General features: G+C 43.9%; 1 protein-coding gene across 1 annotated transcript; it reads left to right on the forward strand.

Annotated features, from left to right (window-relative positions):
- Nucleotides 1-3,047: 3,047 nt before the first annotated feature.
- Nucleotides 3,048-41,553, forward strand: MFAP3L (microfibril associated protein 3 like). The gene is made up of 3 exons (XM_083170953.1): nt 3,048-3,150; nt 26,686-27,038; nt 40,172-41,553. Exons 2-3 carry the CDS (start codon nt 26,699-26,701, stop codon nt 41,002-41,004), a joined length of 1,173 nt encoding a protein of 390 aa, XP_083027079.1. The 5' UTR covers nt 3,048-3,150; nt 26,686-26,698; the 3' UTR covers nt 41,005-41,553.
- The last annotated feature ends 30,536 nt before the right edge of the window (nt 41,554-72,089 follow it).

Here is a 72,089-nt window from a genome sequence, read left to right on the forward strand (position 1 = left end):
TAACTGTGCGGAGCTTGTATATTCTCCCCGTACTTGTGTGGGTTTCCTCCAGGTACTCCAGTTTCCTCCCACAATCCAAAAATATACTGGTAGGCGAATTGGCTCCCAACAAATTAACCCTGGAATGTCTGTGTGTGTGTGTACATGTGGTAGGGAATATAGATTGTAAGCTCCACTGGGGCAGGGACTGATTTGAATGTTCAAATATTCTCTGTACAGCACTGCGGAATATGTGTGCGCTATATAAATAACTGGTAAAAAATAATATGTATGACAAATATTCCCTTTACAGGGCTATGTGATGGATCCGTAATAATATAAATGGGTACATAATATATTTGTGTAGGGGGAGTAGGGTGAATCCTATTTTGTGAATGGTGGTAGGATGGCCAAAGGCCTTTTCACAGTATATTTCAATTGCTCCAGATCCAGCCCTTCATGTGTCCTGCTTTTCCCAGGATAGTACATGTTCCAACTAGAAACAGTAAACGCAGAATCGTTATTTCATAATTCAGACTCTTGATGCATCATAAACGAACAGGATGAATGGTTGTAGGCTGCAATTACACATGATGAGATCATCAGCATCCACCTCTCCTTTGGGATCAGCATGTTGAAATCTCATGAGGCCTGCCTTTATGGAATCAGCCACAACTAGGGATTACTTTCTAGCAATACTGGGAAGGTTTCCAGGATACATTTCTTTTCTCCACTAATTAGATTTGCCCTTTCTTCATTACGGTATTGTACTTCAACAGAGCCAATCATTGTCCCAATATTCAAACACAATTTGATCTTAGTAATTGGGCCCAGGGGCGTAACAGCCAGAGGCAATGGAGTCTCCAGCCTCTGGGCCTCAAACTACAAAGGGGCACCTGCATGTACAGCAGCACTGTGCGGCTCACAACAGGATCCCAGTGTGACTACCGCCCTTCCTGAGGAACTTTGCAGCACACCTGCTGCTGCTGCATAGTTCATTAGCTCTATCCCAGAAGCCCTGCTAACACCTGTAGTAAGAGACAGGACGGCTCCCTCCTGGTAGTGATTTTTTTTTTTTGGGGGGGGGGGGGGGGGTGGGGAATCACTAGGCAACGGCTGCGACTTTTGGCCAAGCTTCACTAGATGCAGCTGTAAACAGCCTGACCATCCTGAGTTGGGATGCCAATCCCTGGGCATTTTTCAATCCAGGGATTCGGGATTGAAAAATGCTCGATCCTGGGATATCCAGGATCCCGATATTGGCTTCCCTAATAAAACCTCTGACAACGTCACGATGCGAAGAGCCACACAGCCAGAGACTGGAGCAGTTGGGCAGTGTCTCAGCAGGTGCTCAGACGCTGCCTGGCATTATACTGCACATGCACAGTCTAATCTGAAATCCCCAGATTGGAAACTCCAATCCCAACCATTTTAGGGCCAAATCCTGGGGTACTGACAATCCTGATCCCCTAATTGCCCACCATAATTCTAAGTAACTCGAGTGTGCAGTGGAACACACTCATACCCCTTTCACACCAGCCTAAATTCCTGGGTTGGCCCCGGGAACAACCCGGCACTAGCGCTGGTGTGAAAGGCTCCCAGGTCGAAATCCCGGCACCTAAGTCAGGCCTGTGGGGGGGCGGGTTCCGGTCATGGGTCCAGCCTGTAGCTGCTGGTGGAGAGGGCGGTGCTGGGCCTACAATCTGTACAACTGAGCCGCTGCCTGCAGTAAAGCCACACGTCTCCTGCGGTCTCCCACCCCTGGGGAAAGTCACCGGGTCACTAATGGATTTAGTTCCACCCTGAGCCAACCCCGGCCGGCCCTGCCAGCATCATCCAACTCATGCCACCTTCACTTACTCTCCCCCCTCAGACCAGAAAATGCAGGGACTAAGCTGTTCAACAGAGGCGGACAAGCCATGCGGCGCCCAGGGTGGCTGCACAGCTTGTCCGCCTCTAGAAACGGCCCTGCATTTTAGCCCCGCCCCCGCCGTGCAATGCCAGTATTTCAGTCATTGCACTGCGGGGGGGGGGGGGGTTTAAAATGACGCAATTGCGTCATTTTACCCACGGACTCCCCCCGCCGAGGGGCGGATTGCAGGAGATTGGGGTTTATGCGGGAGGGTTGCCCCCTTTTCCGGGGGGGCCGGGAGGGGGACCCGATTTCTGGGACCCTCCCGGCCATTCCGGGAGGGTAGGCAACCCTGTAGTAAGAGCTACCATACATGTTTTGAGAAATGGTGCTGATGATTCAATGTAAATGTATCTGTCACTCATTCCTTTTATCCCAAAACATGTAACAGTGTAATGTGGGCTAGGTGAAATGAAGGCAATTGCTAGACAGTACTAATGAGGGTGAGAGGGAGATTGCTGTTATTTCAGGGAGACTCCTGCGCAACTACTGAGTACGGGAACAGGTCTGAGTGTTCAGACGCATTTATTAACACAATAGCAGCTATTCATTATTTCCACTGAGAGAAACTGTGCGCGTTACCCCAGGTGCAGCTACTACTACGCCAAGCACGCACGGGTATACTTCACCGGCTTTTCTCCCCAGAAATAGATAGATTACCTGCACCCACGACCTAGTACGCAGTGCGCACACGCGCGCTGCATCACGTTGCCAGAGAGACAGTGCGGAGACCGTGACAGCAGCGCTCAATAAGAACAGCATAAAAGGCATGAAAAAAGCAGTGTTAGTCACCGACGCATGCGCAGAGGCGCTCTCTCTGCAGTGTGCAGCTGCCGCGCGTTGGGGCGTGGCTATGTTTTTATAAGCGTGGCTGTAATAAGAGGAACAACCTCTATGAATGTATGGGGCGTTTCAGTAGAGGTCTCTCAGAAACGTGACAGCCCGCCCCCAGTGATGTCAGAGGGCGGGGCGCTCCGGCACAGGCCACTCTGATAGGCTACTGAAGGGTTCCTTTCAGGACGTAGTTTGGGCAGGCGTAGTTTAGGTGAACGGTGATAGGTTACGCAGTTGAGGGCGTGTTTAGACGTAACAAGGGGGCGTGTACATGGGAGGGAGGCGTTTAGGGGGCGTGTATGGGGAGGTGCCTGGGGGGGTGGGCGTCCAGAGTGCTGTCAGCGGCTGTGGAGGCGGCGCAGTCTCCGGAGGTTTCTGCAGCAGAGAGCCGGGTACCGAGGCTGAGAACGGATCCTGGCGGACAGGTGAGATGATTCACTCCCCGCAACAGCCCGGCAATGTGCAGTTGCGGTGTCTGCTAGGTCCCAGCTATTCTGCCCAATGCGTGGGTTATGTTATGTCACAACCGCTATATACTTCTTATTAGTGTGCAATGTTACTTATCTAACCTCTGTGTGATACCTACTTATCTAAAATGTGTTATATCTACTCCTCTGTGTGATATCATATCTACTTATCTAACCTATACAGGATAGCTGTGTACTTAGCTAACTTGTGTGATCTCTACTTATTTAACCTCTGTGTGATCTCTATCTAATCTTTCCATAATACAAAAGCTCTGTACGTATCTAACTTCCTATCTACTTATCTAGGCTCTGTGTGTGATGCCTCTCTGCTTATCTAACCTCTGTGTGTGATGCCTCTCTGCTTATCTAACCTCTGTCTGATGCCTCTCTGCTTCTCCAACCTCTGTCTGATGCCTCTCTTCTTATATAACCTCTGACAGTGATGAAAAACCTGAACAAATGCCACCACTAGACATACACCTTAAGTCAGACATATAAAAAAGGAAAATTCACCACTGCACAGTCATGGAGAGACTGCCTCGGAAGATGTCCTACTTAGTAAATATTTACAGATATAGCTGCACTCATTGTTGCTGCGCCATTGTGCAGCATGCATGATGAAAAGTGTATACCAGCAGTGGCGTAACTAATGTAAGGCAGCCCCAGCTGCCGCTTGGGGGAGCATGTGGCATCGGAGTCTGTGTGGGTGCCGGCACCCGCTCGACGCACTGACATGCTGCTGCCCACTGGCTGAGCACCGGAGGCGAGTCAGCCACTGCGCGGGTGTGGCCATGGCAGAGACAACAAATCCCCTCACTGATTCAATTGACTGTACACAGAGCCGGCTGTTGGCTACTGTGCAGGCGGATGGGTGTGCTGGGGCGGCCTGGGATGCGTCTGAGCCAGGGGAAGCAGCAGTGTCTGCTGGTCTCCCTTCCTCTACCCTGCTTCAGCTTCTCCATTATGCGCGTGACATTATCATGTCACATGCTGGGGAAACACGCTGCAGAGGATCCAGGGGGGCCACAAACTTTTTGGCAGGAGGGAGCAAACTTTATATTTACGCCACTGTAAATACCAGTCAGTATGCTCGTGCACCTGATTTACCTACGTGGCTCAAAATTATTATTGACTGGTGCATGGCGCAGCTTTTGCGATTTTGTGCCGCGGGTGTAACGCTCTGCACCAAATAGGCACTTGTGGCCAGATCGCAGCAACAATGAGCTCAGCTATGTGTGTATACATTATTAAAAATAAATGAAACATCATGACTTATTTTATTATTAGGTTATATTAAACTAAACTACCAGTCACAAAAATTTGGATGTCCATACCTCAGCACAGACTATTACTAGCCTTTATATGGCGCTACAAGGGTTCTGCAGCGCCCAATTACAGAGCACATTATCGAATAAGCATCACAGTGACTTACAGTAGAGGACAAGTATTAGTATCAGTGTGGCAGAAATCACAGGATTTGGTGCTGTCAAAGGTGGTTTTAGTAAGAGAAGGAAAAGTACATGAAGGATGAGGGCCCTGCTTGTAAGAGTTTACGTTCTAAAGATGCTTAAATGAAAATAACTGAGGTAAAAATATGAAATCACCTGTGTATGGTTAACCATAAAAACCTGGACTGTTAAAATGTTTTGCTGACAGCTGTACTTAATAGGCTCAGGAAGAAGCGTTTAAATTGGTGCTTTGTTTGGGCCCAGTTCCGTGGCTGGTCATGTCTGCTTGCAGCCTACTGAGTGGTAAGCAGAAATGTGAAGAAACGTTAGTATGAGTGCCGCTATATGCAGCTAAGCCTGATCTATATGGACGTGATAATTAATGGGCACCAAAAAAATTGAATTTCAGACACCCATTAATTAACAAGGCACCTAAAACAAATGAGTTGCTTCATAGTATGCTATGAGGACAGAGTTTGCCACTCTGTGTTAGCACTCTGTTTATCTCATCTTTGTGTGACTGTTCTCTACTTATCTACTTACTTATATTTGGCAGTATGGATGGTGCAATAGTTAGCATTACTACCTCACAGCACTGAGGTCATGGGTTTGATTCCCACCATGGCACCATACTGCTTATTTAACCTCTGTGTTGTGGCCCTCTACCTATCAAACCTCTGTGTGCTAGCTGGTATCCAGACCCTAGGTCGACATTCATTAGGTTGACATCCTGTGGTCAAGAGTCAATATGACAATGGGATGGTCAATAGTCAAAAGGTTGACACAAGTTTTTTCCTTTTTTTTGGTCTGACATGTGCCGACATGCAGTATTTCATGCCCATCCACCCGAAACACGGTGGACGCGGTGCATTTTTTAGTGTCCATGTCAACTGTGTTGACATTCGGGACAAAAACAAAAGTGTAAACCTCGTGTCGACCTTTTTGACTGTCAACCTTCCCATTGTCGTCCTAAAGCTTGTGTCGACCTTTAGACCCTGTTGACCATGAGTATGTCGACCATTCGGTGGTGTCGATCTACTGACTGTTGACCATAGGGTGTTGACCTAATGAATGTTGACCTAGCATACCATAACCTTGCTAGCTCTGCTTATCTAATCTCTGTGATAGCTCTGTAATTACCTTACCTCTGCATGATCGCACCCTGCTTATCTAATCTCTGTATTGTAGTTCTCTACTTATCTAACCTCTCTACCTATCACACCTCTGTGTGGTGGCACTGGGTATCTAATCTCTGTGATAGCTCTGTAATTATCTAACTTCTGCATGATCGCACCCTGCTTATCTAATCTCTGTGTTGTACAGTAGCTCTCTACTTATCTAACCTCTCTATCAAACCTCTGTGTGGTGGCTCTGGGTATCTAATCTCTGTGATAGCTCTGTATTATCTAACCTCTGCATGATCGCACCCTGCTTATCTAATCTCTGTGTTGTAGTTCTCTACTTATCTAACCTCTCTACCTATCAAACCTCTGTGTGGTGGCACTGGGTATCTAATCTCTGTGATAGCTCTGTAATTATCTAACTTCTGCATGATCGCACCCTGCTTATCTAATCTCTGTGTTGTAGCTCTCTACTTATCTAACCTCTCTACCTATCAAACCTCTGTGTGGTGGCACTGGGTATCTAATCTCTGTGATAGCTCTGTATTATCTAACCTCTGCATGATCGCACCCTGCTTATCTAATCTCTGTGTTGTAGTTCTCTACTTATCTAACTTCTCTACCTATCAAACCTCTGTGTGGTGGCACTGGGTATCTAATCTCTGTGATAGCTCTGTAATTATCTAACCTCTGCATGATTGCACCCTGCTTATCTAATCTCTGTGTTGTAGTTCTCTACTTATCTAACCTCTCTACCTATCAAACCTCTGTGTGGTGGCTCTGGGTATCTAATCTCTGTGATAGCTCTGTAATTATCTAACCTCTGCATGATTGCACCCTGCTTATCTAATCTCTGTGTTGTAGTTCTCTACTTATCTAACCTCTCTACCTATCATACCTCTGTGTGGTGGCTCTGGATATCTAATCTCTGTGATAGCTCTATAATTATTTAACCTCTGCATGATATCACCCTGTTTATCTAATCTCTGTGTTGTAGTTCTCTACGTATCTAACCTCTTTAACCTATGTTTGGTAGCTCTCTACTTATATAACCTCTGTGTGATATCTAGCTATTTCTAATCTCTGTGGGTTCGCTTTCAATGTATGTAACATTTGTATAATACTACTTCAGTTCTCTAATTTGTAATTATAAAATTGGTAATATATTGCTTTCACCCCTCTTTGTAATGTCTCTGGTTAGTCCTTTTTTGGGGGGCTGAAACATGGGGGTGGGGTTTCATGGGTGTTGGGGGCAGAGGTATGCTCTGTGTCTCAGCCCCTTGGGGGTAAAAAAGAAAAAGTACTTGCTTAAGCTTGACATTGATGTTTGGAAACCCCCATCGATGGTCGATGGCCAGCCCTATCGTGCCTTTCCATAAAAATGCACACACCAATGTCGGTATGCAAGGTTGTTCTCTGACTTCTTATGGCCGGGGAGGTAGCATGGGCAAGAGTGGGAACAGTCAAACTAGGTCTAATAAGTACACAAAGGTACCCTTTACAAAGGCGTAAGAGGGTTGGCATATTTTGTCGACAGTTAGAATGTGTACATTCATAATGTAGACATTAAGCATGTCAGCACTGATGTTTTGGCAGTAAGTACTACAACCCTAACCTTGTGACTAATGTTTAAGCGGCTGCGGCTGTATGTTCCTAATCTAATCTTACACCTAACTCTAAACCTAATGTCAGCATTTCACTTGTCGACATTTAAAGTGTCAACATCATACATTTCGACATTGGATATTGACAAGCCAACAACATCTACTGTATCTGAAATCCAAGATGCCAATATACTCCTGTTAGTAGCTGTGTCATATTATGGCTCCTGAAAATAATTCATGATGGGGATAGTCACCAGCAATAGCGAACTGCTTCTGGCTACAGATTCACCACTGAAGGTTTCGCCATCGTGTATGCCTGTATTATATGATTTTCTATACGTATTGCAGTTTTAGCTACTTTCATTTGTACATGAGACAAGATTGTTATACATTCTAAGTGTTCGTTCTCTGCATTGCCAGAGCTGTTTGCTTGGGAACGCTAGTCAGTATCTTGTATTCATATTCCTTGTAAATAAATATTTGCTACTTTATCATCTGTATGCAGCGACGGCTCTTGCCTCTGCGGAGGAGGGGGCTGCCACAATGCGGGGCCCCCTCCGCTGCCGTTGTGCTCATTCCGCTGCTGCCGCCGCCAATCGCGGTCCCCATCCCAGCCGTCGGTCCCAGTCCCCGCTGAGGGTCCGACTCATGCCCAGCGGCTTCTTCAGTACTGCACATGTGCCGGCCCCCAGCCTCTATGGGCTGCTTTTGCAGCAGCCCCCAGAGGCATATTCCAAGTCCTGGGTCTGGTGCATGCGTAGTATCATCCTCGTACTGTGCATGCGCGGAACCAGGTTTTTCTGAGCTGCTGATCAGCAGCCCGTGTAGAGGCATCCTGGAGGTAGGGAACACCTCCCAATGGGACTGCCTTGTGTCACTGGCAGGGCGGACTTCCAATAGGCATCCCCCTAGGATTGCCTGGCTGGCTGTGATTAGCAGAGAAAACCTCCTGTGGGAAGTCACTACCACTGCTAGGCAGTCTCTGCAGGTGGCAGATTTTGCTGGTGGGGGGGCTAGATATTATCTGCCACTGGTCTGTACCTATATTTGCAATTACACAAACATTTCCTATTGTAATCTACAGTCCAACCACCTCTCTTAAGTTACAAGTGCGTATTAATCTTGGTACACACCTGGCCGACTGGTTGGCCGTTCAGCACCGCAAACTTAGGCAAGGATTGGTAAGTGCATACACACTTGCCAATCATCCCCCTGACGTCACAACTGGGTGGGCATTTCAATGTGTCCACCCACTTCAGATGTCCGTTATCAGCAGCCTTTTGCGGAAAGTGTATAAACAGCCAAATTCATCAGGGTATCTGTAGATATATCGGGCATCAGCTGTGCTGTACAGCTGATGTCATGTGTGTGAACAATGTCATTTATAAACATATAAGAGGGTACACACCTTATTTAACAATATTACATCTCCGAACTTAAGGCACCCTTACACTTGTTCAACTTGTTGTCCAACAAGTTGGACCTGATTGACTTGAGATTTATCCTATGCGCTGGAGGATCAATCTCTTGGTTAGACCCAATGCGCACGGGATTGTGCATTGGGTCCTACACATCAGGCACACCTGATTTTGTCACATATAGTAATATATAGGATTATGCTCATTTAAAAAAATCTGAATGGATTTTCATTGATAGGCAATTGTGTACACAATTTGCTACTTTATGATATTGGTTTAACTTGTATTTTAGGTGTGCTGGCCTTTAATCTGCAAATAATTTTCTGCATACTCCACCATTTCTGGAAGCCATTTATTACTGACCAGATGACCTTCACTACACGATCAGTTGATGATTTCCAAGACGTTGTTGTGTTTTAACACACTGTGTTAATTATCCACGGTACCTTCCATGTCTTGTACTGCAAAGGGTGGTAGACACTGTAGATAATTAAACCAGCTCACGTGAAGATGTACAGTAAGATGTGCACTTCTGTACAGGAATTCTAGTAACCGGTCATTAATAATATTTCATGTAACTTTAGTAACTCACCTGCTGCCTCCTCCAACCTTTGTATGCTGATGGGCGAGCAACTACATTATATTCTATCATTTATTTGCAGGTATTTGCTCTACTTTTTTTGTCTCTTAGTAATAGGATAGATGTGTACAAAGGGGCACCTGCATGCTTATTGTAGCAGTGCCTAGAACACAAGCTACAAAACTTTATTAATAGGCTTTTGGTTAAAATATGTCTATTATTAGGCATCTTGCCGCACGGAACGGTTTGGGATGTCTCCTTGTGGGACCCCCAACCTGTACTCACCACAGACGTCTTCGGACCAGTCAGGGGGTGTGCGGCAGCTGGGGGGCCTGCTCGCTACAGCGCAATGCTGTGCGGTGACAGGCCCCACTCAGGACAGATTATCCTGCAGCAAGGTCAGCTCTGCACCTTAAGAGGTCGGGGACTGACCCTACCCCTGACACCCTCGAAGTAGGACAGCTGCCTGGTCAAAGCAGCGCCCCAAAATAATAAACTAAATAAAATTTGAAGAAAAAGTCTGGAGCATCCAGAAAGCACTGCCTCTCCTGAGGCACATTTTTCTAAACTGACTAGTGGAGGGAGATAGAGGGGAGGTGCCAGTGCACCCACACTGAAAGCTTTAATGTGCCGGTCTCTCCTGCGGAGGATCTCTATCCCCATAGTATAACCCAGTATCCCATATGGACTACGAGAAAAGGATTTACCGGTAGGTACCCAAAATCCTATTTTTTAGGCAATTAAGAGCGTGATACGGTCATTTGGTCTACAGCATGATGGTCGACATGGGGTTTTTGACTGGTTTTTGAGCCGACATGTGCCGACAGGTGGTATTTCATGCCCTACCATCCACTTGGGCATGGCGGGAGAATAAAATAGTGTGCCGAGCGCAGCGAGACACCGTGCCCGAAGCATGGCGAGTGCAGGAAGCCATGCGAGGGGACGCGGTGCACTTTAATCAGTGTCCATGTCAACTGTGTTGACATTCGGGTCAAAAACCCCATGTCGACCTTTTGACTGTCGACAGAACCATGTCGACCTATCCCCATGTCAATCTAATGGTGTCGCCCTAATGCTTGTCGACCAACTTTCTGAAGACCAAATGATCCCAACCTTTAAGAGCAATATCCTATTAGCAGCTGGGCTTCAATGCTGCTCATATGTCTGACAGGAGCTATTCTATTAGCCTAATGATGGCGTCCCTTCTAACTGATACCCTCTGTAGTCAGGTATTATGCTGCAAAGCATAATTCCCGATATGCATGCTGCCGGACCCACAATAACACATGGGATTGGGGATTTATACCCGATCCCATGTGTTTTTTTCCCAATCGCGGGTCTATTTTTGGCCCCTAAAAAATGGGTGCTAATTGAATACTGCAATAATGGCCATCGGTCAGTAATAGCGATATCTGGACATTTTAATCTGGCAAAAATAATTTGGAGCTAATAGGATGTTGAGCTACAGTTAAAAAAAAAATAATAATAATTTAACATTGGCAGAAAACTCTGTAGCCTTCCACAGGTTCTGGAATTCTGGAAGAGAAGGGAAGTATGATTCACTGTAGATTCACACCCACACCCAGACCTTGTCGCATCTATGCTAGATTCATAAACCCATTCGGACTTGAATGACATGCATTAAGTTCAACTCTTCACCAACCCCATAGACTCTGTGGTCCTATGGGATCCATAGTAAAACTATTTATGCCTAATTCACACAAATACAATCAGAACAATGCCTGGAAGATTCTGCTGGAGCAATACACAAGTACAAAATATACAGCAACATTCAGGTTATTTAATGAGGATCTTGATTTTTCTTTTTTTTTCTTTGTTATTCATGGCGCTGCAAGGATCATTCCCGTGACTTGCTTGCGGGATATTCCTCGCTAATTGAATACCCCATAGGAGTTCTAAAGTAAACTGTTGATTTTAAAAATCATGTATATTGCGTGTTGTAAATGATTGGATGGCTAGCAAAGCCAGTCCGTGTTTGACTACTTGTGTTTCTGCTGGTTTTATAAAGCTGTTTTGCATTAACTCAATCCAGTCTGTCTCATGTTTGCACAAGTTGTAGATTCTTTGGCACGCATCTTTAGGAATGTGTCTACTTTGCAGCTATGACAGGCTGGGTCTATGTGCTTTTATGGTAGTTGGGAAATATGCGTGCTGTGTAGATGCACTACATTCTATATGCTTTAGAAACCGATAATGTGTGTTATATGGACACCTGCTAAACAACTCGTTCCTGTCCAAGCTTACATGTGTAGAGAAATGCATTGTAAGAATGAAGACAAACACACAGAAATTATGTTTAATGCATTCCTAGCACTGTACTTAATAAATGTTTATATACATCCACTGGCGCTAATGTTTCTATGTTATTACATGCTTTAATACAGTAGTTATGCACACTGGCTCTTAAATAAAAAACAACCTGTAGTGTTCTTCTGATGTAGTTAATTCTGCAACTGTAAAACCCCACCGGCATTAGGTATGCAGGACTGCAGTCACTGTGTGCGGTGCATCACACTTACTTTCCTGCGGCTGCTCATGGGTAAGGCACAGGTACAGGGGGTCCCCTGAATAATCAGGAGTTTAATTACAGTTGCATTGTGGGAGCGGACTTCAGGTGTCAGTGCAGCGCAGAAAGAATTGGGCGCCAGGCCATCTCATAAAACAGCAACAGCAGTGGGGGAAAGGAAGACCGCTATAGGTCAGAGTTGCAGAAATTAATTGAATGGGGTGAGGTTAATCACCTTCTCCTAAATGGTAAAAAGACCAAGGAGGTGGTTATTGACTTTAGAAGATCAAGAAGGTCGACTATTAATCCGTTGATTTTAAATGGTGAAGAGGTGGAGAGGGTTACAAATACAAAATTCTTGTGCATTACGTTCTCTGAAGATCTGTCCTGGTCCACACATACTGCAATGGCAGTTGGAAAGGCTCAGCAACGCCTTTTTTTTCTGCGAAGATTACGGGCAGCTAGCCTATCTAGGCCTATGCTTATGAACTTTTACTGCTGCGTAATCAAGAGTCTGTTGACTTATGCCATTGCGGTATGGTATGGGAATTCAAAGTGCTCTGATCGTAGATCCCTAGATAGGATAGTTAGGGCTGCTGAAAAGGTCATTGGCCAACCTTTGCCTAGGATGGCAGACATTTTTTTAAGAAGGGGGAAAGCGAAGGCTAAAAAAATCATTTTAGACCCTAGTCATCCCTGCTATTCTCTTTTCTCCCTGTTGCCCTCTGGGAAACGTTACAGGTGCCTGAGTTGCCGCACTAGCAGGTTGCGGAACAGTTTTTTCCCATCTGTTATTTTGTGTTTGAATTGTGATATATGAATGTTGAATATGAGTATTTCCTTCTTCTCTTCTTTTCTTCCTTGTGAATTTCACTGTACATTTTTTAATGTTGTAGTGACAATAAATTATTATTCTATTCGAAATAGTTTATTTAACATATAGCAGGGATGTAGCAGGGGTAACTTCTTGAACATTCTCCTCCAGCACAAAGCATAATGGTTACATTAGGTCACGCCAACTCCTCCAGCACATTAATCACATAGTTTGCAGTACATCAGGGCACCTCCTCCAGCACATCACTTAATTGCAGCTGCATAAATATGGCGAAAAGCAATACATGGCAGGACATTCTGCAACCAGTAGTACTACACATCACCGGTTACTGTCTCTCTCATCCATAACAAGGACTCTTGTCAATGGGGGCTACCAAGCAGGCCACGTGGTTCGAGCACTCCCCTAGATACATCCTCTCCTGAGACTCTCACACCTGGCACTTTTCTGGGGCACCCTCTCATTGGACTCTAAGTACTGCTGCTCTCACACTGCGGTCTCTCTCTCTCTCTCATGGCAGCAGTTTCCAAAGCTGGAGACCATAGAAACAACAGCTGGCCATCCCATGGTCCCAGCAACCATGCTCCTTCTCCTAGCTAACAATCCAGACTTATGAAAGCTGTCTGAGCTCCAACATTCCCCCAATCAGTGCATAGGAAATAGCCCTTACTATGCATGATAAAACTACATGCTGTTAACTCTTGCAGGATCTGTTAACCCTTGCAATTCCAGGGTATTACACAACTACTATTTATGGCCCCTCCCCATTAGAATATAAGCAGGGCCCTTTTCCCTCATGTACTTTTCCTTCTTGTGCTTAAACCAGGGGTTCCCAATCTTTTTCGAATCGCGGCACCCTAGAGTATCAGCATTTTTCCATGGCACCCTTAGTCCAAAATATATGTATATATAAAACTAAGTAGATTGTGTTTATGTGATTCTTACGGTCAGATATGTGGTAAAGGGCAGGATTTGCTTCTGTTTGTACACATATTTTATGATTGGCAGCCACCAGCACTGGTTTTGTCCATAAATAATTGATCATAAATAATTTGAATTGGTTCTTGACAACCAACCCGTGGCACCCCTGCAAGTGTCCCGAGGCACCCCAGGGAGCCACGGCACACAGTTTGGGAACCACTGGCTTAAACCATCTTCAATGGCACCAAATCCTGCTGTTTTCTGCCACACTGATACTAATTGCAGTGCCCTCTGCTGATGCAGCTATGTTTATATACCATGTGCTTGTCCTCTATTGCATTCATCTGTGAAGCTGTGTACACACGGTGCAATATTGGCAGCAATTTGTTTGTGCTGCAGTGATAAATCGCCGGATGCACGCTCCCATGTTCAGCCTTCTAATGGTCTCTCAGTGATTCAATGATCAGCTGTTTCCCTCTGTGGCTCCCCTGGCAGAGTCTCCTGTTCATCAGAGACCATCTCTGGTCGCTGATGAAAAGTGGACACTGAACAATTTATAGCTTAGAAATATATTGAAATATACCGTGTGTACACCGCTTAATTCCCTTTCCTGTTTTGCTTATTGGTTTATGTACTCTGTAATTACCTCCACAGAGTTCTGTCCATGGTAGGATTTGGTTCCAGGACATTAATGCTGTGTGATAGCAATGCTAACCATTACACCATCCATGCTGCCTGCTCTGACATGTTTATCACTGATTATTTCATTCTCATGCTCTACTATGGTATCCCGGTTATGTACAGTGATATGCAGTATAATTGGGACAAAGCTTGAATTACATTAATATATTTGACCTAGCCATGTTTAAAAAAGGAAAATGAAATGATTGACTATATAAAATTGCCTTTTGCAAACGTATCATGCATAAGATATGTGGTGTAATAAATAAACTGTCATAAGTGGGTAAAAAATGATGGGTTGAAAATCATTATCTGTGTATGTAATGAAGATTTTTTACTTCTAATTTTAGAATATTAAGGGCTAGATGCTCTAAGCTTCAAAAAGTGATAAACCACCAGCCAATCAGCTCCTGCCTGACATTTTTCAAACACAGTCTGTGACATAGCAGTTAGTATCTGATTGGCTGGTGGTTTATCACTGTCCATTTTATCACTTTTGTCTTAATTTGAATGTATATGGCTGTAAATGTGTGTGTGTGGGGGGGGGGGGGTTGTTGTTGTTTTTTGTTAGTAATTCTGCTTGTGGTATGTGTTCATGATTAATGGACATGTACATGTTTCTTGTTCTGGAATAACAAATATGTTCTTTCTGTAGAGCTGTTAGATTTGTGCTATCTCTGAGCCATTTTCTGACATAAAAGGGCATTGCATCTGCGAGCCTAACTGCGGGCAGCCAGGGAAAAGCTGGCATTGAGGCCAATCAGAGAGCTGGATTTGCTTGGATAGAGGCAGAATGTGTGAAATGTGACATGTACACAGTCGGTTCACTCTATAATCTACTCCTACAATTACTTCTAATGTAAATATTTCTTAAATATATTTTACATGGGGGAAACTCCAGAATTATGTTTTGCTGTGGTTAATCAGCAAACACTTTTTAAAATAGTTTTTGGAGCTGGAGGTATAGATTGATTTCTATTAATTTTAACTAAATAGCCCTCGCCTGGTGTTTGCTGACAAAATATTTTGTGCTGCCTGTTTTGTGACTTATTTGCCTTCTTTGCATAATAATTGCACTTCAACAATCGTTTTTGACTATTTGTTGGTTCGTTGCTATAGAATTTAGCAAGAGGGGTTGCTGCACTCAATTTAACAAATGTGTCTACACAGTAAAAGGCACTGCATACTGCAGATTATATTTAAATAACTGTATACAGTCGCAGACTAGTATTTTGGTACCCCTAACAACTCATTGAAACAATGCTTCATTCCGCCTCAAAGTGATGAAATTAAAAGCTATTGGGAGGGATGCAGCCCATCCGCTGGCTACTGCAGCCATTTTAACCACATACAGTATGCTCTAACATATGAGATTAGTATCGCAAAGGGCAGTTCTTGTTATAAGAACTGCCCTTTGTAAAGCAGCCGGCGGGGGGTGAGCGGATCCCCGGCAGCTCTCCCCATCCTCCTACCCCGCTGCTGCTGTGGGGCTCTGCCTCCTCCTCCCTGCACCCAGAAGGGGATGTATGGAGCTAGGGAGGAATAGGTCACTGGTCAGGGCAGCACAGCAGGAGGCTGTCCGGGCACAGGTAAGGGGGGGACGGCGTGGTCCGTGCTGGGCAGCAGCGGGTAAGAAGCCCATAGGCGTGCAGGTTTTCCTGCATACCAAAATGCCGTTAACACCCCCGATAATTGAGGTTTTGACGCATATTCCTTTAGTGCATCCCGCCCATTGTCTTGTCTTATATATACCTGCATGCCTTTGTCCTAGAGTGAAGTAAAGCAACTGTGTAAGTAGCAAAGTAGAGAGTTGTCTGGTGAGATCAGAAAGAAAATTCTAGACAAGGATGTAAAGGCTAGGAATCCATCTCCAAGCAGCTTGACGGTGTTCATGTGACTACAGTTGCAAATATTAGTAAGAAGTTTAAAATCCATAGGGCTCTAGTCAAACTCCCTGGATGAAGCTGTAAGACAAAATCACCCCTAGATTAAACAGAAGGATAGTGAGAAAGGTAGGGGGAAAAAATGAAAAGAGATATAAGCTAAACGCCAGATGCATCAGTTCCTGATCATTTCTGAGCAGCTGATCACCATGAAAGAACCAAAATTGCATATCGACAAGCCAAGATGCTCCTGGGTGACAGGTGAATATTCCTTGGAGAGATGAATCGGTACCACAGCTAGAGTAGAAGACGGCACGCAGGAAATTGCAATAAATATATGTTGGATAAGTAAAAAAAAATAGTTTTAGAGACAAATGTGCTCCTTGTTGAGCTGGACAGTTTGTGTGTGTGTTTTTACCAGTGGCATATTTATCATGGGTGCAGTGCACATGAACGCCTGTATCCAGGGGACCCACGCCACACATGCTGCAACCATTGTTTTTTTAATACTTACTCCACTGAACAATTATTATTTTTTTTAAATATAGTACTAGGAGATGCTGAAGCCTTTTCATTGGGGATTATTCTGGTTGGAACCTTAGATGTGCATATGCCTGCCCCTGCGTTATCTTTCCATTAGCATGAGAATGCCCATGAAACGCTGGGTGTTCCAATATGCAAATGAGCCACCACCTCACCCGCACACTTGGGTGCGTGTGCCCAGCGAACAATCTATTCGCCGTGGGCGAATGCACTCGGTGTAATCACATGCGCAGAAATGACCCTGCGCATAAGCCGACCATCGATGACCTTGCAAAGATTCTGGTCCGTGCGAACGGACCAGAATAAGGGCCATTGTCTCCAGCATTCTGTTTGTATAGCATAGAACAGGGGTGGGGAACCTCAGGCCCGGGGGCCGTATGCGGCCCCCATAGCCGGTCCGAGTGGCCCTCCCACCCGCCTGGGGGCTTTGCCGGGAGTAAAGTACAGGGGAATTCTCTTGAGATTCCTCTTAATCAACAGCAGCCGGAGACTGTCAGTGCTATTCAGCGGCAGCCGCCGGAGCGTGGGACGGCTGAAGCAGGACAATTTGTACGAGAAATTTTTACATATGGCCCCTGAAGGATTTTTTCCCATACAAACAGCCCTTGGCACAAAAAAGGTTCCCCACCCCTGGCATAGAACATACTACATGTTTAATTATTATTTTTTTAAATACATTGCGCGGTATTGCACTGATCAGCAGATCTTCAGGCTGACTACCTTATTAGTTTGTACCCTAGGTGTGTCCTTTACCAATTAAGTCAATAGCAGTTCCTAATTTCAGGTTCATTCCAAGCCTCTAATATACTAAATAGCATTTTCCATAGGCAATGCATATTTTTATTGTAGCTGTTTATTGTATTAAAAAGAATTCATTTTTCCATTGGTTTATATGTTACTGGATACAAAATTAGGTGTTGGGTGTATGTATTATGTGAGTGAGACATTGTTAGTGGAATGTCACAAATACTGTAGTATGTCCAGTTCAGGACAATAATGCCCATTCATGTCCCCATAGTGCCTGGAAACAAAGAGGGGTTTAATCAAGACTCTTAATTATGGGACTACTCTTGTAGTGAAAGACACTGTCGCCAGTGTTTGTGTGTGAGGCAGGGAGAGTATACTGCTCTTTCCAGGAGAGTATTTAAAATTTGTAGTCCTCAAATGTTTTAACAGTGTCCCAGTAGCCATCTGCAATTGCTTTCACTGTGCACAACTGATTCTGCTGTAATGAAGGCTGCTGTTACTGAGGAGCCTGGTTTGTATATAATTCTGCAGTTATGCATGAGGGGTCACATGTAGGGGCCAAGTGTCTACTTATGTTTCAGAAATGTTTCCATTGGTGCTTGGCTACAACTTTCTACCAGGATTCAATGCTTCACTCCTGCAATGCTAATCACGAGTACGTTCATGGTGTCTAATGGAAGTCCTGCTTCTAATGATTTGTATAGCTATTGTGTAACGACACAGCACATAGAGTAATCTTGATGCAGAGGACTGGTACATGCTTAATCGCGTACTAAATATTAGTGTAGCATTCAGTCAGCTGTTTGGCGTGTTCTTTATTCTATGGTTTTAGCACCAGTTAAGATAGACTTTGTTATTAGCCTAGCTGGGGGAAAGTTGATCAACCTTTTATGCCTTTCACGTAAAATAAATACAGAAGGGTGGATTGCTGTATATCTACAGTATATTATTTTGCTGCAGCAAGACTCCATTCCACTACTGTGTATTTTTCTGCATGAGGATTGATTTGCAGTGGATGATGTGTATGTAGCTGGGGGATACGGTCATTTGGTCTACAGCATGATGGTCGACATGGCTTTAGGTCGACACAAGCATTAGGTTGACAGTCAAAAGGTCAACATGGGGTTTTTCACTGGGTTTTTTTTTTAGCCGACTTGTGCCGACAGGCGTTATTTCATGCCCTACCATCCACTAGGACGTGGTGTGAAAATAAAATACTGTACCCAAAGTATTGCGAGGGAATGCGGTGCGACTGTGTCGACATTTGGGTAAAAAAAACTGTGAAAACCCCCATGTCGACCTTTTGACTGTCAACCTAGACACTGTCAACCTAATGCTTGTGTTGACCTGTTGACGTAAAGCCATGTTGACCTTTTCCCATGTCGACATAGACCAATGTCCACCTAATGGTGTCGACCTAATACTTGTCGACCATCATGCTGTAGACCAAATGATCCCAACCCGTAAATGGTACTTCAATAAAGCGCAAAGTCATTTTCTCTTTTACACTGCTTGGTTACATGCTTTGTAGGGCCTTTTGCTCTCTATGGGTGTGGTATGGCTTGCTTCGCTCGCCACAGGTTTTATTGTCCCTCTATGGGGGTTGTGGACCACCACAAGGGAGAATAGCCCCTGTTAGTCGGGATCCTGACTGTCCTGCATTTAAACAGTCGAGATTCTGATGTCGGAGTACTGAAAGTCGGAATCCCGACTGTCTAGCAGTTATCCTGCTCTCTTTATGCAAGGCAGGATGTTGTCAAGTGCTAAATGCTGGCTACCTAGAGAACCAATCCGCAGGCGGCAAGAGGCACAGACTAGATTAAGTCCAAGTACAATATTGTACATTTTGCTTACATGTTGGCAGCTTTCAGTTCACATCTTTACATTATAAGCAATTATGCTGAGAATGGGGCATGGTTCAGAGGGTTATGTTGTTCCAGTCTTGGCTGAACATGGATCAGTGGGCATAGGTACATTGTATTAGTAACGTTGGTTCAGCAAATAGGAACAGTTTTTAAACACCATTATAAAGAACCAGTGATGCATGTGCATGATTTGAATATCACTGGCAGAACCCATTGTCATAGAGCTTGCATAAATAGTACAGTGGTCACTACTACAGTATTGCACCCCCTCCTCCCCTAAATGGGATCCGGTTATTAGGTCGACCCTGTTGAGGTCAACCACTGACGGTTGACAGGGCTTAAGTAGACATTTGAAATAGGTCAACACAAGCATTAGATCGACAATGGTAAGGTAGACAGTCAAAAGTGGGGTTTTTTTGGGCCGACATGTGCCAACAGGCGGTATTTCATGCCAATCGACTCCTTCATTTTCAAACACGGCCTGTAACATGGCAGCAGATTGATAATATCTCTCTCCACTTTCTTTCTTGAAGACTCCATACATATCCATACCTCCCAACTGTCCCGCTTGTCGTGGGAACATCCCAGTTTTTTTGGGACGTTCCCGCATTCCGCCCCGGGCCGAAAGTGTCCCCCGGCAGGGGGGGTCAGTTGGGAGTCCGTAACCCCCTCCCACCCCCTGTCAGACATGAATAGACGCTGTGCAGCCAGAGAGGCTTGGGGCATAGCCAGCATGCCCCCATTGCGGCAAAAACGGGGCGTGACAACTCCCCTTTCCCATTAGGACATGCCCCAATGCAACGTAGGCTCTCCCTCTTTAGGACACTTAGAAGTTGGGAGGTATGCATATCCCCCTTACTCTTTAAACGGATATAATTTCCCTTGTATTTGCTATTATATTATGAGAATGTTTTTAAACTGCAGCTTTGTTAAGCTATAAAAAAAAAAACACTATTTTCACCATGTTTTTCTATCCGTAGTTTTATTTCCACTTCCATACAGCCTGGTTTAAAGACACAGCAGCCACCAAGCAATGCCACCTTTATCAGCACCTCATACTATGTGCCGCAGCATCCTTACTGACTCTTACCTGATGGAAGTACGTCATAGTTAGAGATCATCTTGAGTTGGTTCTTGCAAAGCGATACTAAACAGATGGGGGATAGCAGTGCAAACCACTCCATATACAGACAGGCCCTTTGTCAGCAACGTTACGTTGCTATGGGAGCATGTCTGCCCTCTCATACTATTACAGGATTGATTTCCTTGGTCAGAGTGATATTTTTGGAATATTTTGCTAGTTTGTTTATTTTGTATATTTTGGCATTCATCACTTAGAACCTATACTTGGCCACAGACTAATTGCAAAATGTTCCCTTCGTAAATGACAATATTTTCTGTACATAGGAAAAAGATGACGAACTGGAAAAACTTTTGCGCTCCAGATCAGCTGGCAGGAACAAAACACCCCACACCACAGATAAACAATCGAAGAAAAAAACAATGTGTCAAAGACACATGTGGTGGTGTTTTAATCCCCCCTGCGCTCTGTGATACATAATGAAATACAATGTCCCTATTAGATGAAGAGCGACTCCTCTTCTCCGCCTCAAATACCAGTGGAAATATTCAGATTGGTATATGGAAATGATATTATTAAACCCTTCACCGGATTTAATCAGGATGGGGGAAAATACCATACATCCCTTTTCAGGGATGAGAGTCTCCTCTTCTCCGAAAAGATGTTCATGTAGTCAAGGTAGAATACTGGGATGCTCTTTCAATCCACTCATATCCTTTTTAAAGGATATATCCTTGAAAAAGACCGAAGTAGCGGTCAAAACGCATCGGACCTCAACCTACTGGACGCCACTGGGGTGCCGTTTGCTGGGACATCTGCGACCTTAATGAAAGTTTCCAGGACTGTCATTTTAAGAACTATTCCACCTTATGCAGCCCACACACGTGCCGATGCCGGCGGTGCGATGCTGTACGATGGGGTGCGCGCTCCCGCGGCACCTCATCGTACAGTACAAAAATGTGCTGCACATACTTTTTGTACTAGCTTTTTCTAGCACAGCATCGCATCGCATGCACATCGTATGCACAAGGCATACGATGCGATGCTGTGTGTGCTAGTTAAGCCCACAACGCACGCTGGAATCGGTGCGTCTGTGGGCTGCATAAGTTCTCCACCTATTCTGGTAATTGCTCTCTCCTCCCATTGTGGACTCTATTTCCTGCTTTTCTATTTTATTCTTTGTGTTATGTGATTTTAGCCTACATTTTGTTACCCTAATAAATACAGTTTTGCTCTATGTACGGTTTTATTCTGTTTCCATACATGTGAACACATTATATGGATATATGAGTGGATTGAGAGAGCATCCCAGTATTCTACCTTGACGGCATGAACATCTTTTCGGAGAAGAGGAGACTCTCATCCCTGAAAAGGGATGTATGGTATTTTCCCCCATCCTGATTAAATCCAGTGAAGGGTTTATTAATATCACTTTCCATATACCAATCTGAATATTTCCACTGGTATTTGAAGCAGAGAAGAGGAGTCGTCCTTCCCCCTAATAGGGACGTTGTATTTCATTATGTATCACAGAGCGCAGGGGGGATTACAACGGGAAGCGGTCATCTATTAGAATGAACTTAGGTCTACAGTCATTAGGTCGACCCCACTAGGTTGACTGGCAGGAAGGTCGACCTGACTTAAGGTCGACATGGGCCAAGGTCGACATGACTTAAGGTCGAATTTGCATAAAGGTCGACATGAGGAAGGTCGACTGGTCATAAGGTCGACATGGGTTTTTTCACTGTTTTTTGAGCCGACATGTGCCGACAGGCGGTATTTCATGCCCTACCATCCACTAGGGCGTGGAGGAGGCTATTAAAGCTGTGGCGAGCGAAGCGAGCCACCATGCCCGATGCATTGCGAGCGATGCGAGGGTCCGATTCTCATTGCCAACTGTGTGCATGTCGACTGTCGACATTCGGATAAAAAAACAGTGAAAAACCCATGTCGACCTTATGACCAGTCGACCTTCCTCATGTCGACCTTTATGCAAATTTGACCTTAAGTCATGTCGACCTTGGCCCATGTCGACCTTAAATCAGGTCGACCTTCCAGCCAGTCGACCTAATGGGGTCGACCTAATGACTGTAGACCTAAGTTCATTCTGACAGATGCACCGATTCCATTACAACACCACCACATGTGTCTTTGGCACAATTGTTTTTTCTTTGAGTATTTTCGGTACACTCACAGAAAAGCTGCTTTACTTATGTTGTCATTTTCTGTTTGTTTATTTTTTGTCTCTTAGGTACACCACAAAATGGTTTTTATAACCATATGACCTAAGACATGCCTGGTTACATTGGGCTGTAAAAATTTGTGTTAACTTTTATTTTATTTTTATTTCTGAACTGGAGTTATTTCAAAATAGTCTGTAAAGTTTATAATGCTCTGAACAGTATATTGTGATATTTAACAGTACATTTAATGGCATATTAGGTAGTGTGATAGTTACAGTATTAACAATTATCTGTGGACCATTATGATTTGTAATGTTTGTATTTTCCTACCCAACACTCATTACAGCAGCTTTCTTGGAACACTGGGCCTGATTTAAAAAAAAAAAAATAAAAAAAATAAACAAGTAACTGGGCACAACCGTGTTGCGCTACAGGAGGGGCAGATGTAAAGTGTGCGGAGAGAGTTGGATTTGGGTGGAGTGTGTCTAAACTGAATGCTTAATGGCAGTGTATAAATAGAGCAGTCTTTTAACATCTGTGGGCTATATGCAAAAGCAGCCAGTATTATTTACCGGGTTCCGGATGGGGTCCCGACAGTCATTTTCCCTGACGTCGTTGCTGTCCTTGCATTGCAACATGGTTTGTACCATGTAAAAATGTACTTGCTTGTTTTGCTTTACTTCCCAATTCAGGCCAATAAATTGCTTAATTCCTAACAAGTTAATGGTACATTTACAGTATATACTGTATGCATTTACAATACTTACATAAAGAGCACCATCGCCTATCTCTGGTTATGAATTAACCTGTGTGTGTTGTGAAACTGTTAATGGAGCAAGTTACTAAACACTGAAAAGTATCCCTTGTTTTCTTTGTTCTTTTAATTTCCAAAGATATTGGATACTCAGAAGAACCTTTGTTTAGTTGTAACACCTGACACAACAAACAGTATCCAGTATGGGAATGTCAAAAAGTGAACCAGAAGCATTTGTATTTAGCTTTTCCTGGCAACCATCAACAAAAACTACAAAATGGCCGAAGTAGGATTATACACATACTGTACCTGTTCATATTAAAAAAAATCTTAGTTACTTCAAATGCCTTTTTTTAATGAAATGCAGAAATTGTGTTTCAATAGTATGGTTGCCAAACTATGCAAATTATATTAAAACCTTGACCAAGTACCCATTAAATTTGGGATCATTGCTTTTATTTGATCCAGGGCAGGGAAGATCTGGGCATTATATCCTCCTTTCTAGGAATGCAGTTTGATTGCTTATTTATCTTTCAAACAAGAGTGCTCCAAGTGAGTTGGTGCCAACATCTGAGAACGGGCAATTTAAGTGCTTTTCCCTCATCATCTGATTCTAATAGTGTCTCTGTAGTTTACAGTGTTATTATTGGTAACCATAATTACTAAAGAGACACATAATTTAAAATAACAAACTTCAGTTTTTTAAATGAGTATTGAAGCCAGGAGGGTTAAAATTTAAATTTTTTAAATAAGTGTAAGTGAGCCCCTAAGGCTGGGTACACACTATATGATGTATAATGTATAATTTATACAGCTGAAAAATCATATAATATTTTATTGGCCACAGGAACCACCAACAATGACATCACTACCAGTTCCTGTGGTCAGGCATGTCAGGTGGTTGATTAGTGGGTATTGTGCAGAATGCTTACTAAATTGTTGGATTGTTCAGCCCAATCCATAATTTTGTTTGTTTGTGCCAGTTTGTCAGGATGGAGGTGATAAGTCATTTTTTATGCCAGGGATGGGGAACCTTCGGCCCTCCAGCTGTTGTGGAACTAACATCCCAGCATGCCCTGCAACAGTTTTAGCATGGCCAAATAGCAAAACTGTTGCAGGGCATGCTGGGATGTGTAGTTCAACAACAGCTGGAGGGCCGAAGGTTCCCCCTCCCTGTTTTATGCCCTCCCCTATCCTCTGACACACCATTTTTTTCTTTTCTTAGTGTACGGCTAACCTATGGCCAGATCAGTGATGTCATCCCACGCCAGGGCCATAATATCATAGTAACATAAATCTAGTTATTACCCGTTAGAACACATGCTGGGGATGAGTGTGGCTCCTAATTACAGTAGCCCTTTTGATGTATACGCTAAAGGTGAGTCTCCTTGATCCTTAGAACTCAAGTGGATAATTATTATGGTAAAGGGGAAAGCAATAAAAAATTGCTCCAGTAACCGTCTATGAAAACTTACAATAAAATGTTTTCACTGATTTCAGACACCTGAAATCTCTTCAAAATCAGTTATATTCAGTTATTAAAACGAATAAGGAAGGCTCCAGTAATTTATTAATAAATTGGAAGCCCACATCCTCAGTCTTCCCCAGTGAGATAGACAGGACTGCTTTCCCCAATCAAAAGGTCCACCTGCTATAATGAAAGCCAGTCCCTGGCTGGTGGGGTGTGGATTATGAGGTGGACAGTCAATAGGTCGACCGCTATTGGTTGACAGGTAAAATGTCGACACATGAAAAAGATCAACATGAGAATGGTTGACACAACTTTTTCAAATTTTGGGTGTCTATATCGACATATGACAACATGGACCCCCAATTTGTGTAATGCGTCCCCTTGCATTGCTGTCCCTGCTTCAGGCTCAGCACCTCACTATGTTCGGTACCCTGTTATATGATCTCATTCTATGCCCACAAGCAAGGATACGTCTGTTAAAAAAAAAAAATGAAAAACCCACTTCGACCTCTTGCATGTGTCGATCTATTGACTGTGGACCTAGATAATGTCAGCCTATTGACCAGATTCTGGCTGGCCAATGCAAGGCTGTTGTCTGCTTTGATGGTGGCTCCATAAAGCCACATAGCTCCCTCTCTGCCAGAGGCCCTGTGCTAAAAAACACCAGGGGTGAAATGTAATAGGATGAGAGATTTGGTAAGAAATTTCCAGATTTTTTTAAAGCGGCAATCATTTACACTGCAAAATCGAACTGGTTTTGCAGTGTAAATGATTGCCGCTTTAAAAATTTCACCCCTGGGCTCTTCCTAAGCCTTTAGGCACAAACCTTTTTGGCAGCAATTTCCCAAAGTGTTAATTTATGATTGGCTGTTTGTTCCAGGAATCTGTGAAAAAAGACCCTTAATTATCTGTTTTTGTTTTGGTGTTTTTTTATTTCTTAGTTTTCTTTTCTTTCTCTGAGCTGCTACCGGTATTGATGCTATATGATTTAGTTTTTTTTACTTACTGTGGCAACTGAAGTTACTGTACATGACACATGATAGTCAGCAGGGAGGCTTTGTTACAATTGAATATGTGTGTGTAACTGATACTGATTCCATAGGAATCACAACAGAACCCAGTGCAAAAAAAAAAAATAATCAGCAGCTGTTGCATTGTTTTTTTTTCTACATTTTAAATCTGATTTTTTTTTTTTTTTCGATATCCTATATCATAAAAGCTTAACACAGCTCCTCACCTCTATGGTGATCATTAAAGTGTTTTGTGTGCCTAAAGCCGCAAGATTGCCCCCAACAGAGCAATTAAAATGTTCTTCTGTTCGGGCGCACTGTTTACTGACTACTGTTATTATTTTCTGTCATGTTTATGGTCTGGTAACTAGTTCTGTGTAACTTTCATACTGTTTCATGTCAGAGTAAAGGCGCATACACACTGGGCGACTTTGAGCTGAAAGTCGCACAAAACAGCGTGTTTGAGCGGCTTTCAGCTCAAAGCCATCCAGTGTGCATGTCCCGGCGGTGATCGCTGCTGCGCGCTACCGCATCATCGCCGGGAAAGCCGCTCATCCGCTGTTGGCGCCGGGCAGGGGGAAAGCCGCTCAGTGTGTATGCACTGAGCGACTTTCCCCCCAGCGATGTAAACAATCATTACTGTCCATACACGCTGGGCAAAATCGCACAGTGTGTATGGACCTTAACAAATTGCAAAAGTTTCACTATGGGAAGACCCATGGACATTTTCCTTCTCACTCTGGTCTCATGGGAGTCTGTAGGGAGTTGGGACTGTTTTGTTTGCTTTTTTTGTGTTAATCACCATTTTTATTTTTGTTTTGCAGATAAGATTTCCTGATGGGGAAGCCAAACCTCCGGCGCTGCATCATTCTTAAGCAATCTGTAAAGGAAGCTATGAGTGGCAGCAACTTTTCCTGGTGTCAGTCGTTACTTGTTGTCCTCCTGATTTCGCGGGCGACAGCAATAAATTCAGAGGAGGCTAGTAACCCTAATAACCAGACTGCCAATGTTTCTGCACCACTACTGGAGTCGTTACCTGTGGTCACGTCTATGGTAGATCACATCATTGCGAGAGAAGGGAACAGTGTGGTAATTCATTGCAATATTGTGGGTCATCCGGATCCTCATTTCCAGTGGTATAATTCCAACGGTCATCTATTGAATGAGGAGGAGGAGGGTAAGCATCACTCTGATAGAATCTTTAAGTCTAACCCAAGTAGGTTATAGAGCTTATTTCTATCCTGCTTTTATTTCTTTTCAATAAATGTTTTTTCCAGAATTATTGTGCTACCCGTATAACAAGCAAATAAGGAAGAATATGCACATCTTGGTTTTTTTTCTTGTTTTTTTTTAATGGGTTAGTCGACATTGTCAAGGAGGTTAGTGGGATGTCTATGTCTACAAGTCAACACCTCCTTTTAAAATTTTCCTTAAACTCAGACCTTAGGTCTGCATCAGATAATAGATGGAGAGGGGAATAGATTTTCTGATCATGTAAGATGCCTGTAAATGTCCTCACGTATATCGGTAATGCCAGTGTGCTGTTATGTGCTTCTGCAAGTGTGCTCAGGTACAGCTCACTGACTCCCTTTGTCATCTCTAAAGGTGTGCATATACAGTACTTGGGGAACAGTATTTAGAATGATGTTTGCTCAGGGTTGCCTACTTCACGGCTGCCAGTTCAGTCAGGCATGGGGGGTGGGGCTACTTACAGGGCGGGGCGGCAGGTGGATGACAAGTGAGGTTGCCGCCGCACAATGCCGGTATTTCAGCATTGCGCAAAACAGGGGCAGGCGACCAAGATGCAAGTCACATTACTTGCTCGCATGGACCCTCGCCACCAGGGGGGAGGTTGCTGTCGTGGGAGGCTGCCCGAATTCTCGGAGACGGGGACCGTGGAAGTTGACCCGATTTCGAGAACCCAGTGTGAATGCGAAAAAAAGATGGGCGATGCACGCTCCCATGGGTCGTTAATGACCTCCCCCATCAACTGTGCATGCATCTCAAGTCAAACAACTGCATGCTCAGCTGGGGGACCCAGTGGCACTGAAAGATATTGTTAACATGTTTACTGTTTTAGCTCTATATCATTCGCCCCATGGCACTGCCCAGTGTGTACCCAACTTAAGTGTCCGTTTCATCTTCTCTCCAAAGAAGGAGCAGAATAGAGGCTTATCCAAATGCACGCATGTCCACATAGCCTGTCGCATTTAATATGGGGCCTGGTCAGTCAGACACCCTTTGCTTTGTACCATTAAAGTGAAAGTGTGACACATCTGCAGAATTATGATCTTTAAGGTGGCCATACATCAGAACGAGATTGTATACAATCTCGACTGGTCGTATGATCAATTGCATGCAGATTGTGTGCACATCGTGTGCACACAATCGTGCAATGCGCGCTCCCGCAGGTTGGGGGATTGATCAACTGATCGGACCTGCTGCACGTCCGATCAGTTGGGATTGTGACCTGATTGTATGTGCTTTTATAAGGACATGCAATCGGTCGTACGATGGGTCCAGGAAGTTGTCACTACTTACCTGGGTCACTTGCGGAACCAGAAATAGGTCAGTGAAGTGGTGGCGCCTTCCCCTTGTGAAGAATGTGTCTCAGGTACAATTTCCAGTGATGGATGTTGTGTGGCAGCGGCGGTCTTCAGAGCGGAGTTGTGGAGTCTGCATTGTTTTTAAGTGCGGAGCGTCCCCCTCTGTGTCCACTCTCCCCGGCCGCCTGTGTTCCTTTCTTGCTGCCAACATGTTAGCTCCGGCTGCCGCTACCTCCCGGTCTGTGTTCTCCCGGTGTGTCCTGCAGGCAGCGGGTCCTGATGCTGTGGAGCAGGCTGCACCGGGTCCCTGGGTCCCCTGTCATCATCTCCCCGCCTGTGTTCTCCCGGTGTGTCCTGCAGGCAGCGGGTCCTGATGCTGTGGAGCAGGCTGCACCGGGTCCCTGGGTCCCCTGTCATCATCTCCCTGCCTGTGTTCTCCCGGGGTGTCCTGCAGGCAGCGGGTCCTGAAGCTGTGGAGCAGGCTGCACCGGGTCCCTGGGTCTCCTGTCATCAGCGCCGGCATCGCAGGGTGCCCTGTCATCATCTCCCCGCCTGTGTTCTCCCAGGGTGTCCTGCAGGCAGCGGGTCCTGATGCTGTGGAGCAGGCTGCACCGGGTCCCCTGTCATCAGCGCAGGCATCGCATGGTGCCGTCATCATCTCCCCGCCTGTGTTCTCCCGGGGTTTCCTGCAGGCACTTAGTGGAACCCCCGCCCCTCCCCCACTCGAGGCACTTCCAACTCCCCCACTCGCGGCACTTCCGACCCCCCCCTCCCCCACTTGCGGCACTTCCGACCCCCCCTCCCCCACTCGCGGCACCTTGGACCACCCCCCCTCCCCCACTCGCGGCACTTCCGACCCCCCCCTCCCCCACTCGCGGCACTTCCGACCCCCCCCTCCCCCATTTGCGGCACCTTGGACCACCCCCCTCCCCCACTCGCGGCACTTCCGACCCCCCCCCCCTCCCCACTCACTGTACTTCCGACCCCCCCCTCCCCCACTTACGGCACTTCCGACCCCCCCACTCGCGGCACCTTGGACCACCCCCCCTCCCCCACTCGCGGCACTTCCGACCCCCCCCCTCTCCCGGCACTTCCGACCCCCCCTCCCCCATTCGCGGCACTTCCGACCCCCCACTCGCGGCACTTCCGACCCCCCCCCCCACTTGCTGCATTTCCAATACCACCCCCCCCCAATTCTGAACCACCCTCACCCTCAATAAACTCACCCTGGTGGTGGCATCGGAGGCGGTTCTGGTCCCCATGGGTGGTGGTCCGGGTCCCCCTCATTCATTGGTGCGGTGGTGGCAGCAGCGCTGAGAAAGAAAATTCAAAATGGCTGCGGCCAGCCAATCACGGCTTGCCGTGTCATTGCCCCGCCCCCTAGAGCTGGCTATATTAGCCAGCTCCAGACAGGGAGCAGCCAGTCCTACGGTGGAGGAGGAGCAGAGAAGAGCTCCAGAAGAACAAGCCTGGGAGGTGGCATCCCCCAGTTGAAGAACAGAGATGAAGAGGCTGAAGCCCTGGGAAGCAGCGGCCTTGCAAAAGAGCTTAAAAGGCCGCTGCCCCAGGTGAAGAACAGAGATGAAGAGGCTGAAGCCCTGGGAAGCAGCGGCCTTGCAAAAGAGCTTAAAAGGCCGCTGCCCCAGGTGAAGAACAGAGATGAAGAGGCTGAAGCCCTGGGAACCAGCGGCCTTGCAAAAGAGCTTTAAAGGCCGCTGCCCCAGGTGAAGAACAGAGATGAAGAGGCTGAAGCCCTGGGAAGCAGCGGCCTTGCAAAAGAGCTTTAAAGGCCGCTGCCCCAGGTGAAGAACAAAGATGAAGAGGCTGAAGCCCTGGGAAGCAGCGGCCTTGCAAAAGAGCTTAAAAGGCCGCTGCCCCAGGTGAAGAACAGAGATGAAGAGGCTGAAGCCCTGGGAAGCAGCGGCCTTGCAAAAGAGCTTTAAAGGCCGCTGCCCCAGGTGAAGACTCTGCAGAAGCCCTGGGGTGGCAGGAGCTTCCCTGGGTGAAGACAAGATGCAGTTAAATAAAATATTTAAAAACCTGTGTTTGTTTTTATTTTAATATTTCCTTTACAGGGGGGTTATAGGTACTGGTGGGCCTTTAATGCCCCATATGCTGGTACCTGTGGTTCTCCCAAGTACCAGCATGTGGGGCAGGCTTGCTGGGACCTGTAGTCCTACTGTAAAGGACAATATTACTGTTTAAACAAGCTATCAACCCTGCACCCACCGCCCAGGGGTGCAGGGGATAGCCCTGGGCTTCAGCCCAGGCCTGGGGTGCCATGGAGAGGGGGGACCCCTTTATTTGGGGGGATCCCCACCTCCCCAAAAACACCCGGCCTGGGCTGACTAGTTAGGGTGGGTAATGCTTTGGCCACGGGACCACATCAAGTGTGTCCCCTGGCTATGGCATTATACCCCCTGCTAGTGGAGCCTGGTGCTGGTCCTCAAAATAAGGGGGGACTCCCTATCCATTTTGTCCCCCATATTTTGGAAACCAGGGCCAGCTCAAGAGCCTGGTGCTGGTTGCCAAAATACGGGGGACCCCTACTCACTTTGTCCTCTGTATTTTGGGAACCAGGATCACTCGTAGAGCCCGGGGCTGGTCATGCTTGTGGGAGAGACCCGCACCTTTATTTTTTTATGTTTTTTATATTTTTCTTTGCCACTGGCCACCAATGTTTTTTTGGTTGGGGGAGGGGGGACACTATGCCACCAATGTTTACTTGTTTGGAGTGAGGGGGGGCACTATGCCACCAATGTTTATTTATTAAACAAATTTATTTATACGTTTAGGAAATTACTGTCATCCTAAACCAAATGTATATGCTAATAAAGAGCTTCTGTTGAAGTCAATATAGACTACTAACGGTGCGCATGTCTGCGCACAGTCCCTCCCGCCCCAGCCAGCACATTCACCTCCGCCACGTCCCACTGCTAAGAGGACAGAGCGCGGAAGGATTTTAAGGGGACAGCGCGCCGAAGGATTTTTTTTTTCTAATCAGCACGGCATTTAATAAAAAAAACGCAATTCACTTGCGGGCCACCTAAAACAACTCGGTGGGCCACTCGTGGTTAAGTTAAGGCATGCAATTTGTAATATTGCCCACCCAGATATTACACAAGTACCCTACTAACAAACACTAATTGTGGTTTTAGGTGATAATATAATTTGGTCACCTACTCTCATAAATGTGAAAGTTTGCATTTAAACAACAACCTTAAAGCACTTTGAGCCCTATTGGGAGAAAAGTGCTATATAAATATCATTATTATTATTATTACTATATATATACATCTGCAGACCATATAAAGGGCTCATATTAAACTGTGACAAATAAAGTGATACAATTTATTAAGGAGCCTTTTAACTTGTGAAGCTACAAATCTGTCTTTTTCAGCAAAAATTCTAAAACAAATGTAACAGTTTACTTGCAACATTGTGGCAGAGAAAAGAGCATTCCAAGCCACAAGTGTGTAGAAAAATAAAGGGTATCTACTGAATTCTACACAAATACATATTGACTTTGAAATTGGTTAATATCTCTTTATCCTTCTCAAGTTATATTTTCTCCAGAGAGGTGGAAGCTTGGATAGCAAGCGATCATAAAAACAACACACAGCCTAATATATATATTTTAATACTTATGGGGGTTATTCTGGTCTATTCGCTAGGCGGCAGATTAGCAGCCTTGAAGTCCACCAGCAGCCGAATACTGGTCGGCCCACCCCCATTGCACGCTGCATATGGTCGCAGAGGCTGCAAATGGATGTTTAACATGAACATCCTTTCGCAGGCTGCAGGGGAACACCCACATTAGTCGAATTGACAAAACATGATAATGTAATTCCCGTAATGTGTGTGTGTGTGTGTGTATATACAGTTGTATTCAAAATTATTCAACCCCCAATGCTGTAAAGGGGTTTAGGGACTATAGTGTACATTTGGAATTGTATTCAGAATGAAATCCTACAAGGACGTTTTAAAGAACCAAATGCAACTAAAATGACATCAATTGTTTATATAACACAGAAGTAAATGTTTATTTTGTGGTTTCTTCATTGCCACAATTATTCAACCCCTTAAAGACTACCACTCTGAAGAAGAGAGGTTAATTCTGGTGTTTTCAATCAGGTATTGAAAACACCTGTGGATGTCACCGAGCACCAATCAAGCATAATAAGCACCAATTAGGCAGCTTTAAAATGACTGTGATACTCAGCTCCTTCTAGACATTTACTGGTGTGGTTACAAACATGGTGAAGTCAAGAGAATGGTCCAGGAAGACAAGAGAAGAGGTGATTTGTCTTCACAGGAAGGGCAATGGCTATAAGAAGATTGCAAAGAAGTTAAACATACCAAGAGACACCATAGGAAGCATCATTCGCAAATTCAAGGCAAAGGGCACTATTGAAATGCTACCTGGTCGTGGAAGAAAGAAGATCCTGAATTCAACTGCTGTGCGCTACCTGAAGCGTAGCGTGGATAAAAGTCCCCGTGTGACTGCTGAGGAACTGAAAAAAGATTTGTCAGATGTGGGTATAGAAGTTTCAGCTCAGACAATAAGGCGCACACTGCGTAATGAAGGTCTCCATGCCAGAACCCCCAGGCGCACCCCCTTGCTGTCTCCCAAGAATAAGAAGAGTCGACTGCAGTATGCCAAAAGTCATGTGGGCAAACCACAAAAGTTGTGGGATAGTGTTCTGTGGACTGATGAAACAAAATTAGAACTGTTTGGGCCCATGGATCAACGCTATGTTTGGAGGAGGAAGAACAAGGCATATGACGAAAAGAACACCTTGCCTACTGTGAAGCATGGCGGAGGGTCAATTATGCTTTGGGGCTGTTTTGCTTCTGCAGGTACAGGGAAGCTTCAGCGTGTACAAGGTACCATGAATTCTCTTCAGTACCAGGAGATATTGGATGAAAATGTGATGCAGTCCTTCACACACCTGAGGCTTGGGAGACGTTGGACCTTTCAACAGGACAATGATCCCAAGCATACCTCCAAGTCCACTAGAGCATGGTTGCAGAGGAAAGGCTGGAACATTTTGGAGTGGCCATCGCAGTCACCGGACTTAAATCCGATTGAGAACCTCTGGTGGGACTTAAAGAAAGCAGTTGCAGTGCGCAAGCCTAAGAATTTGACTGAACTGGAGGCTTTTGCCCATGAAGAATGGGCGAAGATACCCGTAGATCGCTGCAAGACACTTGTGTCAAGCTATGCTTCACGTTTAAAAGCTGTTATAACTGTAAAAGGATGTTGTACTAAGTACTAAGATTGAATGTCACTTGGGGGTTGAATAAAAACTAATAATGATGTGAGCACAGAAAAGACATTTGTGGTTATTTAATTATAAACTTAAGTTTATATTTCTCTGACCTACAAGTGCCTCTTTCATGTAAATGTAAGCAAGATGACTGAATGATCAAAATCAATGTCAAACTGGCCAAAACATTCAATTTCAGTGGGGGTTGAATAATTTTGAATACAACTGTGTGTATATGTATATATATATATATATATATATATATATATATATATATATATATATATATATATATATAATATATACACTAAACATCGGCACTCACCTTTCCTAGTTTTGGGGTGCCCTATGGCTTGTGACCACATTGTTTAAACAGACATTGTAGGGGCTCTGCACACACTAAATTAACTGATAATAAATAGTGGAGATTTGGTTCATGAATTGATCAATGCATTTAAGCCTGCAGCCCCCTTCACGGGACCCCACTTTTCTGCAGGTCCTAGCACTATTGCTCAATATGGCTACAATACACATAGCTATCACATCAATGTTTGAATCCAGGCATGCTATCTGGTCTAAAGCTCACAGCAGACTGTGCTTTTATAGGTGAGCAGTTACCAACATACCTGTCACTAATCATCTAGGGAACTGGTTAACATAAGCTATGCATTATGGGTTAAAACAGGGTGCATGAGAAAATGTGACCACAATAAGACTAATTAAAAAAATTAATCTAATAAACAATATATACACTAAACATCGGCACTCACCTTTCCTAGTTTTGGGGTGCCCTATGGCTTGTGACCACATTGTTTAAACAGACATTGTAGGGGCTCTGCACACACTAAATTAACTGATAATAAATAGTGGAGATTTGGTTCATGAATTGATCAATGCATTTAAGCCTGCAGCCCCCTTCACGGGACCCCACTTTTCTGCAGGTCCTAGCACTATTGCTCAATATGGCTACAATACACATAGCTATCACATCAATGTTTGAATCCAGGCATGCTATCTGGTCTAAAGCTCACAGCAGACTGTGCTTTTATAGGTGAGCAGTTACCAACATACCTGACACTAATCATCTAGGGAACTGGTTAACATAAGCTATGCATTATGGGTTAAAACAGGGTGCATGAGAGAATGTTGGTAACTGCTCACCTATAAAAGCACAGTCTGCTATATATATATATATATATAAATATATATATGCTTTCTCTGTAGCTCCAATCAAGCAGCAGAAGGATTGTATGATTGATTGTATGATCGATTGTGAGTAGATTGTGTGTCCAAGGACTGCCGGGTATTTCAAGGGAAATTGTACACAATCATGAGCGCAATCGATCTTTCTGATGTATGGCCAGCTTAAGACTGTGGGGACTGTGATGCAGATTAATCAAGCAATGGAAAGAACAAAACTACCAACCAATAAGCTACTGTCATTTTTCAAACACAGGCTGTAACACAGCAGCTAGGAGCAGACTGGTTGGTACTTTATCTCTCTTCACTTTATCACTCCAAAATGCATAGTACATATCCACCAATATATCAATATGTACTCCAATATGCATTTTACCTAAATGGACTGTTTTACATATCTACTATAATAATATAGTAGGTGAATCCAGTATCAAAGTATTTTTGGCCTAGGGGCACCATGATTCAAAAAAGTTTGGGGACCACTACCTTATATGATAAATCAAATTGGATATTGAGGGGTTTATGTACTAAGATAGGAGCTCTTTTGAAGATGGGATGTTGCTATGGGCAACCAATCAATGATTGGCTGGTTATCACTTTTTGAATTTGATAAATGGCCCATTGTTCATTAAACAAAACTGAATTGTTTTACCTTTCTGTTTGGACCAGCCTTTAGAGTAGAAAAGGACTCTAGTGTCTATTTCTAGCACAGTACAGGTAAATGTTGTTTGGAGTCCTCCTATTATGTGCAGGTATGTCTAGTAAGGAAGGGGGAGGGATGTTGTTATTATTGATGATGTTGTTCTTGATGATGTTGTTATTATTGATGATGTTCTTATTATTTGGGACTTTTTTCCTTTTCTCTGTAAAGATTCTGTACATCTTTAGCCGCATACATACAGTTGGTGTGTCAATAAGTAGTCTTAATGACCGTTTTCTGTTAGCCAATCACACATATGTTAACATTACTACACCAAATTTCCTCCCCAGCCACACAATTGCCACTTTGGCCAGCATTATACACTTGGACTTACAATTGTGGTGCTGAGTTACCACAGTTTGAAGCCATCTACAAAATGCTACATGTAAGCTATAAAGTAGTGCGCACATCACCTAGTACAGTATGTTATTCCAGAGCCGTGTTATTTCCTGCTATTCTGATGTGTGTTCTGACAGGAAATTAAAGCCGTTGTTTTCTCCTCAGATGTGATCTCAGCCTGTGGCAGCAGTTACTTCAATGACCTATTTATCAGACGGGAAGAGCAAATAGATGCTATCTAGGACTTTATTCCAATAGGTGTTGTTGGTGTTTAATGTGTGAATGTAATAGCTCAAGTGATCAGTATTGTTTAATAATTGAACTTCTGTAGATCTATCTTTTTGATTTGTATGAATAGATTATTCAGAACACAGATACTGGTTCAAGGGTTCAAATCTAAACCTAATGCATGTATAGCATTGTGAAGCATTGTGCTTCCATGTCTGCTGGGAATGTTTGGCATTGCATGTTTAATGGCAGGACCTTTAGTGGTTGGAATATGGTATATCCTCTGATGGTGTCCCTAATTCTATTCTCCACATGTTACACCAACATGAAAAAACTAGATTTTGTTTTTGCAATGAAAGATATTTAAATAAATCCATGGGGCTGATAGAGCGCACCTACAGGACCGCAGACAGCCTACCTGCTCGCTATAGGGAAAGTGCCAGGAGTCGCCCTTTGCTCTCAGTAAGATAGATATTATCCTGCCAAGGTGCTTCTGTTGTGAGTTGGCACTTTATAATGGGAAAAACTACTGATGTAATAAAACAAACTGCATTTAAGCACTAAGGTGACATAATGGAAACAGTCTGGTCTCTGAGTCCTCCCTAAGAAATAAATGAGGTTGGCATAAGATGTATTTTAGGATAAGGGCAGAAGTTTTGTTTTTATTTAGAGTATAGTGATAATGCGTTAGAGCAGACGTTCCCAAACGGGGTCCTCAAGGCACCTTTTAAAGGTGCACACACACGATGTGATTTGTGCTATGGCTATGTGATTTCCCTTGAACTGCCAGGAGACCTCAACCACTGGTTTTTACTATATTTACTTGCACTTTTCACTCTGTGATTTCGGGAGTGGTCAAAAATATTTTATACAATATAGTCAAAATTGCTTTGCCTATTTTTACTTGCAATACTGACCTTGCGGTGCTGTGCATCGGTATGTGCTTACTTTTCTTACAGTTCAGATCATAAGCACAAATCGCACCATTTCTGTGTGCACCTTTTACAGTCCAGGTTTTAGATATATCAATAACTCCGCACAGATGGTTAAATCAGACTGACTGAGGTACTAATTACGTCACCTGTGGCTGAGGATGGTTATACTTAGAACCTGGACTATCGGGGCGCCTTCCAACGTTTGGGAACCTCTTAACTGGAGTGACATTTTTATTGCTATCACTTAGTGTTCATTCTAGCACCCACCATATTTGAAAACCCATGCAGTTCCTCTTCCCTGCCTGGGGTGTCGCTGTCTGCTGTAGTGCTTCTAGCACAGTGTGGTCTGTATATCAGCACTGATATGCAAACCAGAACTTTTCTAGAAACACCACAGCAGACAGCGACACACCAGGCAGGGAAGAGGAACTGCATGGGTTTTCAAATATAGCAGGTGCTAGAATGACCACTAATCACTATGCATTTCCAGCAGGACTAACAATCCTACACGTTTACGAAGATCACAAACTTGGCCAGGTAGTTCCAAGGGGTAATGTGTAAGAGGCAGAATAATAGGCACATTTATGCATTGTATCTTCCCATTTTGGTACGATTGTCACCCTTTGTGTATATACATTGAAAAGTTGAATTTAGCAGCTACAATACAACCATATTCCTTCTCATTTGTTCAATGGGCCCACTTGGCAGGAAGGAGCCTGCACATGTTTGTCTCTGCGGCTGCCTACATATTTGTGGCAGTGCTCCATCCACCAGATCCAACCACAGCATGCTGCAGTTGAGAAGGATGACAACCAAAGTTAATGTAGAACACATACATTTGAATTTCTACTTGATATTCAGTTGTGGCACTTCCTGGATCCTGTGCTTTCGGCTTCCTGTGAAAAGGCTTAATGGTGAAACTAAAAGGCTCCTTCCTGCCAGAGTGCCGAGATTTAAGACCCATGTTGACCCTTTCACACCAAAGAAAAACCTGTGTTTTTCAGCAAATTCACAGGTTGAAAAGTTTTAACCCGATAATTTTGCTTCTGGTGTGAAAGGGATATAAGTGTCCTTTCTAGCTGCAGGTACTATTATAATGTAACCCCCCTAACCACTCCAGGTATCTGCTGAAATGTTTGCTTAATCTGTCATGTCACATATTCCAGCAGTTATTCTAGAGGCATATGGAGAACACAGAAGTGGCCTTCAAATGGTACTTCTACCTTCTATAGAAGAAAACTGTGCACTACCCTTTTTATTTTTAGAGTCTCTTTCACACCTGCCATATGTAGTGCTTCATACTGTAACTTAGTTACCCCACCCGTGAAATAAGCTTGTGCCATATACTACATTATATTATGGTATGCGTTATCTGAACACTTATTTTCTCATCAACTACTGCAGCTGAGAGGCATCTATATAACAAGTTGAAGAGTTTGTTTGTGTGCGTGTCTGTTGCATTGTGGGCACACCGTGGCACCAAGTTCGGCAGTAAGGTAACCCTGGACCTGGTGGTGTGCACCTCGAAGCCGTTTTTGGGAAATTTAACTTAGAAATGTAAAAAACGCCAAGGTTCAATTTGCCTTAATTGATGATCTGGAAAAAAGATCGAAGATCTGGGAAACTGAAGACAAAGGAACCACACCACACCTGATTTCATTGCTGTCATTGAGTATGAATGCAAACACATTCCAACAGTATGGAGAGTACAGCAGACAGCAGCGGAGGCTGTGTGTGACCCCCGCCCAACCTCCATGATAACCGCAGGACGCTGCGGTCCGGACGTTGGGCTTCCCTCATTGATGTAAACAGGAGCCGGATCAGATGAATGTGACAGGTAGTAGGGAGGAATGTGACATGTAGTGTGACATAGAGGTGCATGTTCCTGCGTCACCCCACCATCTCTGTCCCTGCATCACTCCACCATCTCTGTCCCTGTGTCACCCCACCGTCTCTGTCCATGCATCATCTCGCCATCTCTGTCCCTGTGTCACCCCCACCGTCTCTGTCCATGCGTCACCCCGCCATGTGGCATAATGTGAATTTTGGCTCAATTCAGGTGGCGTAATGGGAATTTTGGCTCAATCCGTGTGGCATAATGTGATTTTTGCCTCAATCCATGTTGCATAACGTGAATTTTGGCTTAATTTATGTAGCGTAACAGGAATTTTGGCTCTTCCAGTTTGGCATAACATGAATTTTGGCTCAATCTGGGTGGTATAATGTGAATTTTGGCTCATTCCATGTGAATTTTTTTGCTCATTCTGTGTCTCATAATGGGAATTTTGGCTCTTTCCGCATGGCATAATGTTTAAGGGGCAAGTGTAAGGGGGTCTACTACTGTTTTGCATAATGTGTATAAGGGGCATATGGCATGGTACACTACACTCAAGGACATGCCCCCTGTTGAGTGGCAGCACCCTCTTTTTATCTGGAGTGTGCACATAGTTTTAGCCTTCAATTTCCTATATATATATATATATATATATATATATATATATATATATATATATATATATATATATATATATATAATGTGTGTGTGTGTGTAGCGCACCTCACACACTTACACATTGGACAGATACACAGAACACACCACACCACACACAGTACACACACCCACATACACTACAACACACACAAAAACAGTACAGCACACACAAACAATGCATCATAGGTGCTAAATCTCAGGAGTGGATGTGGAATTTATCAACACACACAAGTTATCAAGTCAGGAGTGGTGTGTTTCAAATAATAATAATAACACCACACCTGATTTCATTGCTGGCATTGAGTATCATTATGGTGCAGGTTTCAATAAATTACAAACTTGGGCCTCTGGCACAGCATAAGACAACATTTTACAGCAATTTTAGAAATGTAAAAAAAAAACAAGGTTTTCCCGGCAACGCCGGGCGAGTCAGCTAGTAAATAATAAAATTATTGAAAAATGAATACATATTCCAGTAAATTTCATATAGTAGATGATGAGATACGCTTGTCTAATCGATGGATAACAAAGGCTAAAGCACTCAATAATTTAATGGGTAATTTATTATAATCCTAATTTGTGTAAACCTTTTTTTTTTCAGATGGAAAATGGTGGATTCTGGATAGTGGACTTTTAAATATAACCAGTGTATCATTTGAGGATCGAGGGAAGTACACTTGTGTTGCTAATAACTCCCACGGCACTGTGAATAATACAGTTACACTGCGAGTCATTTTCACCTCTGGTGACATGGGCATCTACTACATGATCGTCTGTCTGGTTGCGTTTACCATTGTGATGGTGCTGAATATAACAAGACTATGTATGATGAGCAGTCATCTAAAGAAGACTGAGAAAGCTATTAATGATTTCTTCAGGACAGAAGGGGCAGAAAAATTGCAAAAGGCTTTTGAGATTGCAAAGAGAATCCCCATTATCACTTCTGCTAAAACACTTGAGCTTGCCAAAGTTACTCAATTTAAAACAATGGAGTTTGCCCGATATATTGAGGAGCTGGCCAGAAGTGTACCCTTGCCACCACTTATAATGAACTGTAGGACCATAATGGAAGAGATTATGGAGGTGGTTGGTCTAGAAGAAGCAGGACACATGTTTGTTAGACAGGGAGCTGTTGGCCAAGGAGTTTGTGATGTGGATGAAGTCTTCACCATCCCCAATGGCCTACAGCGGAGTGATTCTCCAGCAGCTGATTCGGATGCTTCATCGCTCCATGAACACCCTCGGCAAATTGCCATAACGGTGTCTGTGCATCCAATGGCCAAAAAACAGTGTTTAGATACAGATTCCCAGGACAGCATTCAGTCCAGTATTAAAGAAGACTCTACATCAAAAGAATGTACACAAATCAGTGAACCAAATGCACCTCAGCAAGATCACACTACTGCTTGTGTAATATATGAAAGCCATGTCTAGATAGGAAACCTATGCATATCATTTATAGGCACTCAGAGCACCTTTTGTTTTAGAGAAGATGTTAAAGTATTGCCACTTAGCCTTACTAGAAGAAACAACCATTTCTTCCCGAAGTCCAGAATCATCTTGTGGCTGACCTGCAGCTTTTCTCACTGTGGAGTGGTGACCTATGGCATTACATCATTGTTGGTACCACTGGAATTTCACAAATACTTATTCGGTGTTAATATAGTGAAATCTGTCTTTGTCACACTACAGAAACATATTTCTACATTTTAACATATTGGGTTTATTGTATTTATTATTTTGTAGCTGATCTTTATGTCGAATTTCTTCTGTGTCCTTATACATTTGTATTGTTTCAGATTGAGAGAACCGCTCTAGAGAATGCGAATCATAGCCGGGATCTAGTGCTTGTATAATGACTAACTTGTTTGTCTTGTGTGTGTGTCTCAGCCGCATTAGAAGCCCATGGACCTCATCAGCAGACAATCAGATTGCTTCTCTTCTCTTCCAGCTTAAAGTCAATAAATGAGCGATATAATGGCACTCACGACTGGCTTTTGATATAACCGATCCCCTGTGCATTCTCAAAAACAAGCGATGGTAGACGGGTGAGGTGACACTGGAAAAATGGCAGTCTTAATGGGTTATGGATACATTTACCTTTCATTAGGGACAAAACCACAAGAATACCATTTAAATATCCTTCAGTACTGTAGTGTGCAGCCCCAAGTGCACAGAAATCCTGCCAGGACTGCAGCAAAATGACATCACCCTTGTGTGTTCATCACCATAGTAACCTGCATATAAAAATTGTAATTTGTAAAGTACTGAGCTAAACCCTCAAAACTAGATTATATACAAAGCATGAGTGCAGCGCCAGTCACCAATTACTACTTTATACAGAGTGATCAAATCGCACTAATAATAAACACCGTTATAGTATAATTCAAAATAAAAGGATTTAAACCAATATTTCATTAGAGTACAGGTTCTTAATCTCTGTCCTCAGGACCCCACACAGTTCATGTTTTCCAGGTCACCTGTGTATCGCCAGCTGTGCACCACAAGGTGCACAGTCAGTCAGTTGGTGAAACACAGGGGGAAATTTACTAGAATGGGTGTTCTATTTTACATGGGATGTTGCTATGGGCAACCAATCAGAATCTACTTCTTTATTTAGCATCTTTAAGCAGATAAAACTGAGTGGTTGCCCAAGCAACATCCTATGTGAAATAGAACACCCATTCTAGTAAATTTCCCCCACAGTGTTCCTGCAACCTTGAAAACATGAACTGTTTGGGATCCAGAGGACCGAGTTTGAAAACCGCTGCATTCGTCAATGTGTGCAACTTCCCGCTACAAAAACTGATTATTTATTGATAAAATCCTCCTATTGACAGCATTAATGAGCTGCCATTATGTCACAAAATGGTCCTGTCATTTAATCCTATTAAGAAACTAAAGTACCTGTAGAAACTCAATGCTTGTGTAATGCTGTGTACACACGGTCCGATTTCCTTTCCGATGTTGACGATATAGTCAACATCGGATCGGAATCGGATGCAGATCGCAAGGGTTTTAACCTTTGCGATCCCGATCCGATCCCGATGCGCGTTCACGTATCGGAAGCCAGAAAGTCTTGGCTGCCTTGTCTATATAGTGCAGATCTGCACTATATAGTCAAGATAGGATGCAAATCGGATGTGCCTTAAGATCCTGTCTGATCGGATCGTGGATAGGATCTTAAGGCACATCTACCGTGTGTACACACCATAAAACTCTAAGCAAATAGAAAATTAAAGGGAACTAATGTAACCCAAGGACGGATTGATACACTGAGGAGCTATAATATCCAGTTTGTGGATCCACCAGAATTCCTACCTATGTAGTAATATTGATCCTTAAATCTTCTCCTTGATACGGGAATATGCCTTGTTATCTGGCACCTTAATGTGCTAAAACGGGACAGTTCCCAAATGTCAGACATGGTTGCTTATATTGGCCTGTGTTCGTTTTTACTCTACAGTATTTCCTGCCTGCCTAAGCCCAATCTTTATTCTGATTATTATTTTCCACATGTGCGTTATAAAGTATATGGCACATCTCCTGGTAAGGTTTAGGTGAGATTTAATCCTATATTTGTTTCTTGAAAGGGTATAAGCATAAACAGTCCCTGAAATAAGATATCCCCTTAATGAGACAGGATGTATTCTAGTTGACCCTCACTGTACGTTCTAGTAGCACTAGCAGGAGTTTATAAATGTTTGTGTGAGACAGGCGACTCATTCAACTAGAGAAAAAAAATTAGATACCCCCTCCAATCCGGGTTTCGCCCTTTACATTCCACTGAAACTGCCCTGACCAAAGTCACTAACGATCTACTATCGGCTAAATCCAAAGGCCTCTTCTCTATCCTCATCCAGCTTGATCTGTTGGCTGCCTTTGACACTGTTGACCCCACCCTTTCCTGCTCAACACCCTCCGCTCCTTTGGCATCACTGGCACGGTCTTTTCCTGGTTCACCTCATACCTCTCCGATCGCTCCTTCTCCATCTCCACTCCGAGCTCCTCCTCTCCTACTACCCCGCAGCCAGTCGGTGTTCCCCAAGGGTCAGTCCTTGGCCCTCTCCTCTACACCACCTCTCTTGGGCACCCTCATCAGCTCCTATGGTTTTCATTACCACCTTTATGCTGATGATACCCTAATCTATCTCTCCTCCCCCGACCTATCCCCATCACTCCTGTCCAAGGTCTCCGAATGCCTCACGGCCATCTCAGCCTGGATGACCCAACGCTTCCTGAAACTAAACATGGCTAAAACTGAACTTCTAATCTTCCATCCCCCGAACATCCCCTCTTCTCCCACTATCTCCATCAGTATTGGTGAAACCGAGATCACCTCCACCGACCAAACGCGCTGCCTCGGTGTCATCATTGACTCCTCCCTCTCTTTCACCCCCCACATTCGTGCTCTTTCACAGTCTTGCCGCTTTCACCTACGCAACATCTCACGCATCAGACCATTCCTCTCCACTGACGTGACCAAAATTCTCATTCATTCTCTTGTCATCTTGCGCCTTGACTACTGCAACATCCTTCTCTCTGGGCTACCTCTCACCCGCCTCGCACCTCTCCAATTCATTCTTAACGCTGCTGCTAGGCTTTTCTTCCTCTCCCGTCGCTCTACCTCCGCCTCCCCCCTCTGTCTATCTCTTCACTGGCTCCCCATTCCTTTCCGAGTTCTCTTTAAACTCCTCACCACCACCTACAAGGCTCTCTCCTCCTCCACCGCTCCTTAACCTCTCCCTTCACTGATCTCTATCCACACTCCCTCCCGTCCTCTTCGCTCCATCGCTGACCGCCGACTGACCTCTCACCTAATCACCTCCTCCCACTCCCGTGTCCAAGCCTTCTCTCGCGCTGCCCCCCTGCACTGGAACAACCTCCCGCCACCCATCAGGCTTTCTGATTCCCTTACCTCCTTCAAGCGCTCCCTCAAAACCCACTTTTTTTGACTAGCCTATCCCTCCTCCTAACCTCTTTTGATCCTCCTATCCTGCCTCCGTTCCCCTCCGTTCCTACTTCTCCTCCTATTGTTTTTCGTTTGTCCACCCACCTATTTTTAGTATGTTAACTCTTATGAGTAGGGTCCTCCTTCCTCACGTACTCACCCTACCTCTTTACCTCACCTATGCTCCTGTCCTGTTCTTCCCTTCCTCTACTTCATCTTCAGTCTCCTCGACAATTTTGACACCTACTTCTGAACTGATGCTGATTTTAGTTCTACCAGCTATACCCCTATTCATAATGTATTTTTCAACACACCCTGTACGTTACCTTGTAATTAGTTTTTTGGGTACTTATGTAGTATCTGGGCTGCCGATTTCTAAATCGGGTACATCGCATCGCATGCGACCATCGGATGCGATGCGATGACCCGATTTTTCCATAGGAATCAATGTTAAAATGGACTGAGTCCATTTTAACATGGAATTCAATGGGAAAAAGGGGTCCTTTTCATACCCCTCCTATCCAAGTGGGCATGGAGTTGGATATAAACCTGTGGCGAGCGTAGCGAGCCACCGAGCCCGAAGCGTGGCGAGCGTAGCGAGCCCCGCGAGGGGACACAGAATACCGTCCCCTCGCGGGGCTCGCTTCGCTCGCCACGCTTCGGGCTCGGTGGCTCGCTACGCTCGCCACAGGTTTATATCCAACTCCATGCCCACTTGGATAGTAGGGGTATGAAAAGGACCCCTTTTTCCCATTGAATTCCATGTTTCCTATGGAAAACTCGGGTCATCGCATCCGATGGTCGCATGCGATGCGATGCCGCATCGCATCTGATTGTATGCCTTAACTTAAGGCATACAATCAAAAAAATCGGCAGCCCAGATACTACATAAGTACCGTTTTTTGTTTGCTATGTACAGCGTTGCAGACACTTTGCGGCGCCTTATAAATAAACGTACTACTACAAATGGTTCTATTAAAACTGTTTAAACATTGCTTTTTGGCTATTTATAAGCATTTCTCATTACTCCAGTGCTACGAGTTTTTCCATTTTAAATACTGTATATGTTTATATATGACCAAAGACTGTCCCTCCTAATTTAAAGAAAATATTCTTGACGACTTTCTTAATAAATAACATATGATTTGTATCAACATAGGCAGCAACTGCCCCCCCCCCCCTCCGGCTGCGGGAGGGAAGCGGGAACGTCCCCAAAAACCGGGACGTTCCCGTGTTCAGCGGGACAGTTGGGAGGTATGGTTATGTCAGCATCAGCGGCTGTGCTTGGCCAAATGCTACAACTCTTGAATTACTGCATCTAGTGGTCACTGGTGCGCAAAACACTTCGATTTCCCCCCCCCCCCCATAGATTTGAGGGGCAGCTGTACCTTTTTATTATACAGGATGTATTCTAGTTGACCCTCACTGTAAGTTCTAGTAGCACTAGCAGGAGTTTAGTTGAATGAGTCGCCTGTCTCACACAAACATTTATGGAGAAAAAAAATTAGGATTATAATAAGTTTCTTATATATCGCAGAAAATTCTGTTGTGCTTAATGATTCCATCTCTTCCATTGACACATACTATAATATAATAACACTTTGGGCCTGGGCTGGGCTCATAACAGTGGCAAAATGCCCGGCTACAGATTTACAGAATGACTTCTTAATTGAATAACTAAGTTAGTGTATACTTTCCTAGACACACCCTAGGAACTGTACAGAGCTGCCTACATAGATCCTGCCTGACAGCATTAGAAGTGTTTCATCTTTATTTATAGCTCATCACGCTTGAAAAGGGCAGCAACATTAAGCATTGAAGATTGCCTTTCTCTACCAGTCCAGAAAAGTTATATGTACTGGTAAATTATTGACTTTATCCAACTTCCAAAATAATTTGTGTGATGCTTTATTTTTATAGGCGGGTGTGGGAAAATGTAGGAGCCACCTGCAAGACTTCAGGAGTCATTTTGTTGATTCCAGTTCCGGCTGCAGCACGGTCCAAAAATGAAATGGAGCCAGACCAACTGCCATTAAATCTTGGCTGGCGACATTTGGTGGCAGTTGGTATGACTACTCTCCTATTTGAATTTCGGATGTGCTGCAGCCCCATAGCTGGTTATTTCAATCAATGAATACTGACATTGATGGTGTGAGCTGTGAGCATCCCAGACTTACCCTGATCTAATATGCTATGGTCTACAATAGAGAAACTAAGGACATCAGTAAGGTCACAAAGTTCCTGTTAAATTACTAATGTCCCATCTTATGCTTATTGTTTTAGTTCACAAAGTAGCTGCCTTCGCGTTGTAGGTGACTGCAATATTTGTTGATGTATAAAAATAGCTGGTACACAGGTGTATGGAGGTGAAAAGGATAATATATGCTCTACGGTAATTCTAGAATAAAAAAACAGAATATGTAGCTTGGCAATGTTAGTAGTAAATGCTAAAGCAGCAGAACCCTTATTTCAGAATAATTTAGATACTACAGTATCTGCAGAAGGTATGTTTCTGAGAACACAACTGCACGGGGATTATACTTATGGACCACCAAGTGGGGAATTTCCCATCAGGCCCATGCCTAGGGGCGGCACTTTAATGCATGTTTCAGAACAGTTGGCCCAAAATGATCAATAACCACAAAATATTTCCTTTCTAATGTAACTACACAATCTCGAATGGTGCGTGAACAGGTAGGACATGTTTAGACCTCATTATAGATAAATGCAATGAGCATGACTTGTTTTATTATTATGTTATATTATACTAAACAAGCCATTTCCAAAGTAAGGACTTATAATTAAGCAATGAAAATAATACAATTGTAAAAATGTATGTGTAGGTGGACCTTACTGTTGTGCCTAAGGGCGCCCTAACCCCTAACTCTGACCCTGGACTTATGAATGTAGAAAATACTTTTCTAATACACCCAACTCTTTATGAATCCTATAGTGCATAGAGAGCAGCTCTTACATTGTAGATAACTCATATTTAACAGTCATGGTGCTTGTCAGCAGCAATACAGGGTTTCATCTTCAGTCTCTATGCCTAGTGATGCAGACATACCAGCAATGGCAGACTGAGTAATCCCCCACCCCCTCCCTCTTTACATCAGTAGCAATGTGGTTAATGCACTTACTCCGATCTCTGCTTTAAATTGATGGTGCACTTTACTTCAGCAATTGTACCCTGGCCTATGGTTCTTAAAAGTTTTATCAGCAGATGACTGCAATATTCTATTCTATAGATGGCTTGTCATATCCTTGATTGCCCTATGAAAGAACATGGGAGCATTTGTTTCCGGTAAGGCAAGGGGCATTAAATGTACACTGTAATGGGAACACAGCCACAGAACTCTTTATATAAAATAAAAATATTTAAAAAAAAAAGTGCAAGTGGATCACAATTCATTGCCATACAGTTTTATACTTTTACGGTCACAACAATACAGACCTGCACTATGATAGAGTATATAAAACGGGTCATTTTGTAACTGACAGAATGGTCAGCATCATCATCCGCTGCTACCTGTAAACGCTTCATTGACCGACCAAGTAGGCATTATGTGACAGGCATGGCACCATGTATTAATTGTGAAATCTTAGTATGATTTCAATATGTGTAAAACCTGCTTAGGATACAAAATACTATCTACTGCAAAAACTTGTTTCCTTTGTTTTTGGAAAGTCAATGTCCGTTGATGAGGTTGTTACTAATTATACTTAATATTATTAAAATTTAAGAATGGAAAAAATATTGTAGTTTGTCGGAGAACTGTCTTTCCATTTTACAACCTAATCCCGTTATACTGTTTAATTAGTTGTCCTCTAGACTTGGGAACTCAAGAAATCCAGGGAAACTGACAAACATACTCATTCGTGGATCTCTGTGGCATAACTGGTGTTTTTAGCTTTTTATTTACATAAATTATTGAGCCATTTACACTATATAGGTTGAGTATCCCTTATCCGAAATGCTCGGGACCATAAGCATTTTGGATAAGGGATTTTGGAATAATTTTTTTTCATACTTACCTGGTCCTCCGGCGGTGCCCTGATGTTCCCCCAATGTCCATGGTGTCCACAGTGGCCTTCGTAATCCTCTTCAGCTACATCTTTGGTCCCAGGGGTGCATTGCGCGGGTGCGCCTGTGATGTCTCCAGCGCGCCCATGCAATGCATCCTTGGGATTGGGAATGCCGCTGAAGAGGATTCCGATGGCCGCCGTGGACAATAGGGGATGAGGTAAGTATGAAAAAAGAGGCAGGTAAAAAGCCTGAAATATTCCTAAAAACCACTGTTTTCGGAATATTTTGGGTTTTGGAATACACAGATAAGGAAGACTCAACCTGTACTATTCTACATTAGGATGTATGTATGTACAGTTTGTGTGTGTGTGTGTGTGTGTGTGTGTGTGTGTGTATGTATGTATGTATGTATGTATGTATATATATATATATAATTAGAGATGTGCGGCGGCCACTTTTTCGGGTTTTGGATCTGGATCTCCCTTCGTGTTTTGGATTTGGATTGGTTTTGGCAAAACCACCCTTGTGGGTTTTGGTTTTGGATCTGGATTTTTATGAAAAAATGCTAAAAATGGCTAAAATAACAGAATTTGGGCCGGTTTTTGCCCCTAAAGTATTATTAACCTCAATAACATTAGTTTATTTCTAGTCAATTTTGATAACTTCACAGCTTACAAAATTGTTTAAATTTACTGTAGTTGGGCCAAAAGGGTATACCGAGGTAGCTGGATGACTAAGCTAAGCGACAGCAGTGGCCATCACATACATGTGGACCTTACACTTCCAACCTGGCACATCTTGGAAGCAGATCGGCACTGCAGGGGGCAGACAGGGTGGCAGTTTAATAAACTCCCAAAAAAAGAGAAATACTCCAAAGCGCAAAAAATACAAAGAGGTATCGGCCTTGTCATGTCATGACTGGTGGTAGCAGCTTCAGCACTTCTATCAGGTTGCTGATCTCCCACTATTTCCTCCATCATCCTCCAACAATGTGTTTTTTATTTTATTTATTACTTTTATTTGTTTTTCTTACTTTACACTGGACACAGCCTGTCACACTGGACACAGCCCCTTGGACACTACCCCTGGACACAGCTCCTGGACACTGGACACAGCCCGTCACCCCGGACACAGCCCCTGGACAATGGACACAGCCCTGGACACCCCCCCTGGACACAGCTCCTGTACACTGGACACTGCCCCTGGACCTTGCCACTGGACACAGCCCGTCACCCTGGACACAGCCCCTGGACAATGGACACAGCCCGTTACCCTGGACACAGCCTCTGGACACCGCCCCGGGACACAGCTCCTGCACACTGGACACAACCACTGTACACTGGACACAACCCCTGTACACAGCCCCTGTACAGTAGACACAGCCCCTGTACACTGGACACAACCCCTGTACACTGAACACAGCCCCTGTACACTGGACACAGCCCCTGTCACACTGGACACAGCCCCTGTCACACTGGACACAGCCCCTGTCACACTGGACACAGCCACTGGACACTGCCCCTGGACACAGCTCCTGTACACTGGACACAACCCCTGTACACTGGACACAGACCCTGTCACATTGTACACAGGCCCTGTCACACTGAACACAGCCCCTGTACAGCCCCTTGTACACTGGCCACTGCAGCCCCTGTACACTGGACTTGTGTACAGCAGCCCCTGCAGACCCTAATCGAGGGAGCAGCAGCAAAATAATTTATTATTATAGCACAGCACACAGCACAACCACCGTCTTCCCTCTCCTATGCTGGAGTAAAGATGGCGGGGCGCGCGTGCGTCTTATATAGAATCCAGATCCCGCGAGAATCTGACAGCGCGATGATGACGTTTTGCCTCGTTTTCGGTCCGGAATTTTTGCGGGAACTCCCGAGCCGGCTCGGATCCAGACTCGGATTGCGATATTCGGATCTGTCGGATCCCGGAGATCCAGACCCGCTCATCATATATATATATATATATATATATATATAATATATATATATATATATATATATTTAACCCCTTCCTGACAGAGCCAGTTTTTGCGTTCCTGACAGAGCCCTTTTTTTCAAATCTGACATGTCTCACTTAAGTGGGGATAACTTTTTTTTGCTTTTACTTATCCCAGTGATTTTGAGATTGTTTTTTCGTGACACATTGTACTTCAAATTAGTGGTAAATTTGGGTCGATACAGTCTGTGTTTTTTTGTGAAAAATACCAAAATATCGTGAAAAAATGGAAAATTTAGCGATTTGCAAAATGTTAAATTTTCTGCTTGTGAGACAAATAATCTTACCACTCAAAATAGTGAATAACTAACATAGACCATATGTCTACTTTATGTTGACATCATTATTTCAACTTCCTTTTAATTTTTTGGGACACTAGGAGGCTTACAATATGAATAGCAAATTCTCAAATTTTCAAGAAAATTTCAAACACTGATTTTTTTAGGGACCAGTTCAGTTCTGATGTAACTTTGAGGGACTTGTATGTGAGACACCCCCATAAATGATGCCATTTCAAAAACTGCACCCCTCACAGTATTCAAAACAGCATTTTGGAAGTTTGTTAACCCTTTAGGTGTTTCACAGGAATTAAAACAAAGTGTAGGTGAAATTTCAAAATTTCTTTTTTTTTGCAGATTTGCAATTTTAATACATTTTTATAAGGAACACAGTACATTTTACTAGAGAAATGTGACTAAAAATTGATTCCCCCAATTCTTTTGTTTTCATAAATATCCTATATGTGGCCCTAGTGTGCACGGTGACCAAACCACAGGCTTCATAATAGAAGGAGCACCTACTTGATTTTGGAGCCTCCTTTTTATGAGATTATTTTTTAGGCACCATGTAGGTTTCAAGGCACCATAAGATGCTAAAAGTTAGGAACCCCCCCACAAGTGACCCCATTTTGCAAACTACACCCCTCAGGGAATTCATCTAGGGGTATAGTGTACATTTCAAACCCCCAGGGGTTTCACCAATTGTGGTACAACTGGGCAGTGAAAATGAAAAATTATTTTTTTTACACAAAAATGCAGTTCTGGCTCCAAATTTGTCATTTTCAGAAGGTATGAAGGAGACAAAGCACCCCAAAATCTGTGCCCCAATTTCTCCCGAGTACGGCAATGCCTCACATGTGACCAAAAAATACCAGTTGGGTGCATGGCAGGACTCAGAACGGAAGGAGTGATTTTTGGATTTTGCAGCTCAGATTCTGGTGGAATTTTGGTGGGTGCTATGTCGCATTAGCAAGACCCCCCAAGCACCAATACAGTGGAACCCCCCCCACAAGTCACCCCATTTTGAAAACTACACCCCTCAGGGAATTCATCTAGGGGTATAGTGTACATTTCAAACCCCCAGGGGTTTCACCAATTTTGATACAAGTGGGCAGTGAAAATGAAAAATTACATTTTTTTTACACAAAAATGCAGTTCTGGCTCAAAATTTTTCATTTTCAGAAGGTATGAAGGAGAAAAAGCACCCCAAAATCTGTGCCCCAATTTCTCTCGAGTACGGCAATGCCTCACATGTGACCAAAAAATACCAGTTGGGTGCATGGCAGGACTCAGAAGGGAAGGAGTGATTTTTGGATTTTGCAGCACAGATTCTGGTGGAATGAATGGTGGGTGCTATGTTGCACCAATACAGTGGAACCCCCCCACAAGTCACCCCATTTTGCAAAGTACACCCCTCAGGGAATTCATCTAGGGGTATAGTGTACATTTCAAACCCCCAGGGGTTTCACCAATTTTGATACAAGTGGGCAGTGAAAATGAAAAATTACATTTTTTTACACAAAAATGCAGTTCTGGCTCAAAATTTTTCATTTTCAGAAGGTATGAAGGAGAAAAAGCACCCCAAAATATGTGCCCCAATTTCTCCCGAGTACGGAAATGCCTCACATGTGACCAAAAAATACCAGTTGGGTGCATGGCAGGACTCAGAACGGAAGGAGTGATTTTTGGATTTTGCGGCTCAGATTCTGGTGGAATTTTGGTGGGTGCTATGTCGCATTAGCAAGACCCCCCAAGCACCAATACAGTGGAACCCCCCCACAAGTCACCCCATTTTGAAAACTACACCCCTCAGGGAATTCATCTAGGGGTATAGTGTACATTTCAAACCCCCAGGGGTTTCACCAATTTTGATACAAGTGGGCAGTGAAATTGAAAAATTACATTTTTTACACAAAAATGCAGTTCTGGCTCGAAATTTTTCATTTTCAGAAGGTATGAAGGAGAAAAAGCACCCCAAAATCTGTGCCCCAATTTCTCCCGAGTACGGCAATGCCTCACATGTGACCAAAAAATACCAGTTGGGTGCATGGCAGGACTCAGAACGGAAGGAGTGATTTTTGGATTTTGCAGCTCAGATTCTGGTGGAATTTTGGTGGGTGCTATGTCGCATTAGCAAGACCCCCCAAGCACCAATACAGTGGAACCCCCCCACAAGTCACCCCATTTTGAAAACTACACCCCTCAGGGAATTCATCTAGGGGTATAGTGTACATTTCAAACCCCCAGGGGTTTCACCAATTTTGATACAAGTGGGCAGTGAAAATGAAAAATTACATTTTTTTACACAAAAATGCAGTTCTGGCTCCAAATTTTTCATTTTCAGAAGGTATGAAGGAGACAAAGCACCCCAAAATATGTGCCCCAATTTCTCCCGAGTACGGCAATGCCTCACATGTGACCAAAAAATACCAGTTGGGTGCATGGCAGGACTCAGAAGGGAAGGAGTGATTTTTGGATTTTGCAGCTCAGATTCTGGTGGAATTTTGGTGGGTGCTATGTTGCATTAGCAAGACCCCCCAAGCACCAATACAGTGGAACCCCCCCACAAGTGACCCCATTTTGCAAACTACACCCCTCAGGGAATTCATCTAGGGGTATAGTGTACATTTCAAACCCCCAGGGGTTTCACCAATTTTGATACAAGTGGGCAGTGAACATGAAAAATTACATTTTTTACACAAAAATGCAGTTCTGGCTCAAAATTTTTCATTTTCAGAAGGTATGAAGGAGAAAAAGCACCCCAAAATCTGTGCCCCAATTTCTCCCGAGTACGGCAATGCCTCACATGTGACCAAAAAATACCAGTTGGGTGCATGGCAGGACTCAAAAGGGAAGGAGTGATTTTTGGATTTTGCAGCTCAGATTCTGGTGGAATTTTGGTGGGTGCTATGTTGCATTAGCAAGACCCCCCAAGCACCAATACAGTGGAACCCCCCCACAAGTGACCCCATTTTGCAAACTACACCCCTCAGGGAATTCATCTAGGGGTATAGTGTACATTTCAAACCCCCAGGGGTTTCACCAATTTTGATACAAGTGGGCAGTGAACATGAAAAATTACATTTTTTACACAAAAATGCAGTTCTGGCTCAAAATTTTTCATTTTCAGAAGGTATGAAGGAGAAAAAGCACCCCAAAATCTGTGCCCCAATTTCTCCCGAGTACGGCAATGCCTCACATGTGACCAAAAAATACCAGTTGGGTGCATGGCAGGACTCAGAAGGGAAGGAGTGATTTTTGGATTTTGCAGCACAGATTCTGGTGGAATGAATGGTGGGTGCTATGTTGCACCAATACAGTGGAACCCCCCCACAAGTCACCCCATTTTGCAAACTACACCCCTCAGGGAATTCATCTAGGGGTATAGTGTACATTTAAAACCCCCAGGGGTTTCACCAATTTTGATACAAGTGGGCAGTGAAAATGAAAAATTACATTTTTTTACACAAAAATGCAGTTCTGGCTCAAAATTTTTCATTTTCAGAAGGAATGAAGGAGACAAAGCACCCCAAAATCTGTGCCCCAATTTCTCCCGAGTACGGCAATGCCTCATGTGTGACCAAAAAGTGGCAGGACTCAGAAGGGAAGGAGTGATATTTGGATTTTGCAGCACAAATTCTGGTGGAATGATGGTGGGTGCTATGTCGCATTAGCAAGACCCCCAAAGCACCAATACAGTGGAACCCCCCCACAAGTGACCCCATTTTGCAAACTACACCCCTCAGGGAATTCATCTAGGGGTATAGTGTACATTTCAAACCCCCAGGGGTTTCACCAATTTTGATACAAGTGGGCAGTGAACATGAAAAATTACATTTTTTTACACAAAAATGCAGTTCTGGCTCAAAATTTTTCATTTTCACAAGGAATGAAGGAGACAAAGCACCCCAAAATCTGTGCCCCAATTTCTCCCGAGTACGGCAATGCCTCACATGTGACCAAAAAATACCAGTTGGGTGCATGGCAGGACTCAGAAGGGAAGGAGTGATTTTTGGATTTTGCGGCTCAGATTCTGGTGGAATGAATGGTGGGTGCTATGTGGCATTAGCAAGACCCCCGAAGCACGGTGAAATTATGAACCTAATATTCCATAGATGTGTGGTATATTTTAAAACACTCCTTTATACATAGGCCGGGTTTGTCGGGGCAAGTGTCACACTGGAAAATAGTTTGCTTTCTTATTCCCTTTTTATAGCAAACTTTGCACCTTTTTTGTGTCCTGCCCTTTTTTCCAGTGGAGGGGATTTCATCAGGAAAATGCTGCCCTGGTACAATACGGGGGCCAGTACTAGAAGTACTGGGGCCCTCTGCCTGCTGGTTCCCAAATATTAGGCCCTTTATGACTTCCTCTTGAAAGTGCATAAATGTCCCCCTCTGGCCGGTAGAACGGAATAGCACGTAAGCGTTATACAGTGCCATCTGGATGATATACACGGCCACCTTCTTGTACCAGATTTTTGTTTTCCGCAGGGCACTGTACGGCTTCAGTACCTGATCTGAAAGATCCACTCCGCCCATGTACCTATTGTAATCCAGGATACAATTAGGTTTTGAGGTGTGGGTACTGGTACCTCGTACAGGGACGGAGGTGGTACTGTCTCCGTGAATTGTTGTCAGTATAAGGACATCCCTCTTGTCCTTATATTTGACCAACAACATATTTTCGGTGCATATTCCCCTGCTTTCACCCCTTCTCATTACTTGGGCAATGTGCGTTTTTGGGAGGCCTCTTTGGTTCTTGCGCACAGTACCGCAAGCTGCTGTACCTCTTGAACCAAGGGCCTTAAACAGGGGGATGCTGGTGTAAAAGTTATCCACATAGAGGTGATAACCTTTATCCAGGAAGGGGTGCACTAAATCCCAGACAATTTTCCCACTAACACCTACGAGGGAGGGGGGGCATTCTGGCGGTTCAATTCTTGAATCCTTCCCTTCATAAACCCTAAACCTGTGGGTGTACCCTGAGGTGCTTTCACACAGTTTGTACATTTTTATGCCATACCTTGCCCTCTTACTGGGAAGGTACTGGCGGAATTTAACCCTTCCTTTAAAATGTATAAGGGACTCGTCGATACAAATAAATTTTTCAGGGATGTACACCTCTTCAAATTTGGCACTGAAATGATCAATGACCGGCCTGACTTTGAATAGCCGGTCAAAGGTGGGATCATCTCTGGGTGGGCACTGTGCATTATCGGTGTAATGTATAAATTTAAGAATTGTCTCAAATCGAGTCCGGGTCATGGCCATACGGTAAAATGGAGTACTGTACAGAACATCTGTACTCCAATATTGCCTAATTTCTGGCTTTTTTACTATGCCCATATGAAACACCAGACCCCAAAACGTCATCATCTCTACTGCATCTACAGGGGTCCACCTAGCAAATGATGACGTGGGGTTTTGAGCAATAAACTGCTGGGCATATAAATTAGTTTGGTCCACCATTAAATTTATAAAATCATCAGAGAAAAATAATTTGAAAAAGTCAATTTCTCTGAGACCTGTGGAATCAAATTGGATTCCTGGCATGGCCAAAAACTCAGGAACCTGGGGCTCAAAATTGTCTGGTGGTGGGGTCCATACGAGATCAATTATTGGGGGGGGGGTCTCAGCTGCTCTACGGGGGCGTCTTTGAGGGGGTCCCTCATCACCAGAGGAGGAAGAGGAGCTTAAGGCGAATCCTTCAAATTCCCCGCTTGCATCACTGGCTGTGTCAGAGTCAGAAGCAAGCAGGGCATATGCCTCCTCCGCTGAATACATTCTCCTGGATGACTGGGAGGACATTTGGGAGGACATTTGGGAGGACATTTGGGATGCCATTTTTATTTTTGTGTTACTGGTAGTGAAATGTTTCAACACGTGTATAGTGTAGGGGGGGGTACAAACTTTATTTCAATCCGGGGGGTATGTAGTGTGTAGTGTGTATGTGGTGCAGAAAAAAAAAAATACTTTATACCAATAAAAAAAAAAAAAATGAAGGGGTTAAAAATAAAAAATTTAAGGGGTTAAAAAAAAAAAAAAGGTCCTGCGCCAAAAATTGAGCACAGATGTTGGTCAGTAACGTCTGTCACTGAACAGCGCTCAAAGGCAACAGGAATTTGATCAAAAAAAAAAATATATAGATCAACCCTGTGCCGAAAAAGATGATCAGTGATGTACGTCACTGATCAGCGCACAGCGGCCACAGGACACCCACAAAATCACAGTGTGTGTAAAAAAAAAATTAAAAAAAGACCCCACAGCACACACACAAAAAAAAAAAGGTGATCAGTGATGCGACACTGATTACCAGTGAGGTGCAGCAGGTGCACAACCTTTGGTGCAACTGACAGGTATATATAAAAAAAAAAAAAACCTCTGTACCCCCAAAAAAGTTGCTGATCACCTCAGATATAGTGATCAGCACAAAAGGCGGGGGCAGCAGACAAAAAATTTAGCACTCTCTATCACTCTCTGTCACTATCTCTCTCTATCTCTCTATCTCTCACTATCTATCACTCTATGACACTGCAGCAGCAGCACTGACAGGTATATCTATATATTAAAAAAAAACTGCGCCCCCAAAAAGTTGCTGATCAGTTAATTTATACTGATCAGCACAAAAGGAGGGGGCAGCAGTCAGTTATATCAAAAATATATAGCACAATCTGTCACTATCTCTCTCTATCTCTCTCTCTCTATCTCTCTCTATCTCTCTATAACTATAACACTGCAGCAGCACAAAATATAGCACTCTGTCACTAGGCCTCTCTATCTATCTCTCTCTCTCTATCTCTCTCTATCTATAACTATATCACACTGCAGCAGCACAAAATATAGCACTCTCTGACACTATCTCTCTCTCTATCTCTCTCTATCTCTCTATAACTATCACACTGCAGCAGCACAAAATATAGCACTCTGTCACTAGGCCTCTCTATCTATCTCTCTCTCTCTATCTCTCTCTCTCTATCTATAACTAGATCACACTGCAGCAGCACAAAATATAGCACTCTCTGACACTATCTCTCTTTCTATCTCTCTCTATCTCTCTCTATCTCTCTCTATCTCTCTCTATCTCTCTCTATCTCTCTATCTATCTCTCTCTATCTCTCTCTCTCTATCTAGCTAGTACACTGCAGCAGCACAATTTCACAGGAAGGCACAAGTAGTAACAGGATCCAGGAAGCAGTGATGAAGCAGCGATCAGGTAAGTATGGAGCAAGCTATGGAGCAAGGTTCTGGTCAGTATGGCGGCAGGGAGGTACGGTGACCGCACTGCACGCTATTCCAGACCGGAATGGCGTCTGCAGTGCAGTCACCGTTAGTTTAAATCCCCCTCCTTGGCTGTGATTGGTCCGTCGGTCCGACGAACCAATCACGGCCTTTGGGGGCGGGCGGGGTGCGGTGGGGTGACACCAGTGTCACCCTTACACCCCGCGGTGATTGGTGCTGTACTTTACAGCACCAATCACCTCTGATCCCGTGTCACCGGCGAACGTTATTCGCCGGTGACACAGGAAAACGCTGTAATTGGCTGTTCACACTGAACAGCCAATCACAGCGATCGCCGACGGGGGGGCGGCATCGCAGCCCCCCCTGGGCATGCACGGACATGTCTGCTGTCAGGGACAGCAGACATGTTGAAACTGTCACCGCGTCTATAGACGCGGTGACAGTTAAATGCCATGACGTACATTTACGCCATGTGTCGGGAAGTACTTCCCGACCATGACGTAAATGTACGTCAAATGTCGGGAAGGGGATAATGTAAGTTTAATTTATATAGCGCACATTCTCCAACAAGACTCAAGGCACTATACAGAAATTATAGTAATACAGAGTAGGTAGTACAGTAACAGACAAGTCACAGACAAAAAGAACCCTTGAGCACACAGTAAGCATAAAGCAGGATTGGTGCAGCATTTTGGATAATAACTTCCATGGGTTGTGTACTCCACCCTAATAAGGTACCAGGTGCGGCAGCCATTTTAGACGCTCTGCGTAGGATTACCCTGGGAGTAGTTTAACCCTAAAAGAAATTACCCAAAATGGGTGATTTCAATGTATACTCGGGTCCATGTATTTTTCATCACATCCACAAGTGCACCAGATGAGGCAGCCATGGTGGGCGCACTACGAAGCTTACACTGTAGGAGGCGAGCCATACAAGGACCCAATGCATATATTGGAAAGCAAATATATCCTGCCCGCAGAGAAACCATCTAAAGCAACCAGCTTGGTGCACTTGGGGGGGGGGGGGGGGGGGGGGGAGAGAAAAGACATGAACACACCATTGCCGGGGACTGACGACAGGGAAATATTTTTAAATCATTTTCAAAGAATCATCAATGTCCAGGAATCATGAGAGCAGTACAGGTGGTTATTAGAAGGAGGAGGCACATTCAAGTATGGGGGAAGTATTGTTACGTAGGCTGGCCCTGGTGCTTTCCCGTCACAGCTCCATGTTCACCATGAGGGGTAGGCCTGGTGTTCTCAGCCATAGGGGTGGTGGGCCTAGTCCAGGTGTTCTCATGGCAAAGGTGAGTTGAGGCCACATGATGTTCCTTGTGTTTTGTGGGTATAATGCAGTCCTTCAGAAGTAATGTTGGTTTGTTGTTTCCCTTCGGTTTAACGCCAGTATAATGCTGCTATTAATTTAAATCTGACCCTTTATAACTAGACCCTTCAGACACTAGACCCCCTAACGTCCCAAGGACTGACGTCCCAAACTATACTGATTATATCAGACAAAAGAAACCTATGTCCATCCTGATTTCACTGCCCCTCCCAATACACCTCCCCCACCAGCAATAGGTGCTAATCAGACCTAACAAATGACATAGCACAGATAAAAACCACAACAGCTTTTTACAGATTTTAAGTGATATTCTGCAGTTGAATTCTGAAATATGATTACCTAGATGTTTAAATAAATTCAGCATAAAAGGTGGTAAACTCTGCAGACCAGGCCAGTATACTGAATGCTGGATAGTTACCTAGATGTTTAAATAAATTCTGCATAAAAGGTGGAATACTCTGCAGACCAACCACGGTCCTCAAGGCACACCAACAGTTCAGGTTTTAAGGTGCCCATACACGTTACAATTATTGTATACAATATTGTATACAATATCGCATCTCATCCGATCTCGGTTTTGCGATGACATCAGATGAGATGAGATCTAGTACAAAAAGTATGTGCTGCACTGTACTAGATCTCATCTCATCTGATGTCATCGCAAAACCGAGATCGGATGAGATGCGATATTGTATACAATATTGTATACAATAATTGTAACGTGTATGGGCACCTTTAGTGATATCCAGGCTTCAGCACAGATGGATTCATCAGAATCACTCAGGTACTAATTAAGTCACCTGTGCTCAAGCCTGGATATCACTAAAACCTGTGCTGTTGTTGTGCCGTGGTTGGGAATGCCTGAACTAGACCCTTCGGACACTAGATCCCTAACGTCCCAAGATGTATGTATGTTTATAGTAAATATTGTAATACTTGCCAGAAAGAAACTTTTTAAATGGTCAAGTAAGTGCACATACTGTGGGCGAGATGTAATAGGGTGCAATTTTTTAGACTGCTAAAAAATGGCCCCAGATCACACATTACATGTAATCGGGTGCTAATTTTTAGACAAAGTCAGAAATCACTTGCAATATTTTTTAGTAATGGGAGTTTACATTTTTTTTTTTGTATAGTTGAGTCAGTCTTGGTTTCCCAAATGCGGGGGGAAAACATGATGGGGGCCCCCCATATTTAAGAAACCAGCACCAGGCTCTCATACCAGACTTGATTCCAAAATTGCAGGGGACAAAAAGAGTAGGGGTCCCACTGTATACCAGTGGTGTCATATCACAGCTGGGGACACTTTTTTTTTTTTTTACGCAAGGTCCCCAGACCATCACATGATTATTCTGGCTGGTCAGCCCAGGACGAGGTACCTGGGGGAATAGGGATCCCCAATAAAGGAATTCTCCCCCACCCCCCTAAGGTAAACCCTTCCAGTGCTTAAGCCCGGGTTGTCTTTGGTGCCATTGGGCTGATTATTTTGTGGTAAAATATAGAACTAAAATTTTACATTGGGTTGTGCTGTGGAACAAGTCCTACCAAGCCTCCCCCGCATGAAGGGCATTAAAGGGCCCACTGGGACTTGTAGTCCCACTGCATAAAGATTGTCACAATAAATACACATTGACACCAAGGAAAGTAGAGTTTTAATAACATACATGCACACACCCATTCACACACGCAAACATACAAACTCAGCTCCCCTGCAGGTCTGTCCAATTCTCCGGTAGGGCTCCAGGGGGTTAAAAAAAAAACTAACTCTGAACTGGAGAAAGCTGTGTACATCCACAGATTACTCTCTCCCACTGCTGAGGGGTGTATCCCCTCAACCAAGCAGGGCTGAGCCCAGCCCTGATTGGATGTAGCCAGATATATGTTTGTGTGTATGTTTTTTAAAATGTTCAAAAGATGCTTTGAAGCAATTAAAATTGCTTTTCATTAATAGTCCTGAATGAAACCTGTATTGTTCTCAGTCCTAGGGTGTAGCCCACATTTACATACATTTCTAACTGACAACACCTGGGGATCCTGTACATACCTTTTGGTTTTCCATAGAACAATACTGTAGATTTTATACACTGCGTCGCTGTCTGACAACTGGCAGTGGGGGGGGGGGTGGAATCACCATCGATACTGTCCATCGATAGCATAAAACTATTCGACCCTCACCTATCGATACCCAAAATATCAAGCACTATGTCCCAAACATCAATGTTTTGGCAACATCGACAGTCAATGGCCATCCCTAATTTGCATTATTTTAGTATTTTATTCTGACAACATCTGCTTATCTTGTCTAGAACCTGTAATGTAATCTGTAGATATATAAACTGCTGGAAACTTCCATGTATCTGGGCAGGATAAACAGAATCTATAAACTATTTAACAAATTAAAGCAGACAAATATGTTAGAAGGAAGAGTCTGATTCCACATTGATTTTCTCATGAAGGGAAGTTTATGCAGACACAGTTTCCTGTGTCTCATTATAGATACAATAATGAGGTTTTTTCAGAGTGTAATGAAGTATATAATCTGCTAAAGTGAAAAACAGGCTCATGGGCAGTGCTTTTTCTGAGTTTGGGAAATCATCATAAGCTAACATCACAATGCCAAAAGTGTATGTTCTGAAAGCAGGGCCGGTGCAAGGCATCTAGGTGCCCTAGGCAAACTTACAGGCTACCGCCCCCCCCTCCCCAGGGTCTCACAATTGAAAAAAAAATTCAGAACGCGCCCCGCAGATCCTGCGGCGCTTGCGCCTCCAAGCCACCGCGGGGTCTGCCGCATTGGAGTTACGCCACTGGCGTAGGGAAAGCTGGGTAGCAGCGGGCGCACATAGAAATGTATGGACAGTCAGTGATTGGCTGAGAGCTCTCTCAGTCAGAGAGCTCTCAGCCAATCACTGGCTGTCCATTCATTACTATGTGCAGGGGGCACACACAGCTAGTCCCCACCAGCAGCGCCTACAGTGACGATTTATTTATTATAAATTGTGTACAGGCTTACTGTACAGGAGAGGCAGCACAGATTGCCGCTGAGTAGCTGGGCGGGAGGGGAGGGGTTCGAGCGGGCGGCAGCTCCGTGACCCGCTGGAGATTGACAGGATTGCTGCGGTGTGTGTCCTGTCCAGCGCACCAGGGGGCAGGCAGCGGATTGCGGCTGGCTAAGTGCTGACTAGCTGGCGGGGGCTGGGGCGGCCGCTGCCTGCCCGCCGCCGAAGACTGATGCTGGCCTGGCTGCTGATGACCAGGCCCAGCCAGCAAGTTAACACAGGTGACAGGCGGGCTCCGGCGGGGTGGAGGAGGGGGGGAAATCGCTCACGTTACTCACCAAATAGCTGTGACTGAGTGCTTGCTTGGCAGTCAGATCGATGCTTCAGCTTCTCCTTCTTCCGGCTCTCCTCTGCGGTAGCTTTCCTTCTGCTGCTGGCCTGCAGCTCACTACCGCCCTCCAGTGGCCGGCGCCCTAGGCAAATGCCTAACCCTGCCTAGTGGTGGCGCCGGCCCTGTCTGAAAGCATAAAAAGAGGGTAATCCTACTATTAATAGTAACTAAGCGTTGTAGTTACAATTATTTCTAAAACATTGCTTTACTTTTTGTGATCGTTATCTAACAATTTTTAATTAATGTTTTGAAATTCTGAAAATGCAATTTATTACTAGGGGCTGCAAATGTTCGGAGCCCAGTGCACAGGCAGATGCTGCCCCGTCAAATGGACGCCCACCGCACTCCCCTCACCGCTGTGCCAACAGGGGAAAAATCATTCACCATCAAATGATTCTTCCCACTGCCTGCTGAGCTGAGTTGCCCTACCTCCCAACAGCTGGGGAATGCCTGTGTTTTCTGGGAAACACCCACAAAACACTGTCGGCATGCCCCCAAACAGCTGACCGATGTCAATTATTTATTTTATTATTTATTTACAGTTTCTTATATAGCGCAGCAGATACCGTTACAGTTTCTTATATAGCGCAGCAGATACCGTTACAGTTTCTTATATAGCGCAGCAGATTCCGTTGCGCTTTACAATAGTAGACAGAGATAAAACAAACTGGGTAACAGCAGACAGACTTGGAGGTAGGAGGGCCCTGCTGCAAGCTTACAATCTATAGGGACATAGGAGGGAAACACAAGGGAGGTTATTCTGGTTGGTGCGTACATTTCCAAAATCTTTCGGAGCGGTCCGCATGCCATGCTGTGCGGACATCATCCGAAGAAACGCCCACCGTACCTCCGCATACGGACGGACTCACACTAGAAGAACAGGGCGTGTTTGCGTGTGCGCTGGACATACACATATTCTGCACGGTCTTACAGCGTTTGCACGGTCTTACCGCGTCAGAACGGACGGGACCCTGGCCGTACGCACCGATGCGGTGTATTTTCGCAAAAATCACCACTCTTATCTGAACTCCGAAATCGGTCACATGACACACTTATGCAATTAGGTAACCTCATTAAAAAGTGTTTGTTTGCTATTGGAATCAATTAAATCCTAATACATACTTAAACACATTACTACCACATCCATTACACACATTAACTCTTACATCATGTGAAGTGATATTTTAACCCCTTCCCGACATTTGACGTACATTTACGTCATGGTCGGGATGTACTTCCCGACGCATGGCATAAATGTACGTCATGCATTTAAAGTGTCACTGCGTCTATAGACGCGGTGACAGAGGGGAGATGGCTGCTGTCCCTAACAGCAGACATCTTCCCTCATTGCCCAGGGGGGGCAGCGATGCCCCCCCCCATCGGCGATCGCTGCGATTGGCTGTTCAAATGTGAACAGCCAATTGCAGCGTTTTCTGTGTACCGGCGAATAACGGCGCTCGGTAACACAGGGATCGGTGGTGATTGGTGCTGTTAAGTACAGCACCAATCACCACCGGGTGTAAAGGGGTCACTGGTGGTCACCCCACCTCACCCCACCTGCCCCCAAGGCTGTGATTGGTCCGTCGGACCGACGGACCACTCACAGCCATTACACCTCAGAGAAAATAACGGAGACAGCCCTGCAGCCGCCATTCCGGTCAGGAACAGCGTGCAGAGCGGTCTCAGTGCCCATCTGTCCTCTTATACTGACCTGATCAGCGTTGGTGGTGTGGTGGCATCCGTGCTGCCTGCTGCTGGTGCTTCCTGGTGCTTCCTGGTTGTTGTGCTGCTGCTGCAGCGTCATTGTGTAATATAATTTTGTGCTGCTGCTGCTGCAGCGTCATTGTGTAATATAATTTTGTCTCTGCTGCCCCCTGCTGCCCCCCTTTTGTGCTGATTAGTATAAATTAACTGATCAGCAACTTTTTTGGGGTGCAGGTTTTTTTTTTTTATATATACCCCGTCAGGTTGCACCAAAAGTTGTGCGCCTGCTGCCCCTCACTGCTAATCAGTGTTGCATCACTGATCAGCAGTTTTTTTTTATTTATTTTTTTTGGAGGGTGCTGTGGGGTCTTTTTTTAAAAAAAATTTTACACGCACGGTGATTTTGTGGGTGTCCTGTGGCCGCTGAGCGCTGATCAGTGACGTACATCACTGATCAGCATTTTTGGCACAGGGTTGATCTAATTTTTTTTTTGGGATCAAATTCCTGTTGCCTTTGACTGATCAGCAGTTTTTTTTTTTTTTTTGAGGATGCTGTGGGGTCTTTTTTTTTTATTTTTTTTACACCCACGGTGATTTTGTGGGTGTCCTGTGGCCGCTGAGCGCTGATCAGTGACGGACGTTACTGACCAACATCTGTGCTCAATTTTTGGCGCAGGAGCTTTTTTTTTTTTCTTTTAACCCCTTCAAGGTTGTACCAAAAGCTGCCTTGAAGCTGCTGCCCCTTAAGTGCACTTACACGTGTTAAAGCACTACATACACACTACATACCCCCCGTGTTGAAATAAAGTTTGTACCCCCCCTACACTATACACGTGTTGAAACACTACACTTACACAAACACAAAAATAATAAAAATGTCCCAATCATCCCAAAGACTGTTTTCAGCGGAGGAGGAATATGCCCTTATTGCCTCTGACACTGACACAGCCAGTGATGTAAGCGATGAATTTGCATTCCTCTTAAGCTCCTCTTCCTCCTCTAGTGATGAGGGACCCCCTCAAAGACGCCCCCGTAGAGCAGCTGAGACCCCCCCCCAAATGATTGATCCCGTATGGACCCCACCACCAGACAATTTTGAGCCCCAGGTTCCTGAGTTTTTGGCCAACCCAGGAATCCAATTTGATACTACAGGCCTCAAAGAAATTGACTTTTTCAAAGTATTTTTCTCTGATGATTTTATAAATTTAATGGTGGACCAAAGTAATTTATATGCCCAGCAGTTTATTGCTCAAAACCCCACGTCATCATTTGCTAGGTGGACCCCTGTAGATGCAGTAGAGATGATGACGTTTTGGGGTCTGGTGTTACATATGGGCATACAGTAGTTAAAAAGCCAGAAATTAGACAATATTGGAGTATAGATGTTCTGTACAGCACCCCACTTCATCGTATGGCTATGACCCGGACTCGTTTTGAGACGATCCTTAAATTTTTGCATTACAACGATAATGCACAGTGCCCACCCAGAGATGATCCCACCTTTGACCGGCTATTCAAAGTCAGGCCGGTCATTGATCATTTCAGCGCCAAATTTGCTGAGATGTACATCCCCGAAAAATTCATTTGTGTAGACGAGTCACTTATACATTTTAAAGGAAGGGTTAAATTCCGCCAGTACCTTCCCAATAAGAGGGCAAGGTATGGCATAAAAATGTATAAGCTGTGCGAAAGTACCTCAGGGTACACCCACAGGTTTAGGGTATATGAAGGGAAGGACACAAGAATTGAACCGCCAGAATGCCCCCCCTCCCTCGTAGGTGTTAGTGGAAAGATTGTCTGGGATTTAGTGCACCCCTTCCTGGATAAGGGTTATCACCTCTATGTGGATAACTTTTACACCAGCATCCCCCTGTTTAAGGCCCTTGGTTCAAGAGGTACAGCAGCTTGCGGTACTGTGCGCAAGAACCAAAGAGGCCTCCCAAAAACGCACGTTGCCCAATTACTGAGAAAGGGTGAAAGCAGGGCACAATCCACCGAAAATATGTTGTTGGTCAAATATAAGGACAAGAGGGATGTCCTTATACTGACAACAATTCACGGAGACAATACCACCTCCGTCCCTGTACGAGGTACCAGTACCCACACCTCAAAACCTATTTGTATCCTAGATTACAATAAGTACATGGGCGGAGTGGATCTTTTAGATCAGGTACTGAAGCCGTACAGTGCCCTGCGGAAAACAAAAATATGGTATAAGAAGCTGGCCATGTATATTATCCAGATGGCACTGTATAACGCTTACGTACTATTCCGTTCTACCAGCCAGACGGGGACATTTATGCACTTTCAAGAGGAAGTCATAAAGGGCCTAATATTTGGGAACCAGCAGGCAGAGGGCCCCAGTACTTCTAGTACTGGCCCCAGTACTTCTAGTACTGGCCCCCGTATTGTATCAGGGCAGCATTTTCCTAACGAAATCCCCTCCACTGGAAAAAAGGGCAGGACACAAAAAAGGTGCAAAGTTTGCTATAAAAAGGGAATAAGAAAGCAAACTATTTTCCACTGTGAAACTTGCCCTGACAAACCCGGCCTATGTATGAAGGAGTGTTTTAAAATATACCACACATCTATGGCTTATTAGGTTCATCATTTCACCGTGCTTCGGGGGTCTTGCTAATGCGACATAGCACCCACCATTCATTCCACCAGAATCTGTGCTGCAAAATCCAAATATCACTCCTTCCCTTTTGAGTCCTGCCATGCACCCAAATGGTATTTTTTGGTCACATATGAGGCATTGCCGTACTCGGGAGAAATTGCGGCACAGATTTTGGGGTGCTTTGTCTCCTTCATTCCTTGTGAAAATGAAAAATTTTGAGCCAGAACTGCATTTTTGTGTAAAAAAATGTAATTTTTCATTTTCACAGCCCAGTTGTACCAAAATTGGTGAAACCCCTGGGGGTTTGAAATGTACACTATACCCCTAGATGAATTTCCTGAGGGGTGTAGTTTGCAAAATGGGGTCACTTGTGGGGGGGTTCCACTGTATTGGTGCTTCGGGGGTCTTGCTAATGCGACATAGCACCCACCATTTATTCCACCAGAATCTGTGCTGCAAAATCCAAATATCACTCCTTCCCTTCTGAGTCCTGCCATGCACCCAAATGGTATTTTTTGGTCACATATGAGGCATTGCCGTACTCGGGAGAAATTGGGGCACAGAATTTGGGGTGCTTTGTCTCCTTCATTCCTTGTGAAAATGAAAAATTTTGAGCCAGAACTGCATTTTTGTGTAAAAAAATTGAATTTTTCATTTTCACAGCCCAGTTGTACCAAAATTGGTGAAACCCCTGGGGGTTTGAAATGTACACTATACCCCTAGATGAATTCCCTGAGGGGTGTAGTTTGCAAAATGGGGTCACTTGTGGGGGGGTTCCACTGTATTGGTGCTTCGGGGGTCTTGCTAATGCGACATAGCACCCACCATTCATTCCACCAGAATCTGTGCTGCAAAATCCAAATATCACTCCTTCCCTTCTGAGTCCTGCCATGCACCCAAATGGTATTTTTTGGTCACATATGAGGCATTGCCGTACTCGGGAGAAATTGGGGCACAGAATTTGGGGTGCTTTGTCTCCTTCATTCCTTGTGAAAATGAAAAATTTTGAGCCAGAACTACATTTTTGTGTAAAAAAATGTAATTTTTCATTTTCACAGCCCAGTTGTACCAAAATTGGTGAAACCCCATGGGGGTTTGAAATGTACACTATACCCCTAGATGAATTCCCTGAGGGGTGTAGTTTGCAAAATGGGGTCACTTGTGGGGGGGTTCCTAACTTTTAGCATCTTATGGTGCCTAGAAACCTACATGGTGCCTAAAAAATAAACTCATTAAAAGGAGGCTCCAAAATCAAGTAGGTGCTCCTTCTATTATGAAGCCTGTGGTTTGGTCAACGTGCACACTAGGGCCACATATAGGATATTTATGAAAACAAAAGAATTGGGGGAATCAATTTTTAGTCACATTTCTCTAGTAAAATCTACTGTGTTCCTTAGAAAAATGTATTAAAATTGAAAATCTGCAAAAAAAAATGAAATTTTGAAATTTTTACCTACACTTTGTTTTAATTCCTGTGAAACCCTTAAAGGGTTAACAAACTTCCAAAATTCTTTTTTGAATACTGTGAGGGGTGCAGTTTTTGAAATGGCATCACTTATGGGGGTGTCTCACATACAAGTCCCTCAAAGTCACATCAGAACTGAACTGGTCCCTAAAAAAATCAGTGTTTGAAATTTTCTTGAAAATTTGAGAATTTGCTATTCATATTTTAAGCAAAGAAAAAGAAAAAACTGCGCAATGGGAAACACTAATATTAAATAGATTTTATTCTATACAATAATAAAGGTGCATAAGGTATGTGGCCACAACCGATATAAAATCAGGACATAATATACATCCACAAAAAAGTAAAAAATGAATATTTAAAATATACCGTGTTTCCCCGATAATAAGACACTGTCTTATTTTTTTTTTCCCCCCAAAAAAGACCATAGGTCTTATTTTCGGGGGAGGGCTTATTTTAATAGCCCCACAATTTAATGTGCAGGTATTTTACATGCCCCCACCTGTTTGTTTGAAGTTTTACTGAATTTTCGTTGATGGCGCTGTGTGGTGAGCAGCAGCCAGCCAGTCAGCCGTGTGATGCATCCCTGGGAACGGGAGCTGCGGTGCTGCTGGTGAGTGAGCGGAGGGCAGCGGGGGTCAGCGGGGGTCAGCGGGAGTAAGCGGGGGCCGAGCGGAGGCTACACACCTGTTTGTTTGAAGTTTTACTGCATTTTCGTTGATGGCGCTGTGTGGTGAGCAGCAGCCAGCCGCGTGATGTGCGCGGCGCGATGTGCGCGGCGTGACGTCACACCGCGCCTACCGCAATGCATCCCTGGGAACGGGAGCTGCGGTGCTGCTGGTGAGTGAGCGGAGGGCAGCGGGGGTCAGCGGGGGTCAGCGGGGGTCAGCGGGAGTCGAGCGGAGGCTACACATTAGGTGTACATACAATTACATGGGGAAAATGGTAGGTCTTATTTTCGGGGGAGGGCTTATTTTGGACCAGCGTCCAAAATCTGGGGTAGGGCTTATTATCGGGGTAGGTCTAATTATCGGGGAAAGACGGTATGTAAAATATATAAATAGCACCAATCACACACAATAACATGAATTAGTAAGTGCCTCTGCTAATTAGTAATGCAGGTTAGTGGATTAGTTTAAAAATTTGTATGGTTAGATCCAGAAAGTCCATATACTCAAACTGATGTAGTTTTACTTAGATGTTATTAGTAGAATTGTATCATGCAAAAGTTGTTATCAGCATACCACCAGAATGGGTTATATACGTTGCCTGGCCAGACAAAAAAAGATATGGTACAAAAAATTAGGTATATACCTTTGGAGACCTATGGCAGGTTTACAGTCTCTGATGCCTCCCAGTTGCTAGAACTGAATTTCCATATTGGGTGCAACTATATCCGGAGTTCGTGACAACAGTGGCTGTAGGAATGAAACTGCAGGTCTCCTCAGTGCAGAGTGCCAAAATCTTCAGTGATCAGGAGAAATTTCTCCTGATCACTGAAGATTTTGGCACTCTGCACTGAGGAGACCTGCAGTTTCATTCCTACAGCCACTGTTGTCACGAACTCCGGATATAGTTGCACCCAATATGGAAATTCAGTTCTAGCAACTGGGAGGCATCAGAGACTGTAAACCTGCCATAGGTCTCCAAAGGTATATACCTAATTTTTTGTACCATATCTTTTTTTGTCTGGCCAGGCAACGTATATAACCCATTCTGGTGGTATGCTGATAACAACTTTTGCATGATACAATTCTACTAATAACATCTAAGTAAAACTACATCAGTTTGAGTATATGGACTTTCTGGATCTAACCATACAAATTTTTAATTTAATCCACTAACCTGCATTACTAATTAGCAGAGGCACTTACTAATTCATGTTATTGTGTGTGATTGGTGCTATTTATATATTTTACATATATTTTATATATTCATTTTTTACTTTTTTGTGGATGTATATTATGTCCTGATTTTATATCGGTTGTGGCCACATACCTTATGCACCTTTATTATTGTATAGAATAAAATCTCTTTAATATTAGTGTTTCCCATTGCGCAGTTTTTTCTTTTTCTTTGTTTGTTTCTACTGGGATTATTGAGCAGTCCCATTAAACAGCAGCATTAGTGGAAACACTGGTAATATATTTAGGGTTTTTAATTGAGTCCAGATTGCTTAGCGCTGGTCTTTTCTTTCTTTCATATTTTAAGCCTCCTAGTGTCCAAAAAAATTAAAAGGAGGTTGAAATAATGATGGCAACATAAAGTAGACATATGGTCTTTGTTAGTTATTAACTATTTTGAGTGGTATGATTATTTGTCTCACAAGCAGAAAATTTAACATTTTGCAAATTGCAAAATTTTAAATTTCTTTATGACATTTTGGTATTTTTCACAAAAAAACACAGACTGTATCGACCAAAATTTACCACTAACTTAAAGTACAATGTGTCACGAGAAAACAATCTCAAAATCACTGGGATAAGTAAAAGCAATAAAAAGTTATCCCCACATAAAGTGATACATGTCAGATTTGAAAAAAAGGGCTCTGTCAGGAAGGCAAAAACAGGCTGCGGCGGTAAGGGGTTAATCATTGTCACCCCTTTATGTAGCTTTTATGTATGCATATGATATCAGAATTGCACGTCAAATGCAATATTCTACAATGTGCTAATTATTAGTAACACATAATAAAGCAGTAAAGTGTAAAAAACACACATACAACTTCAAACTGTGATAAACGTTTTATTTAGAACAAGAATATGTAAATAAATTATTAACCAAAAATAAATTTATAATATAAGATCTGTCAGATCTTGCAGGTCAGCAATGACCAGCTGCAGGTGATGCCGCATTCTGAGAAGGGCCCCACGTACACCCTCCTCTGCTTGGGTAGGCTCATCTGTGGGCATGTTAAAGGGGGTAAAATTAGTAATGATATTCATGAATACATTTAACATAGTCATACATAAATGTAATAAATGCAAGGTGACAGGCGTGTGTGTGTGTATATATATATATATATATATATATATATATATATATATATATATATATATATATATATATGTATATAGAGACATATATAACTATATATATGACACATACATCTATACATACATGCATACATACTAAATGGAAAGCCTGTTTTTTTCCCCTCTACCCTTTACTCTGTAGAACACCTCACAGTCATAGTGCTCCTTCTGAATCCAAACCCACCCATGACTAAGCTATGAGAACCATGTCATGAGCTCCACCAATAACAACTCATCAAAAAGCGCTCAGTGTCTGTTCTCTGATGCAACGTGGCATGGGACTTAGTCAACTCTCAGGAATGCACAGTACATTTGTGCAATCATGCATGGCTTGGCTGCTGATGGTCTGCTCCATAAATCATTGTCATAATGCCAGGTAGGTGAAGCTGCAGTACTAACCCACTCCCAGGCACAAAATCATTATTAGGACAAAATCAACCAAAAATTATGTTTTCAAA

The sequence above is a fragment of the Crinia signifera genome, chromosome 1 (genome assembly GCF_055691185.1).
Source record: "Crinia signifera chromosome 1, ASM5569118v1, whole genome shotgun sequence".
NCBI lineage: Eukaryota > Metazoa > Chordata > Amphibia > Anura > Myobatrachidae > Crinia > Crinia signifera.

Excerpts from the sequence above, each read along its gene's own strand:
- MFAP3L (XM_083170953.1), top strand. The coding sequence starts at position 26,699 with ATGGGGAAGCCAAACCTCCGGCGCTGCATCATTCTTAAGCAATCTGTA. Across the intron at positions 27,039-40,171 it reads ATTGAATGAGGAGGAGGAGG|ATGGAAAATGGTGGATTCTG; the intron begins GTAAGCATCACT and ends TTTTTTTTTCAG.